The sequence below is a fragment of the Triturus cristatus genome, chromosome 8 (assembly GCF_964204655.1).
Source record: "Triturus cristatus chromosome 8, aTriCri1.1, whole genome shotgun sequence".
NCBI classification, from domain to species: Eukaryota; Metazoa; Chordata; class Amphibia; order Caudata; family Salamandridae; genus Triturus; species Triturus cristatus.
Genome location: NC_140591.1, coordinates 1,202,011,543 through 1,202,083,631, shown reverse-complemented (window position 1 = coordinate 1,202,083,631; position 72,089 = coordinate 1,202,011,543). Strand labels below are relative to the sequence as shown.

Sequence of the window (72,089 nt, the reverse complement as noted above, 5' to 3'; positions counted from 1 at the left end):
TTTAGACTCTGCATCGGTACTTACTTGTGGGTACCACAAAAAAAACACTTCATAAACACAACGGCTCTTTTTAGAGCCCCCTAATATCTAAACACTTAAATTTGATTTTTACTTCTATTTTTTTGATTGTTTTTTTTCTGCCGTGCGCGTACGGTAAGCTTACGGTACGCGCAACCCGCGATTTAAAAAAAAAAAAAATTAAAATATATTTTTCATACTTTTGGGACCTTCTTGGACCCCCTGACAAACGCTAGGGGGTCTGCAACTCTCTTTGTTGCCCCCTTTTCACGTTCTCCACCTTTGTTTATCAGTGTGAGACACACAAAATGGCGGCCGACACTTCCTGATTTCGACCGATTCGAATGTTTACAGTCATGTAACCACCAATCAGAATTAAGCTCGCGCACGGCAGCGTGCGCGTACGGTAAGCTTACCGTACGCGCTCGGAGCGCGCTTATAAATATATATATTGATTTAAATGCTATTTTCTCAGGAAATACTTACCAGATTTACACCAGACCTGCAAAAGGCACATCCCTGACCTGAGGACTACCTCTCTGCCAAATTTCAAGTAATTCTGTTCAGCCGTTCGGGCTGTAGCTTGGACTAAAGGTCCAATGGAAAAATGCATGGGGAAAACACGTTTTGGGACCCCCCCTTTTTCTCAGCCCCCGCTTGACGAATCCCCCGAGACTTTTAGGGTAGGAGCGGAGCAGAGCGCCCAACCTATTTTGAAAATTTCGCGAGGATTCGTCAACCGGCGCCAAAGTTATTCAAAATAGAATGTTGCGGATTTCCTATGGAAACACGGTCCTAACTATAACTATCTACTGGCGACCACCAGTAGATAATATATATATATATATATATATATATATATATATATATATATATATATATATATATATATATATATATATATATATATATATATATATATATATATATATATATATATATACCAAACTCTCCGAAGGAGAAAATCAGGGTCGCACTCCGCAAGATGAATTCAATTCTTTTATTTCAATTTAGCCCAATTGTGATCACAGAGAAAATCCAAATTAAATCAACGCGTTTCGGTCTTGCCTCAAGACCTTGATCATGATACTGTTCACCACACATATACACCCCCCACATATATGTATGTATATATATATATATATATTCACTGAAAAAACCATAGGTTTCAGGGGTGCTATAGTTAGCTGGACTTTTCACTTGTACAAAACCATTGAAATTCCCCCGTTATAGTTAGTTCAGCTAACTATAACTCGCGCGCCCGCAATGCACTGCTGATGACGTCACATATTACATCACTCATTGACATGGTCAGTGACATCACTCATGACATCATTGATGACATCTCAAATGACATCACTAATGACATCACTGATGACATCATCCAGTGAATGTGTGTTTTTCTGAAAATTAAATATGTTTTATATATGTATATCTCAAGGTCGATGGAAGAATAAATGGGTATATAAGTGTCTAAATGGATGATTTGTTTTTGAAAAATTGATTGTGTAACTGACTGATTAAGTGTATCATAGTGAATACATGGCTTAGTGAGTAATGTTTAAATATGTAAATATCTGTATCAGTCTCTCACTTTGTGTATAAGTGGCTGCATGGGTTGGTGAGTAGCTACATGGGTGTCTATATAGGTTATTAGTTGGTTTTTTGAGTATCACTCTGAGTGTCTGCATGGTTCGGTGGGGGGTATTACGTAGTGCATAGGTGCATGAATGAGTGACTCACTGTTTGTATGTGTTGAACACAGCATGTGTGCAGGACTGTATGGGTGGATGAGTGTGTGTATGGGTGTGTTAGTGAGTGAATGACTGTCTCAATAGTGTCTTTATGAGTAAATACATATGTTTTAAACTAGTATATGTGACTATTGGTGTATATATGTGAGTATATGTGAGAGTGAGAGATTGAAAGAGTTCCTGTATGAATAAGTATGTGTTTCTATAAGTGATTGTTTAAAAGACTAAATATGTGTAAGTTTCCGTAGAAGTAAGTGTGGTGGTGTGTGTATAACTGTATATGCAAGTAAATGTATGTTTGATTCTTTATTAGCATGAGTGACTATGTGTGTGAGTAACTCTATGGATGAGTGGCATTGTGTAACAGGATGTATAGGTGTATGAGTACATATGATGAGTGAGTACATGTATGAGTGACTGTATAGGACTGTTGGTGAATGAGTGGATGTGTATGTGGATCTTAGAATTACTGAAGAGGTTGTTGTAACTGGTATTGGTATGTCCATTGTTTTGAAAATTTTAGTCTCTATTTTTGAATGTGTGTATCAAAGGTTATATTAGGGTGAGAGGAGGTCTGCCACTCTATCACAAGGACGATGTCATCAGTGATGTCATCAGTGATGTCATTTGAGATGTCATCAGTGATGTCATGAGTGATGTCACTGACCATGTCATGAGTGATGTAATATGTGACGTCATCAGCAGTGCATTGCGGGCGCGCGAGTTATAGTTCGCTGAACTAACTATAACGGGGGAATTTCAATGGTTTTGTACAAGTGAAAAGTCCAGCTAACTATAACACCCCTGAAACCTATGGTTTTTTCAGTGAATTTCTGAGGTTTTTTAAATGCTAATTTCTAACTATGCCTACAGAGATAGGACATGTGAAGAAAGAAGAAAAAATGCACAGAAAGAAACAAAAGAAGTGCAGAAAGAAGCAACAGAAGTCCTCAAATACGAAGATAAGTGCAGGAAGAAGGATAACGTGCAGAAAGAACAAAAAGGAGAGCAGAAAGAAGCCTTGTTGCAAAATCATCCTGTACCCTCAACTTTTTCAGAGGGATACTGGTGGTAACTGAGTCTGACTAACCAGTCCTAGAGCCAGTGCTATGTTAAAAGACACTTAGAATACAGTGAAAACACCTATATACACTAGGGAACATTACGCGTTGGGGTCCCCCTGTGATTAGCATGACCTCCTCTGTAAGCCCCTAGTATATAATAGGGCATGGGGATTAAAACTACCTCTTAAAACAGGCCACAGGGCGTTTTTGCACACGTTAACTCAGGCCCCGTCCCCTCCCTTCACCACTGTGTAAACACGCCCTGTGTCCATTTTTAGTTGGGAGATTAAGTTCATTTGAATCCTGAGGGTCCCTAGGGTCCAACTAGCCCACTAGGTACCTCCAGTAAGTGCCACAGAGCTGCGTTGCAGAGAGGTGTAAAAAGTGGCACGGCCTGGACCACCTCTCTGCAATGCAGCTCAGTGGTGCTTACTGGAAGCACTTGGTGGGCTAGTTAGCCCCCAGGGGCCCTCAGTATTGAAGGGAAATTATATCCCCAATTTAAAACGTGCCATAGTGCGTGTTTGCACACGTCACCTCAGGCCCCGTCCCCTCCCTTCACCACTGTGTAAACGCGCCCTGTGGCTGTTCTAAGTTGAGAGATTAAGTCCCCTTGAATCCTAAGGGTCCCTAGGGTCAAACTAGACCACTAGGTACCTCCAGTAAGCGCCACAGAGCTGCGTTGCAGAGAGGTGTAAAAAGGGGCTTGGCCTCAGAACACCTGTCTGCAGCGCAGCTCCCTGGCGCACACTGGAGATGCCTGTTGGGGGCGCGTTTGCAGAGTGCTGCACGGAGGGGGCATGGCCTCCAGCACGATGCCAGTCTTTTATTTATTTTAATTTTTTAAGAAGGGGGGCTGTGTGGTTCCCCTTCTTATTCTAATTTATTGGCCCTGATGACCCCATCCCCCAGGGCCTGTCTCCTAATTATATTCTTTTGACCCCAATCCCCAGGGCCGGCCACTGTTTTTTATTATTTTTAAAAAATATATATTTATAGACACACCTAGGACATGCTGGACAAACCGTACGTACCTATCACCATGACGATTTGCGTGATATTCATTAAAAGGCGACTATGCATGCAATGAATCCACGTGGAATGTATTTACACCACTAGTGAAGCTCTGACATGTCTGATGCCCTACCGTGCCTAATCCCGGTAGACACCCTTGTCGTTTATTTATACAAATATGGGTAGCTATTGACGGGCACATTTAATACACATGCACACCAAGCCATTCAAAGGGGATTTGACAAAAATTCGACCAAACCTATGCAAGGAACCCCCCTCACGGGTAATAAAACACACACCCACTGCTGGATGTGTAATACTTTTTATTTTACTCTCTGGAAAGGGGACGAACATCACTTGAGAGTCACAGCGCGCTCCTGACAGAGCCCAATGCTGTGTTACATCCACCATTGCCTGCCGAGCGCCACACACCTCTGTGTTGTATTCCACTAGCTAGTGCATATGCTATGACACTCTCTAGCCCATGTGCACTGTAACACCACCCCGTGAATATGTCATGCCACACTTGTCTTTGCACGGGTTATATTGCCCCATCTAAAGTGCCTTCTTCGATGCCTATGTTATAACGCACAGTGCTAAGCCATACATATTACAATCTGGGATCCATATCTTTGTCACAGTGCATATGCAACGTTACACTCCCAAGCACATATTTTATATTACAACTTTAGAGACTAGTTAGGTTACACAACACTGCCCTGTGCATATTACACTCCAAGGCGCATATCGCATAGCACGCGCTAGTGCCTGTGCTATCTCGCGCTCTCCAATGAATCTGTCATTGCGCACAATGTATTGCATATTATATTCCACGCCCGGTTCATCTTATATCACACTTTTTGGTGCATAGTTTATACCATACACTATATCTAGTTTTCATTTTCAATCGTGCTCTCAGGACTATGCTCTATATAACACTGTGTTCACTTACCCTTTTCGCGGACATTACATTTTGCGCTAGGGGGTGGAGGGTCAGGGGGTGTTTCTGCCAAGTGAGCCCAGAGTCACAGTCACAAACGTCTTCTTCTTACTGAATAAAAGTGAGATTATGCTGCATACTTGTTCATATTTTAAGTAGTTCGCACAGACACAATGTTTTAAAAACAATAAAGTTCCTAATACCCGCCTTCTCTGAACAGTTAGCTTGCTGCCCCATCCCCCTCCTCCCTATCCTCTGTTGTGTGAATCCATGGACTAGCCTCCTCCCTCCTGCCATGCATGGTCTGATGTGCTACCACTGCCCTCAATTTAGTATGATGTACCAGTCCACTCCTCCTGCCCTCCATTGCCCAATTCTATGCCCCATCATTGACCTCCTGCTTAAACTCTGTGCTTAGCTTCCTGCCCCTATTCTCCTTCCCCCTGCCCTCCGATGTCTTTGTGCATGCCCCTGCTCCATCGTTTTTGCCCACCATGTCCCATGGACCTGCCACTCCTATCTACTCTGAGTGTTCTGTTGAGCTGCCACTCCCCTCCCACCTGCCTAGCATTGTCAGATGACTGTAACCTGTCCCTGCCACCTCCACCCTGCCTGTCCACATGCCATGCCCCTATCCTCTTCCTCCTGTCCTACATGGTCCATTGTACTGCCACACCCTTCTGCCCTCCCTGGTCTGTTGTGCTGCAACTGCTCCTCCTGCCTGCCCCGTGTGGTCTGTTGTGAGGCCCCTTCCACTGAACTTTCTTGTCTGTGCACAGGTCCTGACCCTCCCTTCTATCCTCCATCGTCCTTTGTGAATGCCCCTGCACCCTCCTTCTTGCCCATCATAGCCATTGTGCTGCCACTAACCCTCCCACTTGCCATACATGGTCTTCTGTGCTGCCATGGCCCCTCCCACCTTCCCTGTGTGGTCAGTTAGCTGCCCCTGACCCCCTCCCACCTTCCCTCCATGGTCTGTGTGTATGCCATCACAGTCTCACTGTTGCTCTTCATGGTGTGTCTTGCTTCTAGTGCCCATCCTGCCTGACCTCCATGGCTATCTTGCTGCTCCTGCCCTGCCCCCTTGCCCCCAGCCCTCTGTTTACATGTGCAGACCCCTACTCCCTCCCTCCTAGCTTGTCTGTTCCATTGTAATGCCCCTGATCCGTCCCTCCTGCCCTTTATGGTCTGTTATGCTGCAGCTGTCTCTCCTGTCTGTCCATTATGGTCAGCTAGCTACCATTGCCTCTTGCCCCTCTGTTCTCTGTTGTCCATGTGCATGGTCCTGTCCCCTCCCTCTTGCTTTCTATGGATTGTTGTGCTGCACTCCCGTCCTGCATGCCATGTGTGGTGTATTGTGCTGCTGCAAACCCTGATGCCTGCCCTGCAGGGTCAGTTTGGTGCACCTCTCCATGTCCCTCCTGTCCTCTGTTATCCAATTCCATGTCCCTATCCCATTTCCTTCCATGATCCAATGTACCATACTTGCGAACATTTTGAAGTTGGTAAGAGAGAGATTTTGAAAAAAAACTGGGGTATTGATTTTCCCCTTTGAGTTACATTGAAAAAGAGGAGATTGTAGACAGGAGACAGATCAAATAAAGCCCATTTGAGCTTAAAAACATTGGACGTTTCCTGGCTGAATCGGGTCTGTTGGCATGTATGGTTGTACTACCATTGCCTCTTCCTTCTGCCCACAATGGTCTATTACATTGCCACAGCCTCTCTTGCAAGTCCTGTATTGTTGGTTTGTTGCCCCTGCCCCCCTTTCCACTGCCCTCCATAGTCTGTTGTGCTTCCACGGCCCTTCCTGCCTGCTCAGTGTGGTTAAATTGTTGCCTTTGCACCCTCCTACCTGCCTTCAATTTTCAGAGTCCGTGCCCCTGGCCTCTGCCTCTCAACAGTATCCTAATGAATAACTAGATTGCTAACATTCTATATTTATTACAAAAGTGTGGAACGCCTGACATCATCTTGATGTAATCAAAACTGTAATACCTAGAGCATTTCCTTTAGAAATTACATATATGAGAGGGTCTTATTGGCATCAAAATTATGGTTAATGCTCTAAAAGACTAAAATAAGGACATATTTTCTGAGTTTTCAAATAGCGACAAAGCACTTTTAAATTATTTGTAATCTTTATGTTTTTTTATCCAGTTGACCACTTGATTAAATGTTGCACTTAGGGGAGAGGATGTGGTGTTACTTCCAGAACTGCAGACTTTGCAACTGGGGAACCAGGTTGAAGTTTCTGCTTCAGCTCGACATTATGTGATTCTGGTCAAATCACTTAGTCTCCCCATGTCTACAACCAAAATGAATTTGTTCTTGTGTGATGTAACCAATGCTCATGTAAAGCACTCCAATACCTGACAAGTCTGCACTATATAACACTTCAAAAACACAAAATAATAAGTGTTTTGCACACTTCTGTCATTGGGCTATATTTGGGCTACATCTGGGTGATTTTGGGCTACATTTGGGCTCTTTTGTCTCCGGTGGCCATCTTGGGAGATTTATTTGTTATGAAGTTTCCTAATTTCCTCATGTACTGCAGTCTCCTCAGTAGGAAATGCTTTCAGTTTTTTACTTTCATTCCATCATGAAGGTATTCCGATATGTCACACATTTGCCATAAATTCTGAATGTTAGCACTCTAGTTGCTCATTAGATCACTGTAGTAAAACTACTGTTCACCATGGAAGTCTGCTCCTGGTATTAAAAGTGCATGTTTCAGTCTGCATGTCAGAATTTTTTAATGAAATAGAAGAGGATTTGAGAAGTCACTCAAAATGTGCCCTCATTTTCTTTCTTCAGCATTAATCATAATTTCTATGGCAAAATGAACCCCCTCATTGTGTTCCTTTTTAAATTAAATGTTTTAAGTGTTACCAGTTTATTCCAATCAAGATGGCTTCAGGTGTGCCATACTTTTGTCATAATGAAGACAGTAAGCGCTCTAGTTGTTTTTAAGAACATTCTGGGACATTCTGTCATTGGGCTATACTTGGGCTATATCTGGGTGATATTTGGGCTACATTTGGGCTCTTTTGTCTCTGGTGGCCATCTTGGGAGACTTATTTGTTATGAAGTTTCCTAATTTCCTCATTTAGTGCAGTCTCCTCAGTAGGAAATACTTTCATTTTTCTACTTTGATTCCATCAAGAAGGCATTCAGATGTGTCACACATTTGCCATAAATTCAGAATGTTAGCACTCTTTTTGCTCATTAGATCACTGTAGTAAAGCTACTGCTCACCAGGGAAAACTGCTGCTGGTATTGAAAGTGCATGTTTCAGTCTGCATGTCAGAATTTTTTAATGAAATAGAAGAGGATTTGAGAAGTCAGTCAAAATGTGCCCTAATTTTTCTTTCTGCAGCACTAATCATACTTTTTATGGAAAAATGAACCCCCTCATTTTGTTCCTTTTTAAATTAAATGTTTTAAAAGTTACCACTTTAATCCAAGCAAGATGGCTTCAGGTGTGCCATACGTTTATCATAAATAGGACTGTTAGCGCTCTAGTAGTTCTTTGGAACACTCTGGGAAGCTGCAGTAGAACACAAAGGAATCAACTGACAGTCTCTGCCCTTGTTGGATGTACATGTTTTACTGAGAATGTCAGACTTCATTCTCACATGACTGAGAAAGATAATGTGAATTTACAGAAAATAATCTCTCAGTTTAGCTTATAGATCACCTTCCAAACCTCTGTGGTAAAAGCATGAGAAAATATTTTTCTCTCAATCATGATATCCCAGCAGAAGGCTTTTTCACATGGTGAAATCACCTTAGAACATACCACAATTCCTAAAATGAGTATGGTACCATCAACAAATGATTTATAATGTAACTAAAGTCTTAAAACCTTCTATTAACTGCAATGCTTTTTAATGAGGTGCTATCATGTATATTGGTCCCAAGATGGCTGCCAACACTTCTTGGATGAAGTGCTGACAGCCAATCAGATCTCAGGATGAGATGTGTGGTTAGGCTCCGCCCACATATATATATATATAAATGCTTTTAAATGCTATTTTCTCAGGAAATACTGAACAGATTTACACCAGACCTGCAAAAGGCACTTCCTTGACCTTATGGCTACCTCTCTGCCAAATTTCAAGTAACTCTGTTCAGCCGTTCGGGCTGTAGCTGTGTCTAAAGGTCCTATGGAAAAATGCATGGGGAAAATGCGTTTTGGTACCCCCCTTTTTTCTCGGCCCCTGCTTGACGAATCACCCCGAGACTTTCAGGGTATAAGCTGAACGGAGCGCCCCATTAGTTTTGAAAATTTTGCGAGGATTCTTCAACCGGCGCCAAAGTTATTCAAAATAGAATTTTGAGATTTCCTATGGAAACTAGGTTGTAACTATAACTATCTACTGGCGACCGCCAGTAGATAATATATATATATATATACATATATATATATATATATATATATATATACATATACAGACATACAAACTTCTCACGTAAAGGTATACAACCACTGTAAACAGTGCTTTGCCTACTCCTGTCTTAGACTCCTTAACAAGTGTCCAATCAACATTATCCCAATCACATCCCCTATCTGCCAGGCACAGTGTGAAGTCTGCAATGCCTCACTTCCCATGCATACGCTCATGCACCTGTGTGCCTTGCCAGAGAGCCACAATTGACAGCAATGTTCCAAGACAATAATAATACGAAATGTATCTGAGAATGTGAGCCCTGGGATTGCTAAATTAAGATACTCTCTGCCAAAGATGTCTTAAATGGATGAAGAGCTTTGTAGAAAAGTCCAATTTATGACAGCAAATACAAAATGAGGTGAGTAAAGTTGAGTTTAATGTAGAGAAGATAAGATCCCATCCATCAGGTACAATCTATCAGGTGCAACTGACCAAAGTCCACACCAGAGTATTCCCTCACCATGGTGCTGCTTCAAGTACATGGATCTTAAAGGAGTAGTAAAGTTATATACAACATAAATATATAAATAATATGCACACTACTACAAGCTTTATCAGTGCTATTTTACCACCTTAAACAGTGGTAAATGGTTGCCTGCTACGGGGACTTTAAAGGCATGTACTGATTTAGGCTGGAAACATAACAGCAATTGTTGTCATAGCCAAAGTAAACAGAACATAACATGATAACACATGCAAAGTAACATTATCCCAGCAATAACAACATAACAGGGCACAAAAACTAAAAAGTCAAAACAGAACCCAATACAACCACCATACAACAAACAACATCACATTGCAATAATGCAACACAAGATCACAACAGCACATGAAAGAAGCCAACATATAACCATCACAACAATATGCCACACAACAAACATGCACAAATATGTTTGCCACACTTGAAAACTTTCAGAAATCTGCTTTCATGATATGGTGGTAAAAGGAGCTTGCACTGCCTTAATTTACCACTAGCAACCTGAAGTATCGCTAGTCAAAAATGTTTTTTGATCTGGCCTCTTTTCTCATAGAACGGCTATGCTTCATGACTCAACAACCTTCTAAAAAAAATTAAAAGCCAGCTTAGGACTCATTCAAGCGAAAGAAATACAACCCCCTCTGGTTCCCTTAACTTCTAATTATGATTCTTTCATCAGATTTGGTTTTTGAATTCCAAGTACATATTCGTGATCTTTTATAATTCAAATCTTAAAATACAGAGCTATTTTTCATAAATTATGGAGTCCTTTTCTGACAACTAGAGATTAAGACACTCTATTACAGAGTATTAGCATAAATTGTTTCACAACCATCTAATGCTGCACTGTGCTCTAGAGGACCAACCAGTATGACAATTAGATTTTAAATCCTCAGTCTCAGAGGAGAGATGCCCTTTATCATAGTTCATACATATGTAGCATAAGCTTTCCGGATATGATGAGAGCAAAGCCATGCACACTATAATCCACGCCAAAACAATTAGGTTGTTGTTTTATCTCACAAATGTTCGAGTAATGAGACTGGCATGGAGAATAAAAGCCTATAACATGGTTTCCCTTTCTGGTGCTTTTATTGAAGGCTTGCACTAGAAATACTTTGCAGAGGCATTATAACACAGACTGCTAAGTGCTTGTATAGCAATTACGCTATGTAAACATGATATTATTTTATATAATAGCAGGGTCTTTATTTCCCGCTGTATTATCTCAGTTTTAATATGCTGTAATGCATTGAGAAGGAAATGGGTGGTATACAAGAGGCGATGCATACTATAGTGCATATAAGTGGAGATTAATACTCTATTGCCTTCAAGGGAGGAACTCTTTCAAGGGATGATGAACACTGCATTGCATGGAAGGGAATATGAATTTTTCATTCCATACAAGGGCAGATGAATACCAGGAGTGGCATTACATGGTGGCAAAAGTGCATTACATGCCTAGGTGATGAATGTTTCATTGTCTATGGATGCAACTCAGTGATACATTCCAGGAGGATCACACACTGGGTAGGTGTACAAGGACTGGTTGATTGCTATGGAGTAAACTGGATTCGTCAAGTGGAGCACATTTGGTCCAATCCACAATGATTGCTGTAGGAGTAAGTGTCAATTAGTCTTGTAGTATTTTTGGCTTACCCATACATTTTAAAAGTAAGCCAGGAGAAGAAAAGCAGTAGAAGCAGGAGAGTTTTTCACCAAATCTGAAGCATTCATAGGTTAGTATCCATTGTAGGTATTTTGGAAACCATTAAAAGTGGTTCATATGGGAAAATATGTTTTCATTCAGCACAACACATCAACAAAAAAATGTTTTAAATGGGGTTCCATGATGTTTTATGGTGGAATATCAAAAAAGAATATTGGACAAAAAATCATGCTGAACAAACATTGACAAAAAAAATATCTCGGAGCATATGTGCAAGCCCCTGGTGTGTCACTTTTAATATGGGGAAAAGTGACATACTTGCAGCGCAAGGGGCTTGTAAATAAGCCCCCAAGTTTTTCGACCCATTGCAAAATACTTTAATGTTTTTATTTGATTTTGCTGGCAAGATGAGAAATCTGGAAAAGATGGATACAAGCCACCCTCCTGACAAGAGCAGACTGACTGGCCTCTACTAGACATGCATGCATCTTGGACGGAGTGAACATTAGGTCTCAACATGAAAATATTTGGTTACTGTTAGACCTTCCAGACTTAGGGTGGTTTTCCCCTAAACTTTCTTCCTTAGTCCTCCATAATATTCTGATCCGTGTTTTGTTAGGACTCCATGCACTTTACCACTGCTAACCAGTGCTAAAGTATGTGTGCTCACTCCTTAAAACATGGTAACATTTGCTTATCTCCAATTGGCATATTTATTTTACGTATGTGACCCTAGTAAAAGTGGTACTACATGTACCCAGTGCCAGTAAATTAAATGCTACTAGTGGACCTGCAGCACTTGGTGTGCCACCCACCCACGTAGCCTTACAAACCTCTCTCTGGCCTGCCATTGCAGCCTGTGTGGAGTTTTTTAACTGTGAGTAAACAAAAGGAGAGAGCGAGGACTATGTCAGCGTATGTCTCTATCCTCAGAGATAAAGTGCAAACAAACAAAATGGACGAACCCACTCACAAGACTGACTCACTCGTATTTTGATTTGGATGAGTGCCAGAAAACCATTAGGTTTATTAAAAGACCCTTCAACCACCAACCTAGTTGATGGCATGCTTCATCATTGGGGTCCCAACTGGGTAGCCGAATGCCACCAAGTTGTGCTACATCGCCTGATTACAGCGGAGCTGGTTTTGTGTGTTTGTGAGGGAAGTGGTGCAAGTTAAAATTATCTCTGGGAGATACTTTATTCTTAGCGGCCCAGGATAAGGTTAAAACGAGAAAAAGGGCAAATTTGGAGAAAAATGCTCCGGGTTGTCACAGTAATAGGTCTACATGTTTCAGCCCCAAAAAAAGTGGGAGGCTTTCATCAGGACCAGGTGAGTGAAGTGAGGGTGTGGCAAAAATAAGCCACGTGTATCGTGATTAATAACACACATGCTAAGGTATGTTATGAAATGAGTGGTGTCTGTATACTAACGGGCCTCAAACACCTATACTTTACACATTGTCTCTGAGTTAAGCCTGAAAGCTTTCTGCCAAGCTACCCGAGGGTTGAGCACAGGTTAATTTAGGGTTTGCTTGTGACTTCACTCTGACAAGGATTGTAGTTGCTGCTCAAGTGGAGTTTCACCCCCTGAACCAGCAACTCAATTTCTTACAGGCATTGTTTAAGAACAGGTGGAATAGGAGTGGCCAAATGTGAACTAGTCCTATTTTTTACAGCTGGTTTAATCTGCAATGCGAAGACTATTGAATGAGTGAACCACACAATTGGATGAAATTTAGGACAACAACATTCATAGAGATATTTTTGCACGCTATATGGGACTGAGTGGTGATAGGAGGAAAGAACAAAAAAAAACAATGATGTTGATTACAAAAATATCAAGATTCGAAATACCATGAATAAAATAATACCAACTACAAAAATAGACATTAAAATGTGGTTTATTATTAATTTTAACATACATTTAATTTAATGGTATAATAATTTAATGTTTACTTTATATGTGACAGGCCAGAATACTTTATTCACAAATTGTATTACTAAAAATAGATTTCTAAAACGTATGTAAGTAAACTAACTCAAACATTTAAAATACATGATTTTACCTTTTTTAATTAATGTGCAAATTCAAATCCTTAAAGACGAAAATGCATATCAAGTGAGTTATATGAACTACTATTCTAACTGTGGTACAACAAATATTGAGCAAACTGCATATATTTTGGGTAGTGGGTCATATTAGGGTAAAATATACTAAGCATTTGCGCCAGGGCAAAGTCACACAATGTCACACAAAATGGAGACAACTCTTGCATGGGTATTCATTTTCAATTGACTACAGTATTTTGCACTAGAAAGATGCATATTGCTCAGCACAATTTGCACTTTGCACTGCTTTGCACAACTTTATATCAAGGGGGCATAACTCGGGTGTAATTTGGGCGTTTAATCACAAGCACCCTTAGTTCTTAACGCAAATCCCGATCTACTAAGATAGTCATATTGGACTTTGCACCAAAAATGACGCCTCCTTGAAACAGCCACTAACAAACAAAAATGTTTTAATTTCTCCAAACATTGCATACATTGCACTCATGCTGCACTGTACAACACATATACAATGTGTGGAATGTTTAAGAATTTTGTCTAAACATGATTTTGTACAGGATGGGTATGCTTTCAATACACAGCCTCCACTAGCCCAAACATGCACACTCATCTCTGCACCATGGTGCAAAGGTTTGCAGGGCAGTAGGCAGTTTGTTTGTGCTTGTGTGCTAGGGTAGTGAGCTGCAGTAGGCCATTTTTGTAAATGTGCCTCTGCACTTCTTTCTTCCCCTGGTTCAATGCAGATCAACAACTTTAGCTGTTGTGCTGCGTTGTGTTAAAAAAAACAATCCGCCCCTCAGTTCTCTAACTCCAGTCCAAATTACACGAGAAAAAGTGAATATTGGAGAATATCACATTTACTAATCTAACTCTAGTGCCACTTATATATGGGGAAATGCACATATTGGAGTGTTTGCTATTCTAACTCCAGCCAAATAAACATTGGGAAATGTGCATGTAGTTGGGGCATTGGGGTTCAAGTTTACTACTCTAACTTTGTCAAATACAATTTGCTTGGGGAAAGTGCATGGGTTTTATTGCTTGTATTCTTAACTCCAGTCCAACATTAGGGATAGTGCAAATATTGGGGGTGGATAGATTTACTATTCTAACTCCAGTCTAACACACACTGGTGAAAATGCATAAATGGAGGGCATATTTAGGGTCTCATAAATATCTTTGTAGACAGCCTGCAGTTCCTCCTTGGGGACAGAGTAAATACTTTCAACGCAAACACAAGGAGAAGACGGACAGCTCATCAGCCAGGCTAGCTTGAATCCAGTGGTAAAGTGAGCAAGGGACCCATGCCTGGGCATACCCTGCCAACTTAGGGCGAACAAGGCAAACACAAGGAGATGATGGACAAAGTGCTGAAACTTTTCCGACACTCACCCTCAGTCACAGATCTGGGTTGAATCCATCATCGTTTTTAGCTCACTTCTCCACCCCAATTCAGACCAAGCCATACGCAAATCAGTCTTGACCCTGTTCCTTATGGGAACAGTCCAGCCTGAACTGCCAAGCCAGGTCTTCCATTGACTGGAAACAAGCATCCTGGGACTGGTTCATCAGCAGGCTAGCTTGAATCCAGTGGCAAAGTGAGCAAGGGACCCACGTCTGGGCATACCCTGCCAGCTTGGCAGTTCGGGCTGGACTGTTCCCAATGGGGATTATTCCACCGGAACATCACTTTTTGTGACGTTCTAGATGTGCAATGCGCTGCACCCTATTCACAAAGTGGTGTTTAGTCACTTTGCATTGCTCAACGCTGCTTTGTAAATATGGTACCCTTTCATGCAGGTATCTGCCTAAAAGGGGCATGTAATGAGTTTTACTGTGAGCATTCCACCCCAACAGCCATTGCTATTTGATGCTACCTCAGATTTACAAAGATGTGTAAATCTGAGGCGGCACCAAATACTAATGCCATGCAAAAGCAGGCGTTAGAGTGGCACTAGATTGGAACTTTTATTTCTCCTTATTTTTTCTTTTTTTGTAAGCACACATAGACAGAGCAAAACACCATTAATGATTGTTTCTGTGCAGGAAGGTGTCCCTTCCTGCACATAAACAATCATTTAATAATGGCAGATAAGCAGAAAGCAGCACACATAGAAGTAGCGGATCGCCTTTATTGATTGTTTATGTGCACGAAGGGACACCTTCCTGCACATAAACAATCTTTCCTGCAATGCAGGCACCCTTGCACTAAGGCATAAGGAGTGTTCTGTATACTTCTTCTAAATACGATGCATCCCTGCATTTTTTAACCCCTTGCATGCCCGCCACTTTCCCCGCCCAGTGCCGCGCCTTCCATTAGCGGGCGGAGTTCATGACGAGCTGGACTCGTCATGGGCACAGCGCCACCGCAGCCCATGACGAGTCCAGCTCGTCATGGGCACTGAAGGGGTTAAATGATACAGCGCGGCAAAGTTTGATGCCAAGCCTCGCTGTGCCTTTTCCGTGTACATATGCCCCTTAATCTGCAAAATGGCGGAGAAAGTGTTCCAGTGGGACATGCCTGCAGGCTGCATCCAGTGAAGTTGATGCTAAAATGGAGAGCTGTTGGGTGGGGTCCCGCTGAAGCCTTTGGTATTGGCGAGAAAAGTGCCAGGCAAAAGAAATGTGAATTTATCACCCAATGAGATCCAAAGGTTGTGCTGATACTTTAGGCCTTTGGCCGGTCAAGATTTTTTTGGGGGGGACTTGGGCCCTGAAATTGAGATCCTTTTCTTCCAGCAGGGCAAGGCAGCAGGCTGTATCCGATAAGAGCTTCACGAGTTCGAATATTTTCTTGCTGAGTGTCAGTTCGGATGGATTTGCTGCTAAGGAGATGTTCCAAGCAGTACAAACCTGTTTCTTCAGCCCAGCAAGGTTGCACTTTGCAGGATCACCTCTGGTGGTTTTTCCCAGCCCTGTCAGCCAGATTTCAAAACAATTGTAAGTCCCAAAACGTTGCAAAGATAGGTCCCTTTTTCTTCAGCTCTTCACCTAGGGCCCCCAGATATCAGGGGAGACTTTTGAGAAGTTATGGCTTGATGCAGAAATGGCCTCAGCCTTGAGTAGGGTTTAGTACAGGTTCAGTTGTGACTGAGCACCCGTAAATCCAGGAAAAAGTTGCTTATTTACCTTTTTGTGTCCCAGTATCCACAGAGGAGGTCAACCAACTGACCCTTGGAGTCCACTATTTGCCCTGGTTGCCAGAGGAAGCAGATACATTCCATCCAGCCTCCTCTTCTGAGCTTCCGCACACCTGAAATAGTAGGGTTCCTTTAGGTGTCAATTTAATGGGTTGGCCTAGTGAGTGGGTGGTGGTGACTTCTGTCTCCCCCACTACTAATAGGGTAAAAGTCATGGGGTACCTCTACCCGCTTTTTCAGAAGTTCCTATTTGCACTACTGCAAACAATCCCACAGTGCACCTTACTCCTAAAATTCATGATTGTGGAACTCTTCTTATCTTGTACAGAGTGTAGGAAAGTAGGATCTGCTTTCATGGTTACCCCCACTTTTTGCCTGGTGTCAGTATGTTTTTGACTTATTTTGCTGGGTTCCTGCTAATCAGGACCCCAGCATCTGTGCTCTCTCCCCTAAATTGGCCCTGGTAAGTACTTTGGTACCTCCACAATTAGCTACTGGTGTACCCTTATAAGTCCCCAGTATATGGTATTAAGGTACCTAGGGCATAGCTACACCAGGGGTCTCATATGGGCAGCAGCATATATTGGGCCACCCAGGGGAGTCCACTTAAACTGTGACTACAGGTCGCCATTGCAGCCTCAGTGAGTTGGTGCTTGCACCTCTCATGACAGGTATAAGTTTACTTATATCTGAGGTCAATGCACTTAAAACCCATAAGACACCCCTATGATAGGCCCTAAAGTCTTGAGGGAAGGGTACTTGGTTACAAGTGTGTGGGTGCCCCTGCATGAGCAGGACACCCCTACAATCCCTGGAGTCGATTCCCCAGGCTTTGTAAGTGCGGTCAGCCATTTTAAGGTAAAGAGTGGTCCTGAGTCATTACGAGATGTCTAACTATATAATGGCTGCACCAAACAAGGCCATGTTTGGTATCAAACATGTTGGAATCATACCCCAACACTGATTTCTGTGCTGGAAGTATGATCCCAGGTACTGGGGGGCTCCTTAGAGAATCCCCCTGTACTCCCAGTAACAGCTAGTGCTGCTGCGGATCCCAGAAACGATTCTGCCCTCCTGCTGCTGAGCTGAACACGAGCAGGGGAAGGTAAAACAATAGGTTTCCTGTCACAGGGACGTGTGATCACCTCCCAGACAGAACTTAGTGTATTGGGCTGTGGTTGGGGCTCTTTGCAGCCCCACCAAACTGCATTGAAGCGCACATTTGGTGCCCTCCTTGCATACTTCTGTTTGAGCCAGTTCAAGAACCCTTGGCTACTGTTCTGGCACGAAAGTGGACAAAGGGCAGGGGAGTATCCTCCTCCTCTGTCCAGCCCCTCCTCTGGAAGAGGCCACAGAGTCATTCCAACCCTTCCCCTTTGGTACTTAAGGGCTCCCCTGTGGGTGGGCCCCGAGATTCATCATGGAACAAGACTCGCCTCTGAAACCAAGACACTCTTCACCCATCTGGACACTTGAACTTTGTTGGACTTTGACCTGAACCAAGACTGCATCAAGGAAGACTTATGATCTCGCTGTTCTTCAAGTCTTCTGTGTCTTCTGTATCTGTGCTTCATCCAGTTTCTCCAGAAGGCCACTGAGCATCAAGGACATTTGAAGTAGTGCCCCCTGAAGTGAAGGAGTCACTCCCCTGCATCTGCAGGCACCGCAGCGAAGCTAAACAAAAAAACAATACGAAACCCTGAGGTCTATAAGTACAAAAAAACAAATGAATCATTAAGTGAAGTATTGAAACGGGCTAAGCCCAATAGAATAATACTAAGGGCAATCCCTTGTAGGACGGAAGCTGACTGGTCTGCTGCTCATGTCGCCCTATGGACTTACTGAGGTTCAGCAACACAGGTGGTGGTTTTACAGCTCTCTAGAGGCCCGGCCTCTCGTCTCAGCAATTTTGAGGACAGTATCACTCGTCGGAGCCACTGAGACCAAACCCCTGTGCTCCAAATTGACTTGCCATTGCCAAGGCTTGTTGGCTCTGCACTCCAGAGATTTTCGAACTACAAGCCTCCAGCACCTCATCGCTTGAAGATCAGCATCCTCACTACATCGTCTGCACCGTGATCCTCGATCTCTGGTGCACAGGCTGAGATCCTCTCGCGACTCCTGTGCCTCAGGCGTGTGTGCCCTCTTGAGGGTCTTCCATTGTTTCAGTGGGATTTTCTGCTTGCTCTAGGCCCTACTCTTACTCTCCTGCACTTGGTGAGACCCTTGGACCTTGCTGGTTCCAACGTTTGCATCTGTTCACTATCCACTCTACTTGCGGCTACCAAGGCTTGTTACTAGTCCCGCAGGACACCGACCACCGAGACACTGTCATCCGATGTGGGACAGCTCGTGCACAGCTCCTGGTCTTCCTCAGCATCACCTGGTCTTCACAGTGGCAGTGACAAGGTCACCGTCTTCACTTCTGAACCTCCCGACATCTATGGGCATTATGCTACCATGCCTCCTAGTCACCTTCGAGTATCATAGACTCTGTCCCACTTGATTGCAGGTTTCCTACTTCGAGAATCCACTCTTGGATTCCACCGGACTACTTCACAGGGTTCTCCAGAGGCATCTCCTTCAAAGTCTTCCACTGATGTCTATAGCATCTTCCGACATAATTTCACTCTTATGCACCCGGCTTCCCTGGTGTAGGTAATCTGGTTCCTGGGGCATCGATGGGTGGGGAGGCTCTCCAACCTTCTATCTTCCAAAGGATTTATTCTTGGTAATCTGGGAAGGGTCCTAAAACTGCAACCGGACTTCTCCATTGACTTCCATTGGACACACAGCTCTGTTTCCACTCTGCACACAGCCTCCGTGTGGTTCCTGGGTACTTACCTTGAGTGGTTCCTTATTTCCCCCAGCTCCTTTGAGTCTTCTTGTCCAAGTCCCGTTCTCCTTTGCAGTTCACATTCCACTTTCTTAGTATATGGTTTGGTCTCGTTCTGGAGGCCAGTGTATATTTGTGCTACTTACCTGATTATTTTGAAGCATTCTTGTGTGTATTGTTGATATCTCCGGGTAGGAGATAAACCATTGTGTTAGTGATTGTGCAGTGTAATAAATAGACTTATTTTTTATAAAAAAAACAATGTGTGGTGCTTTTTCATCTAATTTACACTGTTGATTAAATGTAGTAAAACAAGCTGCTTTACACTCCTTCAAGAAAAGCCTGAAGGCTGCTCTCCACATCTACCACTTTGAGAGCTTTCTATGGTTATCAAAGGCCCCTAAAATCACCGTAATGGTTGCCAGGATAAGTGCAAGGTGCATCACTCCTTAGAGTATGCAACATATCACACAGAGCATTTGTGTCTACCCAGAAGTTTTGCCAGAGATATGGACAGCTTCCCTCCCACTGGGTGTGAAGACAGCCTGGCTGGTGTGGACCTGAGAAACAAAGGCTTGCATCCCTCTAGGTCTTACTTTACGTTTGGTTATTATAGGAACTAGCCCTTTCTGCAGGGTCACCCTCAAACTTTTTGCATTCCTCCTCCTAATTTTTGTTGGCCTTAGGACTCTGTGCACTTTATCTCTGCTTGCCAGTGCTAAAGTGCTGGCGCTCTCTCCTTAAAACGTGGTTTAATTGGCATATACCAGTCTGGCATATTGAGTTTACTTGTAAGTCTCTTGTAGAGTGGTATATCATTTACCCAGGGCCTGTAAATTGAATGCTATCAGTGGGCCTGCAGCACTTAATGTGCCACCCACTTAATTAACACCTTAAAACGTGTTCCAGGCCTGCCATTGTAATCTGAATGCAGTGTCACACTGCCATGTCGACTTAGCATTTAAAACCTCTTGCCAAACTTTAAATTCTCCTTTTATTACATATACGTCACTACTGAGGTACACCCTATGTCGCCCATAGGGCAGGGTGCTGTGTAATTGAAAGGTAGGACATGTCCTTTTAAGTTTTACATGTCCTGGAAGAATAAAAGCCCCAAATGTATCCACTAGTGTGAGGCCTAACCCTCACATAGGATAACACTGAGGAGTCCTTGTTGCACTTAATACGCTGTAATTTCTAAATGAGAGGAAGTAGATATGTCATGTTTGATACATATGAAATTATAATGGTAACCCTTCTTTAATGGTAAAATCAAATTTATCATTACAGTTTTAGAAAGTTGGCATTTTCTTACTTTAGCCATTTGGTGCCTACTGCCTGCCTCTGATACACGCCTGGGAAGATGATGTCTTAAATAGTTAAAGTTCTGAGCAGTCCATTTTATCAACCCAAATGGTGGGAAATGGTTGCTCACCATGGACCTTTAATGGAATGTGTTGGAAATGTTGCACCATTTGTTGAGAACAACACACACAAAGCAATTAAATAATAACAGGCACAACATGACAAAACCGTCAAAATGTGAACACAGCACAGTAACCACAAAACACGTCACCTCCTCAATAAATATGCACAAAAATTCTTGTCACACATTACCATCCCGAGAGACTTGCTTTCATAAAAAAATGTTAGAAATGTTTGCATCAAGTAGTTTGTTAACCCACCACATAGGGCATGAAATAACAACAGTCAAAAATATTTTATGATCCTGCCCAGATGAGCAGTACCACTAATTGTAGGGGACATAATCACCTAGCACAAACGTAAGGAAACCCTCAATATTTAACAAAATCCAGAAAATCACAATTTTGCATGCTGCAGTTCATTATGCTCAAACCACAACTTGCCACGGTACACAAAACAAAAAAAGAGGTAGCAAGAAATCAACATGGTGGGTGAACAATTCTTGAGTTGGTGTTTCAGCCTGAACCATAACTCGGTTTTTACCTGTGGTTTTTCACTGTGTATTCATCAATCATGACATCATCCAATGGTTGTCACAGTGTGCTATAGTTCTGGTCTGGAAGTAATTTCACAGTCTTCACCTGTTTTCAGTTTTCTACCTTCAATCACGTCATAGTGAACAAAATACATGCAGGACACAGCTGTCAACTCACCCACATTTGGTGGATGTTTCCCACTTTTATTGGTGTTCACCCACCTAACCAACACAATATGTTGATAGGATTTAATGTTGTCACCCCCTTCTTAAACCTTAAACACAATGCAAAAAGTGAACATATTCTGTTCACCTTAATGGGGTCACTCCCTTAAAGTTTTCATAAGGCCCTCAACTTTAAGTCAAGAGGTGGGCAGGTAAGCATTTGCCACTGATAAGACACCTTTACCAGGCCCGATGGACAACCCTCCATAGTTTGCTAAAATACACTACACAACATTACAGTCATGCTTACAAATCAGTGTGAGTTAACTCACCTCTAACTGAATCACTCCTATATTCTACATTATTCTACAATCTGCAATGCCTCAAAATCTTCAGCACAGTTCTGGAAATAAACCTCTGCATCTTATACACATCCTCATTTCATAGAATTTGACTATAACACTGTATTGCAACTATTTAACATGGGTGCATGGCCAGATACACATGCCCAGATGGATAATTTACTGTCAACAGAAGATTTGACTTTTCTCACAGATTTCTTGAAATGGGTTTTGGCTTTAAACCACAACCTACTTTGAAACATGCCTTCGCAACCTACATCATGTGCAGTCAGACTTTACCTTGTTTAACATGGAGCACTACTTGCATCATAAACGTTACTGAAATGGCGCACCATATAACTTTCAAATTGCATATCCACCCTAATCTCCACTACTTACTCCATTCCCTTTCTATGCACATACATGATTACCCACAGTAACTCTATACTGTGTATGATTATGGGCTCTTTACTAACAACTTTCTTTTTTTAAATGATGTGGGGATTAATGAAGTAAGGTGAATAGCAGCATCACATGTGATGTCATTTGAGATGTCATGAGTGATGTCATCAATGATGCCATTTAACATATCATGAGTGATGTAATCTGTGAGGTCATAAGCAGTATATGATGGGGCATAAGTTATAATTAGTTCACTAAACTATTACTGGTGTATTTCTGTGTTTTTAAAAATGTTAAGCATTAGTTCTTATCTGATTTCAACACGTAACTAAAAAATTGTTTTAACCTTTGTTTTTGTTCAGTGAATTTCTGGAGGTCTTCCAACATAAGCTAATATTGTATTACCATACCTAAATATAATGTCATTTTTACCTTAATGTTTTCCCCTGAATTTCTGAGTTTTTTCTTTATCATGTTCAAAGTTGAGCATATGCCTAGCTCCCTTGGGCAACCTGTTGCCAATAACCTCGATGAGTAAGGCATTCGGCCATGACAGCAGGGTTTGGCCATGTGGGGTGGCATCCAGCCTGGCCCTGCTTCATCCCCCCTCTGTAGATGCCCAACTCCCACTGCACATGGACGGCTGGAATGTATCAGGCCACACCCTGCACCCAACTCCCTGCAGGTGTCCAACTCTCCATGTGCCCCCAACCCCCCACTTGTTTTGACAGGTGGTGGTCCTTCAGTCAAACCTTGCACCCAACCCACTAAAGGTGACCATCCCCAGAATGCACGGCCTACAGCCTATAAAACACCTATCTATTTCTACCTATGCTGTAATGTCCCATGAGTTGTAGTGACATTCGAAATAAAGTTAGTGAAAACTTACCTGCATTGTAATTACTCCGCTGGGAATACTACATGGTAGATATCGGCATGGTAAAACCCTGACTGTAATGGTGCTTCAACTCATAACCATTTACTATCAAAATTATCCTTGAATGAATTTAAATGAGGCAATAGAGTCTAACACAAAGGTTAGTTTATGGTCAAATCACCTGTCTTTTGTTCTCAAATAAAACACCACACGAGGTTAAAAAAAGACCATGTACTTTGTTTTGTAGAAGCCGTTTTTTATAATTATATCCTAACCTAAATGGGCTGCCTACTTTTTGATACCAAATATCTACTTAGACAGCCATTAGAATGTGCACACAAAATAATTAAATAAATGTTTCTGCAGTTGCTGAAAGTAAGCTGCTCTCATAACCGAAGGCTTGCTGAAGAACCACATTCAGACAGTGCATGATGCTAGCTTTGGCAATAGGTGCTTGGGCACGCCATATTTAGAAGTGGCACAGCCTATGTGTCCTTCATTGGAACTGATGCTGCAAAGCATTTCTTTAGAATTTACCGTTACTAGTACATTGCATTAGAGTGGAAAGTCCCAAAAGGTCACAAGCAAAGAACACGTGGGTAGCAACAGCCCACCACCTCAGACCATGCAGGTATCACTCAGTGTTGGCTTCTTCTGATTGGCCTAATGTTCTGTACTTGTGCAACATGCCAGGCTACCAATAGACAGGAGCCGCCCTTTTGCTTAATTTCTGTAGAAAGTGTCTTAATCTTGTTCTTCTGCTGAACTTGTATTGCATAGATAATTACGTTTTTCCTTTTGTGGTTTTTGTGAATAAAAGCTTGTGGAAGACTTCTCCTTGTTGAACATTCGGCAGCTTTGCCGTCTGTTCCCGTGTTGCACATACTATTATTTTGTATCTTGTCTTATAGTACATTTTCTCTTTCATCATATGTGCTGACAGACTGGTATTTCTTGAGTAAGCTTCTACATTTTCTGTTGACAAAAACGAATTTGTGCCTTGGGAAGGTTCATTAATTTTGTACTTTGCCAACCCTGCAAAGCTTTTTAAAGTTTTCAAAACTTTGCTTACGGAAAAGAAATCTCTATTCTTTAACAGACTTACTAGCCCAGGATTTGACATATTTTGCCAATGTTGCAAAACCTGCAAGTTTTGGATAAATCTTCACAAAGTTAAGAGAGGAGTAACTTTTGTAATTTTGCACACCAGCAGTACTGTGCACTATGATAATAATCATAACTTGTTTTTACGGTGTCCTTCCGCCCACGCTTCTTCCCTTATAAGCGCCCGTGATATATGCTATGTTTAGAATTAGCAAACATTGGAACTGTACTCAGCAACACAAAAAGAAGTACTGTGTGTCATGCACTTTTTGTTAGCACAGTCTGTGTGAGACCTACTATAGAGAGCTAAAATTGGTAACAGAATTAGGGAAAGGCGAAGTGAGAATTAGTCAGAAAAGTTAATAAAGAGAAAACGTGTATTTTACTATCCTTGGACCCCGTTGTTACGAATAAATACGTGCGTGTCATAGGAACTTTAAAAACTGATGCTGGTTTTGGCTGATTTGTTGACTTAGTCAAAATAAATAAAACAGCTTAACACAATTGTGTGCACAAAAAAATGCAGCACAACAGCCAAAACACAAAAAATACAGAATACATCACTGCCACAACAAAGTGCCACAAACAAATAAGCACAAAGTTTTGGCACTTACTTTCATAATACAGTGGTCAAAGAACCTTGCAGAGATTATATCCAATAAGATGAAATAGGGTCAATCAAAAATATTTTGCTAGACCAACCCACAAGCAAAGCAGGTTGAGAGTCGGGTGACGTCATGAACATCTGTACCAGGAGATATGCCAATTAGAGAAGTACTGGGTTGAAAAGGTTAGAAAAGAAGGATTTCCTGTCAGAATGTTGAGGTGACGTTTGCTACTTGCCAGTTTTGTTAGCTTAATCTTGTACCTACCTTTATGGATCCACCCTCAAGAGCTGCTAAATATTTTTTTCTTTTTTCTTCCTTTTTAGCCTTACAAATCCCCGTCCCTTGGGGATCCTCCGTTCATGGTTTCAAATGAGGGATAGCAGTATCTGAAGCTGGATGGGGATTACACTGTCAATGGGACTTCTCAGAGTTCTAAAAGACGCAAAACAAACACTTGTAAATTACAGGCGCATCCCAGGCAAATCCGTATGGGGTTAAAAAGTAACTCGTTGAAACAGTCTAAATGTTGGTAGCGTGCAGTGAAAACCTGAGTGTAGCAACGTGACAAAAAACAAAAACGTTTCGTTTCAGAATCCCTGGAAAACAGGAGCCATGCGGAGTGCCCTGGCATGCAGAAAGCCCAGAATGAGTTGTGTGTTCTGTGCCTCAGAGATGCAAGAAATGCCTTAAATTCAAAGCACAGAGGTCATCTCAAAAGCTGCTGTGGGGAGGTGATCTCATGTAGAAATTCCATTATGGCAGCGGAAGAATCCACAGGTTTGAAGTGCCTCGACCACAACATGTCAGTCTGTGGAGGCAGGTACCACACACTCCTCTTGCTCAATGAGCCTGGAGTGGTGTATTAGGAGTCCGCTCCGAAAACTAGGAAGAGAGTTCACTGGAGGATAACAGGTCATTTTCATGTTTAATCCCTCATTAAGGACCAAATATGGTGGCAGGATTTCCCCTTCCCCGTCACTCCCCGTCACTCAGGCTGTGCAGAAAATCTACCCCATTACAAATCGGAACCTGAGATTCCACTGAAAAATGAGGAATTATCGGGAATATGCAATTCTGGATCTGAGTCCCATTGTAATTCCTCATTTTCGAACACTTTCACAGACAGATTTTGTTGTTTCAAGGATTAAAGCAAACAGATCGATAGCATTTTAAACAGTTCTCATAATTAATTCAAGTAGGGCCGGTAACTCCTGGGACACCTACCATAACAAGTAAGAGACCTCGCATAAGAAGGCCGAGCGTTTTCTGTTCCCATCACATTCCTGATACTCCAGCCTCTGGCTCCAACCTCTCCAGATATTGTTTCAATTAGATGATCAACTCGAAAACAAGCCTTCCATAAATGGTCTGAAGTGTGAGCATTATCAAAACAGGGTATTTCCTGCTCCAGTCCCCTATGCATTTAGGATATACTCATGCTCTCTTCCGGGTCTTTCGGTTGGTAATCGTCTTTGGGCCGACGCTCTTGTTCAAGCACCTGGTCCTTATGGTCCAGAATTTTCCGCATGGAATAAGAAGCGTCACTGGTCTGGTTCTTCATAAGTTTACGGTATTGATTGTTACTATGGCTAAGTTCATTGATCCTGTGCTAGTCTTCATCACTCACAGTCTTTTTTTGTGGAGTTTATACCCTTTTGGAGCAAAGTCAGTCAATCAAAGATGTCCTGTTCCATGTCTGTTGGATGGTTGAATGGTTGAATGGCAGTCTATGGCAGTTTCACCTTCCTGCAGAAATACCAACGAGGTGTCCTGGGTACCGAGTTCCCACTAGAACATACCTCACCCCCTCTTCATCTACGTATTCCATGAGAGGAAAGCACCTCTTTTCTGATTTAAGCATGGGTTTTGTGGGGCTGGACTTCTTCTCATCCATGCTATTGGATTTTTAATGCCTTCTCCATAGAGATGACATGTTGCTGTCTGCATGGTTACTTGCATGACGATGTACTATGCAGCAAATCACCTAAGAGTGCGGTTAGAGCTTGTTGGACAACAAAGAGAGGGATTAGAACACCAATTATGGTAGCAATGGATAAACCACTAAGATTGGCCTTATGATGTCAGTTGACTGGGATTACCCATTGGTCTTGACTTCAGGTAATACAGGAAGCAGTGAAATATGGAGGGCCACACTGGGACAGTGTGGCATGAGGCATAGTTGCTAATTACAGCGGATGAGGGAGATGTGCTTGAGAGTGCTAACAGGGCTTCCACAGATGGCTGAGATGTGGTGGACTTGTTGCAGGTGTGGTATTTTGCGGTGTAGGCACAGGGTGCAGTGATGTTGATACCAATGTGTAAAATGGTTCTTCACTGCTCAAACTGGTCACACCTACCATGAGCATGCTGACCAGTAATAACATTGAAGCATGAGTTTATGATTCGGGCTTGTCATATGAGGGTCTTGGGGACCAAGAAGCATTCGCGTTGAACTGCGTATCTGTGATACATCAGGTGATTTTTGTGAAATCAGTTTCTTTCTTACCGATCATCTATGAAGGGTGACTTTTTTGTACAGGACAGTGTGGCTGCAGTGAGAATCTCTGGGCCCCAGCATTGTTGATAGCAGGCTGGTTAGGAGGAGGTACTGAAGATGGTACTGCTAGAGAGATAGCACTGCTTTCCATAGGATTGGCTTTAATGATGGTTCCCTCATTAACTTTGCTGAGGTCTTGACTTCTGTTTGTGATTGCTGAAATACGACTTGTGAGTGCAAATGGATGGAGGCCTTTTTTCCTAATACATGCCTGTTGGATTCCTTGTGTATGTAATGGATATTGCTAAATCCCCTGAGTGTCACTTGGTGATGACTCAATTCCATGTCTGCTTATGATGCAGAGTGGATTCCCTGGATATGGCGGGCATGAAAAGCACCAATTTTCATCAGCTGTATCTGTTTGAACTGCGGTGTAGTTGCCAGACTTCCCCAGTATGTTCATTGATGTCTGAAGTCTGGGCTTGAGATGAAACGGGCTACGTTTGGATGAACACAGAAATGGTGATCGGGGTGTGAGTAGGGAGTGGGTTTGCAGACAATGTGTAGATGGCCAGAAAGTGCCTGAACGGGACAGGCACCAACTCCTGGTTTGCACTTTTGCACTTTTGCACTTTTAGCTGCTGTTTGTTCTGGCTCAGTCTAGCGGCTCACAGAGGAGTGGAGGCCCCTCGCCGGAGGGTGGGCGGCGGGTACCCGACAGTGCCAATCACCAGGTGCTCTGCGTGCAATGCACAACACCCCGCTCCCCTCCGACTTTATTTCTCCCCCCTTCTAAGGGATGTTTGCAATCGAACAGTCCGAGTCTGGAAAATATGCCCGTGTTTCCTCTGAACAAGGCTTTTTTTCCTAATTTAATTTGAGAATACTTCATTGTTCCGGCCTATGCACGCACTTTCTCAAAATGTTGCTTGAACATAAAATGGTTTAGGACCTTAAGTGCGACTCTCGCCCCAGGAGCCTGAGGGGCTGCACAATCCTTGGAGGCCCCGCCCCCTCTTACCGGCGAGCATTCATCAGCGCCTTGCGCCTCCCGCTTCGCGGGAGACGCTTCGTTCAACTCGGGGGCAAGCACAGCTGACAGCGCTCGGAACTCTAGCCCCAGGAGCCTGAGGGGCTGCACAATCCTTGGAGGCCCCGCCCCCTCTTACTGGCGAGCATTCATCAGCGCCTTGCGCCTCCCGCTTCGCGGGAGACGCTTCGTTCAACTCGGGTGCAAGCACAGCTGACAGTGCTCGGAACTCTCGCCCCAGGAGCCTGAGGGGCTGCACAATCCTTGGAGGCCCCGCCCCCTCTTACCGGGCACAGCTGACAGCGCTCGGAACTCTCGCCCCAGGAGCCTGAGGGGCTGCACAATCCTTGGAGGCCCCGCCCCCTCTTACCGGCGAGCATTCATCAGCGCCTAGCGCCTCCTGCAACGCGGGACGCGTGCGGTGGTACGCCGGGCAAAGGGCGGGCCGTTTGGGGCCACCCCCCTGAGAAGTGCTGCAAGTATCAAGGTACTGTGATCCAAAAAACGTGACTATATATTGCTGGGAACCAGACTTTGCGCAAAATAGACGCTCACTATCCTCGGATTGTAATTGCTTCACCGTTTATAATTGGAACTTGCTTCTTGTTTCTGTGCAGCTGTCTGAGCTTTTTAGGATGGGCAAGAGGAAGAGCACAGAGGGAGGGTTGGTGGCCAGCAGCAAAAGAGGGAAGAAGGCTAAAAATACTACCCACTCTGCTATGAACTGTGTTTTATCCAGAATTGAGGAAATTGTTAATGATTGTGAGGAGACGCTGGGGAGCGGGAGCTTGGTTGCCACTTCTCAAGGGGGGTGTAAAGTGGCAAAGACCGTTCCCAAACATGCGAAAAAGGTGATTCCCTCGATGTTCCTCAACTCACAGCATAGCCCTAATGCGCATGGCCTACCTACTACTCTCCCAAAGACTTCTGCTGATTCCACAGCTCTTGTAGCACAGACCATGTTAAGTGAGCAGGCCACGGCTTTAGATTTACATACTCCTGAGTCCCCCCAGAACTCTGTTTTATGTTCTAACAGGTTTTCCGTACTTGATCTGAACCATGACGAATCCAGTTCACCATCTGATAGGGCTCCTCTTGTCCATCCAATTCCCGTCAGGTTCCCAGCTGGTTCTTTGGAAGCATTTCAGGCTAGGATTTTGAGGCTGGAAGAGCTGGTTACAGTTCTTAATGATAGGGTGACGAGCCTCACTTTTGATCGAAGCTCGCATTCTACTGTTCCTGCTCCAGCAGCACTCCCAGGGCCTATATTTATTTCAAAGACAAGTGACCTGGCCCCCCGCTCCTGTTCCTGTCCTTTGCTAACCAATTCCCTAGTAGTGCCGCAAAATAGGGCCCCAGGTGAGGGTAACACCAAGCCTCTCTCCTCTATTAGGTCTTTTGCCGATGTCACACGTAACTCGGTATCCAATAGGGTGCCAAATACCCACCCCCAGGCTAGGACAGGCAGCATTGCAACCTCTCAACTCCCTAAGGGTGAGCATGGCCCCTCTCCACTCTTGGTGACCGCGGGTCCTAGGTATTATCAACCCCCCGTAAAGCCTTTGGTTTACATGACACATGTCCCAAAAATGACCAACCCAGGGGGATTCGAAAGAAGTGAGTCGCTGCATAATAAAGTCATCCACTGGTTGAGGCACATTAGAGGCTGTAGATCAGTTATTAGAGAGGACATTCTGAGGGTGCGGCGGTTATCTAGAGTGGACTCACCATTGGACTGTGTGGAAATTGAGCTTAGAGATCTAGTTCTAGCAGAAAACTTAATACTGCTGGAATATAGGACTTCACCACCTGTACATTCTTCTATTCAAATCCGCAGTTCTTTGGTTTGGTCCCAGCGTAGTGACCAGGTGGATTCTGGCCTCAGACAGGTGGACTGACTATTCAGTCCCCATGTAAATACCCCTCCATCTACCCTTGAAAGCCCCTTAATAGAGGTCACAGGATTGTTTCCTGCCCTTCCTCTGGACCCTTTAGGGGATAGTCCAGTTGTCTATACAACCTCGGGTGCAGCTTTAGGGGGGGGTCAAACTAGGGGGCGTACATCAAGTAGGGAAGATGCAGTAGTCTCTTCATCTAATTTGCACTTTCCAAGAGTAGTTCAGTTTGTATCTTGGAATATTGCCGGCCTAAAAAGGAATCTCGCCGATCCTGCGTGGAATGATTTTATCAGTAAATTTGATATTATCCTTCTCCAGGAAACTTGGTGCTTGGAACCCATTCATAGATCCGGGTTCACAACCTATTCTGTTCCGGCAATTAGTTCCCCTAGAGGGCGCCCGTCGGGAGGCCTCCTAATTTGGGTGAACATAGAGCTGAACTGGACAGTTAAGCACAATGTCAACCTGTCCCATGATATTCTTCACCTATCAGTCGGTGGGTCTGAATCCTTTCCTGCCCTAGAAATTTTTAATATATATGCTAGAGGATCATCAGGTGTGCCAGAAAGTCCTACGTTGTCAACTCTTGAGTCCTTTACTTTCAGCTCTTTCCACCACCTTCTGTGTCGTAGTAGCTGGTGACTTTAATTGTACTTTCGAGCCCCTTGGTGATGATGACATTTTGGACACGGAGGGGGTTGATTCTAAGCGAGGTATCCCTCCACTTGGTCTTCCGCCACTTAAAAATTGGTCAAAAAGGGCTGATCAAATCACTGCCTTAACCTTGGAGTTTAATTTAAGGGCGACAAATGGTAGATCTCGCTCTGACATCAGGGGAGCACCCACATTTATTAGAACTAGGGTTCCTTCGCGCATAGACTACATCTTGCTGGATGTTGGGTTGTGGCCGGATCTCATTGACATGGAAGTCATGTCTAGATATGAGAGCGACCACAACCCACTAACCATGCAACTCAAGTGCGAAACGCTGATTGCGGCTATTGCGCCCACTGGAGACCAGTTATACTGGTCCAGAGAGGTCGTTCGATCTAATTGCAACAGACGACTCAAATGGTCTAGAGTCGCCAAGCGAGAGGTAGATTTGGCCAGGATTAAAAATATTGTGGTGGAAAGTACTGGCTTGTTGGAGGCTGTCCTGGCCAGTCCTCCCAACGTCCCGCTATCTAGAGGCTTCGAAGATATTTACCTGGAGACCATTGGAAATGTGGGGAAGTTTTTTTAAATAAACTCCAATGGGGATCACAAGCCACCCCGATCAAACATTGAAAATGCGTGGTTTTCAGGTGATTGTAGGGCAAGGAGGCTGGAACTTGCTAGGGCTTTAAAGTTAAGGGATCAGCCCCTTATTGTCTGTGCCCGAAAAGGTTATTATAGTTCTATCAAAAAAGCAAAGAGGCTCTGGGAAGAAGAGCACTGGCAAGATTTGAAATCCGCAGCACGACGTAAAGACCAGACTTTGTTTTGGGATCTTATAAACATTAAGGCAAGGGGGGGGCTGATGCAATTTCGAACCATATAACTGAGCATCAGTGGTTTGATCATTTCTCCGGCCTATATTCATCCGGGGAAGATTCTCCTTCACTGACCGAGGGTCCAGTCTGCGAGCCCGCTGCCTCCCCGGGGGGGGTCAGTTTAGTCTTAGCGAGATTTACTCTGCAATAAAAATGATAGCTCCGGGTAAGGCAGCTGGACCTGATGGCCTTCCTGGAGATCTTCTTCTCCATGATAAAGAATCTTGGGCTGATTTTATCCTACAAACCCTGAATAACATCGTAATGGGTTACCCTGTACCAGATTCCTGGAAAGGGGCAGATGTGGTGGCCATTTACAAGAAAGGAGATAGAGAGGACCCTGCCAACTACAGACCAATCAGTTTGATTGATGTGATCCAAAAAGTGGTAGGCAGGGTTCTCTTAACTAGGATTAGGGCCTGGATTGACGAAGCTGGTATTCTGTCCCATTTCCAGGCAGGTTTTAGACAAGAGGTTGGTACTATCGACCAGGTTTTCCGATTTTGTACCATATATTGGAAATCTGTGACTATTGAAAAGGGCAGCCTCTATCTTGCCTTTATCGACCTCAAGACAGCTTTTGATCTGGTACCTCGATCAAAGCTGTCGCAAGTTCTGGCTGATCTTGGCATCCCTTGTCTAATCCTAGACCTCCTTAAATGACTCCATCAAGGTAACTTCGCAAGAGTCAGGTGGGGTCATCAGGGACAGATGACCGAGAGAATAGCAGTAGGGAGAGGGGTCCGACAGGGCTGTGTTTTGGCGCCGACCCTGTTCTCCCGCTTTATAAATGGGGTGGCAGACTATTTGAGGGTTGACGGGGTCGATGCGCCAACTCTGAGCTGGGAGAAAACACCCTCCCTGCTGTTTGCAGATGATACGCTGCTGATTTCTAAGAGCCCTATGGGCCTCCAAAAACGTTTGACCCGTTTTACTGACTTCTGTACCACTAGGGGCCTTAAAATCAACACATCCAAGACCAAATTAATGGCTATGTCCCCTTCTAAAAGCTTCAGGAACAACATCAGGGTGGATAACTCTAATCTGGAGCTGGTGACTGCTTTCGACTATCTTGGGGTGCGGGTTAACAATAAGTTGAACTGGGCCCCACACTTGTCTAAAATGCTCCTGTGTCATAAGCGAACAGCGGGAGCCATAGCGAGACACCAGAGGCTGTCATACAGCCGCCCAATTGCTGCAGCAATTGAGGTCTACCAGGGGAAGGCTTTATCAGCATCTCTCTACGGGGCAGAACTATGGGGATTTGACAATGTTACAGATCTGATTAAATCGGAGAACAAGTTTTTCAGAGACATAGTCGCACTCCCTCAGTCTACTCCCCTAGTTCCCCTCCGCAGTGACCTTGGTAGACACCCCATAAGTGATGTGGCAAGACTGCGCCCCTTATTATATTGGATATTTAAGCAAACAATGGGGTGACCCAGTATCCCTCAGAACCTGGGCAGTCAGTTTATATGGTAAACAATGGTTCTGTTGGGTGAAAGTATTGCTTTACGCATTAGGCTTAGTCAGGCGTTAATTGAATAATGAACAATAATTCAGCTGTAAACAACACACAAGACAGTTCAACTGCAAAACAAATTCTTTATATATAAATTACGTCATTCATATATATACGCATCAATATTAGTATTTCACGGAAGGCCGTCAGGCAATGGTGTGATGACACAAGTGACACAGTGAATAATAAGTGCTCGGTAACAGTGTGCGTGATATGTACAGTGGTTTAAAATCGAGATTGTTCGGAAGTGGCCAGGGGGTGTCAAATAGTAAAGCTGCACAATGGAAAAATTCCTTTTTTTGGCGCAGTTTCTATGCGAAGGTCCACAAAGTAGTCGACGTTTCAACCCTAGTACTGCACTCTTGATAGGTCAGTGCGGGTCTTCATCAGGACTTGAGATGGGCGTGACGGCCTGCGAGTAAAGGAGGACTGAGTCAGGTGTGTTGATATTATAGAAAGGATCAATGTATTAAAGGTGGTCAAGAACTCACCTTAGTCAAGGTAAGATTCAGATTCCAATATTCTCAGTCTATGGAATAAGGAGGAACCAGTATGTGACTCAGGATGCGGTTCACTCCAGTGGTTAATCGTGTGGATGGGCCTAGAATTAATTACAAGCATTGTAAGTGAAAGAATTGGGTGTGGGTTAACGATCAATGAGAAGGAAGAGCCTGATATGCTCACCTATGTGAATTCACGGGGGCCCATAGTCATCAGGGCTCCGCCGGGTGTCTCAACTTGATTGTCTCTATAAAATAATGATTGACGGGAGGTTAGGTAAGCGTGAAGAGACCGTTGTAAATAGGCCTATAGGTGATTTGAGTGGGTGCAGGGTGGAGGCTCACCTATGTAAATTTCGAAGTGCTGTCTATAGTCCAGACCCTTCTATCCCCTGAGTGTGGGTAGAGTTGGCTTCTTCAAACGGAGTTAACTGTAGAAAAATAAATTTTAATTTAAGTTAAGTTAGATAGCCTTGGATCAACGGGGGCAAGGTCTAAGATATGAAGGGTTTTCCGCCGGATCCGCAGGGAATCCGCTTACCTCATTCGGAAATACAAGCAGCCGGCCTCGGGGTCCTGGCTTTTCTGATTGAATCAGCAAGGGAGTCTGCAGTGAGTCTGCATAAAAGCCTGGTTCAGCGTGCGCGTGGACGCCGAGCGCTGTAGGTTGCTGGGCAACGGATTGCGCTAACGTCGATGGACGTGATATGTTGCCAGGGTAACAGAGTACTGATACGTCATCCGTGGGATTCCGTGCGCCAATTGGTGAACAAGGAACGTCACTACTCGTCACAAGTTACCATAGTGATAATGTAAACAAAGGGTGTCATCTGAGGAAATCCTATGCGCCAAATGCTGAAACGAAAATGGAGCGTGGCGCGAGCGTCCAAGGACCTAACTTGTTAGTGTAGTCGAATCTATCCACACAATAAGGAGTGTCTGCGCATAGTTAAAGATCGGGAATTGCAGTGAATGTTTCACTTGTACGATAATCGACGGGGATGTGATCCTGTGCTGGATAATTGACATTTCAATTAAAATTCATCATGCAAAGTTACAAAGTTACAGATAGTAATAGGGTCAGGTTCAAAGCAGTCATGCACATAATATAGAGAAATTCAGGGAGTGCCAAAACAATACATATGTAAAGGTCAAACAGTTCTAAAAGCTCTCAGATTCGGGAGGACTACCCACAGTGAAACCATAGTATGTTAAATGATTAAACCAGTTATGTGATGTACAAAGAGCTACGGGGGTGATCAAAGTAAGCCCATTTGTTTTGAGATCTCCTCCATCTCATTCAACCCGTTCTGGACCGAGTTAAGCAAATGGATCCATCCTGATGAAGACCCGCACTGACCTATCAAGAGTGCAGTTCTAGGGTTGAAACGTCGACTACTTTGTGGACCTTCGCATAGAAACTGCGCCAAAAAAAGGAATTTTTCCATTGTGCAGCTTTACTATTTGACACCCCCTGGCCACTTCCGAACAATCTCGATTTTAAACCACTGTACATATCACGCACACTGTCACCGAGCACTTATTATTCACTGTGTCACTTGTGTCATCACACCATTGCCTGACGGCCTTCCGTGAAATACTAATATTGATGCGTATATATATGAATGACGTAATTTATATATAAAGAATTTGTTTTGCAGTTGAACTGTCTTGTGTGTTGTTTACAGCTGAATTATTGTTCATTATTCAATTAACGCCTGACTAAGCCTAATGCGTAAAGCAATACTTTCACCCAACAGAACCATTGTTTACCATATAAACTGACTGCCCAGGTTCTGAGGGATACTGGGTCACCCCATTGTTTGCTTAAATATAAATGGTGCAGGTTTTTACCTGCGAGGGTTTTTACTCTCATTTAATGTTTTCGGACTAATTATCAATTTTTCTGTGCATTATTTTGTGTTGTGTTCTAGTATGTCTGAAAGAGAAACCTTGTCATATAGTGAAGACTATATAGCCAAATTGATACATGACCAGGGAGCCTCTGGATTTCTACTAGGTTCTGATAGAGTGTCAGCGGACACCAGTTTGAATGAGAAATTGGCCAAAATTGAGAGATTAGAGAAGAAGTTAATCAGAGCACGCCTTCACGGGCATGTATTGACAAAATATCTTCAGTCTAACATAATTCCCAAAGGCCTACAAGTACGCAACGAGCCTGCCATCTTCATAGACATCCCGAAATTCAGAGAAGGATTCAGCTACGTAGCGAACAACTGCTCCAGGCATTGGATGGTCCTGGGCGTGGAAACAGCATTAGAATATGTTAAAAATCTAACACAGGAAATAGAGAACCTCAAAAAGGAACTGATTGACGACACCTCCCTTGCCAACGCCAGGGAGGCTTTAGAAAGAGCGGAAAAGACACTGTCTGACTTTAACACCATCACTCTGAACAGGAAGCTAGATAAGTTATCCAAAGACATAAGGAATTACGATAAGAACATCACCTATCCATACTTATCAGACGATTATTACCAGCAAGACAGTCAGGGTTTCTTCAGCAATAGAAGCCGGCAGGGACCCAGAAGATTTTACACCTTCTCAAATTCTTCTGTGGGAAGTGGCTCAGATAGCGAATCTGACGGACCCCCCTCCAACCCACAAACCAACCAGGGTTCACGTTTTTTAGGAGAGGGCTACCGCCAAAACAACAGAGGCGGAGGGAGAGCCCAGAACTGGGAGAGACCGAGAGGATGGAACAGGGGGAGGAACACTCAGCAAGGCACATCACGAGTTCGGTTTTACCAACCGGAAACACACGGGGAAATCTCTACACGGAGGCAAACATACAGATGGTAGAGGTTCATACACCCTTTGTCCAGCCTCCTGACCAATCGAGGACTTCGCCACAACCCACTCCCCTATCGCTTGAAACTAACATCATCCTTCCAATTAATCAGAATAATACCAACGCATCTGACCCAATCATCAACCTATCAAGTCACAATATGTCTCAGGCTGAAAAAGATCTGCTTGCCAAAGGACTTTCCTTTGTCCCTACAACCATCCCTGACTCTTTCCAGATCAAAATTGAGCTGCAACGCTTTTTCCGCAAAATCAGATTGAAATACTACTTTAGCAAAAATTCCTACAACCCCGTACCCACTGCCACAGGATTTAGACCTATTTCAACTTTCACCCCAGGGACACACATGGTGAGTGATAAAATACTTGCATATGAGAAGATTGTACTCGAAGAAACCATGCAAATTGTGGCACAAAGAAAGTACATAAAATATAACATCAGCAAAGAAGAAAGAAGTGCCTTACATTCCTTGAGTGATAATAAAAACATCGTTATCAAGTCAGCTGATAAGGGTGGGGCAGTGGTACTACAAAACACAGACGACTACGTGGAGGAACTTGAACGACAACTAGGAATGGAGGACAGTTACCAACCAACCCCACGGGACCCCACTCCTCTTCTTAAATCGATGATAGAAAAAGTGACCAAGGGAGGTCTCTCTAAAGGATTCCTAAGCCAGCACGAGTATGACTTCCTCAACAGCAAAGACCCTCGAACACCGACCATATATACCTTACCGAAAATACATAAACGATTGGAGAGGCCACCTGGGAGACCAATTGTCTCGGGTTGTGGCTCTATCCTGGAACCACTCAATCAGTTTATAGACTATTTTCTACAACCCTTCGTGTCTAAAACAAAATCATTCATAAGGGACACGACACACGCCATTCAAATACTAGAAGGACAGTCATTTGATCCCAATACTCAGCTCTTGGTCACATTAGACGTGTCCTCTCTGTACACTTCAATTCCCCAAGACGCTGCATTGGATATCATCAGAAACACATTGGATTCCAGGTCAAGACCACATTGGATCCCTACCGAATTTGTGATTTCTCTACTGGACATTGCCATGAAGAAGAATTACTTTACCTTCAAAAAACAATTTTACTACCAGTGTAAGGGCGTAGCCATGGGTGCTACATATGCCCCAAGTCTAGCGAATGTGTACATGGACCAGTACGAAGAGGAACATTTGTATAGTCTGGACAACCCATACCTGAATGCCATCGCAGTATGGAAGCGTTATATAGACGACGTGATAATGATTTGGAATGGGGACAACATCGAACTCAATAATTTCTTCACCTGGCTAAATATGAGATCTACAGATATCCAGTTCACAATGGCAAGCAATAACGAAGCGATTGATTTTCTGGACTTAACATTCCGCTCACAAGATAACCTGCTATACTGTGATCTATATCGTAAACCAATGGAAAGGAACTCTTTACTCAAATATCAGTCCCATCACCCGCGCAGCCTGCGAGACAACCTCCCGTATGGCCAATTCCTCAGACTGAGGAGGAACTGCACAAGAAGGACAGACTATTTCAGGGAATCTGAATTATTAGTGTCCAGACTCACAGAGAGAGGTTATCCGAGAGGCCTACTCAAGCGGGCGAAGAAACGGGCATGGTACTGCCCCCGAGAACAACTGTTGGAGACCAACCAAAAACAACCAGAGACAGAAAAAATAGTCTGTGTGACTACTTTTAACACCAAAAGTAATGAAATAAAGAAAGTGGTAAAGAAATATTGGAACCTGGTCGCGAGTGAACTACAGACATTACAGGACCCTATATTCGCCTTCAAGAGAGGTAAAAACATCAAGGATTCAGTGGTGAATGCATACTTGGACACACCTAAACAACCTGACCTCAGGGATCTTTTGGGGCTAGCTCCTGTAACTGGACACCACAAATGTGGGCAAGGCATGCGACGTATGCTATGAAGGAACCACATTCATAAATACTGGTAGAACATACAAACTTTCCCAGTTTACTAATTGTAACAGCATGAATGTTATTTATGCCATCCAATGCCCTTGCGGACTGACATATGTGGGACAAACAACTCAGAAAGTGAAAGTACGAATCCTGCAACACATGAGTAGGATAAGATGTAGGGTACATGGGGCTCCGATGGTCGAGCACTATGCCACACACAATCACTCTCCCAACAACATGGCATGGTGGGTACTAGAAAAAATCGTCCCTAGCAACAGAGGTGGGTCAATGGCAAGGATGCTGAACTACAAGGAGTGTAGATGGATCCATTTGCTTAACTCGGTCCAGAACGGGTTGAATGAGATGGAGGAAATCTCAAAACAAATGGGCTTACTTTGATCACCCCCGTAGCTCTTTGTACATCACATAACTGGTTTAATCATTTAACATACTATGGTTTCACTGTGGGTAGTCCTCCCGAATCTGAGAGCTTTTAGAACTGTTTGACCTTTACATATGTATTGTTTTGGCACTCCCTGAATTTCTCTATATTATGTGCATGACTGCTTTGAACCTGACCCTATTACTATCTGTAACTTTGTAACTTTGCATGATGAATTTTAATTGAAATGTCAATTATCCAGCACAGGATCACATCCCCGTCGATTATCGTACAAGTGAAACATTCACTGCAATTCCCGATCTTTAACTATGCGCAGACACTCCTTATTGTGTGGATAGATTCGACTACACTAACAAGTTAGGTCCTTGGACGCTCGCGCCACGCTCCATTTTCGTTTCAGCATTTGGCGCATAGGATTTCCTCAGATGACACCCTTTGTTTACATTATCACTATGGTAACTTGTGACGAGTAGTGACGTTCCTTGTTCACCAATTGGCGCACGGAATCCCACGGATGACGTATCAGTACTATGTTACCCTGGCAACATATCACGTCCATCGACGTTAGCGCAATCCGTTGCCCAGCAACCTACAGCGCTCGGCGTCCACGCGCACGCCGAACCAGGCTTTTATGCAGACTCACTGCAGACTCCCTTGCTGATTCAATCAGAAAAGCCAGGACCCCGAGGCCGGCTGCTTGTATTTCCGAATGAGGTAAGCGGATTCCCTGCGGATCCGGCGGAAAACCCTTCATATCTCAGACCTTGCCCCCGTTGATCCAAGGCTATCTAACTTAACTTAAATTAAAATTTATTTTTCTACAGTTAACTCCGTTTGAAGAAGCCAACTCTACCCACACTCAGGGGATAGAAGGGTCTGGACTATAGACAGCACTTCGAAATTTACATAGGTGAGCCTCCACCCTGCACCCACTCAAATCACCTATAGGCCTATTTACAACGGTCTCTTCACGCTTACCTAACCTCCCGTCAATCATTATTTTATAGAGACAATCAAGTTGAGACACCCGGCGGAGCCCTGATGACTACGGGCCCCCGTGAATTCACATAGGTGAGCATATCAGGCTCTTCCTTCTCATTGATCGTTAACCCACACCCAATTCTTTCACTTACAATGCTTGTAATTAATTCTAGGCCCATCCACACGATTAACCACTGGAGTGAACCGCATCCTGAGTCACATACTGGTTCCTCCTTATTCCATAGACTGAGAATATTGGAATCTGAATCTTACCTTGACTAAGGTGAGTTCTTGACCACCTTTAATACATTGATCCTTTCTATAATATCAACACACCTGACTCAGTCCTCCTTTACTCGCAGGCCGTCACGCCCATCTCAAGTCCTGATGAAGACCCGCACTGACCTATCAAGAGTGCAGTACTAGGGTTGAAACGTCGACTACTTTGTGGACCTTCGCATAGAAACTGCGCCAAAAAAAGGAATTTTTCCATTGTGCAGCTTTACTATTTGACACCCCCTGGCCACTTCCGAACAATCTCGATTTTAAACCACTGTACATATCACGCACACTGTCACCGAGCACTTATTATTCACTGTGTCACTTGTGTCATCACACCTTATTATATTGGGTCAGGCTCAGAAGGTCCCCGGATTTAGCACAGTATGCACCTGCTCTGAAGGACATACTTCAACTTGGAGCTCGCTTTAAGATCTCTTGGGTATCCAATCTATACAAACTAGTGGTAGAGTTGGGCTTGGGTGAGTCCTGGGAGAACCAGAGCCCCCCCTAAAGCCATTGTAAAAAAAATCTATTGGGAATGGATCAATGCAATTACTTTGAGGTCTCAGAGAGGTATCCTCACTGAGAAATTCTTAGGCTTTAAACTTATGCCTAGATTGGAGACCTTTCTGGACCTGATCGAGTCCCCAAGTGATAGGTCACTTTACCTCAAGTTGAGATATGGTACTCTACCAATACATGAGTTCCAGGAAGGGTGGAGTGGTGAGCAGGGTGCAGCCAAGGGCTGCCCAGGCTGTGCCTCTCCAACGGAATCTATTGCCCACTTTCTTTTTGCTTGTCGGGCCTACAGCCGGGTTATATCTAGATGGCTGAAACCCATATGTATAAACTTGGGCTGTAGGTCACATAGGGTGGCTCTGCGCATTTTAACCTACGAGACGACAGTCCCTAGCGTCATCTGTGGGACTGCTAAATTCTTGGGAAGGGCCTGAAGGATTAGACAGAGGCTACTCAAGAAGTGCTAGATATTGAGCTGAGTTCTAGTGTTCCTTGCCCCTGCCCTAGTCTCTAGCCCTACTGTAAATTGTCTACTGTTCCTGCATACGTCCCTTTCTATATTGTTTTCATTGCAGAAAATCTTTTTTTTTTTTTTTTCCCCCTGGGGCCTGTGAATTGTGTTGTTTCAGACATTGTTAAAATTTCTTCTGTATATATGGGAACCCTGTTGCTTTAGGGGATTCTAATTTTAAACACTGTTTTTATATTGTTTTATACTTTTATGATATTTTATATATCGAATAAAGTTATTGACTGACTGACTTTTTCTCTCCATTGCCACCTGGTTGGGAAAGGCATGATAGTGTGATATGGGGATCAAGGTGCTCAGATCAGCCGTAGTCACATTTGGTAAAGGGAGATGTATGGGTTATCTGCTGGTGGACCACCTTAGCAACAGAAAGGTTTGAGGCAGCCACAGCCAAATCATAAGAATAGTAGGAGGGCATTCTCATGGTAACAGTGCTACTTCTTGGCACTTGTGTATGCGACAAAGAACCTGAAGTGGCTGCTGATGGCATTGTGTTGGGTGCCAGTACTGAAACCACCTTTGCTGCTTCAACAGGCATACCAGAACTATGTTATGAACCCCAATGTACCCCAATATAGGCCTAGGTAGTTGCACGACCTTTTACCTACATTTGTCCTACCATTGTTCTACATAACGTTTCTGCCGCTGCCCTTTTACCTAGTCAGGTGCGGCATAAATGTTGTGTGGTTTTCTCCAAAAAACAAGCCTCATTTATTACGCATGAGGACTCTCAGTATCCCAGCAGGATTACCATCTTCTGCATAATAACTCTGTATAAGGGTGATCACTATTGTCATCCTTGGCGGACATGCCCACAGTACAATGACACACCTATGGAAAGCCCCCAAAGGTAGCTTTTGGGTATATAAACATCACCTCTTCGCTGGGCAAACCAGAGGAGAAGCTTCCATGCTGACATGAGGCGCTGAGGTCCCTGCACGCAGACACTCCAGCACACAGTGGTCTGACATCCCTCTCAGGGTGTCCAACTCGAGCCCAAGATGAGGTGCTTCGTTCTCTCACCTCAGTTAATGGGGCTGGCTCGATTCTTGGCTCTACACCTACATACATGCTAGATACACCCAGGTAAATCTAGTTAGGGTTGCATCGTAGGAGTACGCATTATTATTGTCATGTATTTATATACCTGCATATATTTACTGTTTTAGCACTATGGTAGAATTCTACCTTATATTTACTCTATTGGTGCTTGTAATCGTTTATATCTGTTTCTGTGTAATGGTTGTTGCTGCACAAATATGTTATACTAGAATGACGCTGGTTCAATAAATGCTTATTGGAAACGTCCCCATCGTTTATTCTGTATATCTTTCTGAGAGCAAGTGTGCATGATTGACTGAGCCAAAGTACTGTACTGTTTCCACAATCCCTGAGGGGTCAGGGTTGCCATGTTCTATAGTTGCCAGGAACTATTCGCTCCTTGGTAAGAGGAGCTTATAGTGGCACTGTGAGCTAGCTGGTCCACAGACTAACATAACCTTCGGGGGTGTCTGGAATCAGTCTGGACACCAATACCTTAGTTTATGTTGTCTAAACACACAGATCCTATATAGATTTGTAGGAACTCCACGATAACTAAAGATGGATTTCTGAGTCATAGTGCAAAACTGAGGTATCTAGGCTCCAAATGTTGAAAGTGTCAGAAGTTTATGCATGTTGAATTATCTTGTTGCTTTTCAGGTCACTGGCTGCTCTACCACAAGATGAATTATCCTGTCGTAACAGGAATTGCCATAGAGACTCCTTCAGTTGCATGTGCACCCATCAGGATACAGCAATGTGGAGGTGGACACAGTGGGTCGGGATTGGGTTGTCTGATGGATGATATGCTCACCTGCTGGCTAGCAGTTATGCCACTTGGTAGGTGGACAGATGCTGGCCTCAGGTGTTATCTCTTTGGAGCCGGATTTTACAGCAGCAGCACCACCTTGTGATGCTCCAACGTGCGCTGCGTTCCAGGTACTCAAGTGTGAACAATCCACATCTAGACATTTGCTCCCATGATATGGTGAAGGTTTTGCGGATGACCCTGCTGGCCACTAACAGTTGCCAAAGGAATGGCAGAAGTCTGTGGGAGGTTTTCTCCACCTGCCTTGGCACCTTGGACAAAGATAAGAGAGGAGAAGGTGGAGCCAGAGCACTTGGGGCACTGGGCGTGCAGGGCCGGATTGATCTGTTCAGAATATTCCCATAGAAGGACAGGGACATGGCAGAGGTCACATGGCTTTGATGAGCTCTCACAGTGATGGGACATTCTGACTGCACTATATGATGTGGCACTATCATAAGGACCTGAAGACAGTGCCGGACAACCACCAGCTCACACTTCTCATCCTGAGGTGACAGGCATCTGGTGGAGCCCATGCCCCATGCGGTACCATGCTGGTCAGAAGAATTGGGTCAGCAGCCAGAGCAGACACCTGGGCAGCAGAACTCGGGGCCTTTTAAGATGACTTGATGAGAAGGAACAGCCGTAAATTCAGCCGGCCTCATTTGTCTTTTTCTGAAAATGGCGCCAGCTAAAATACAAAATAAACAAATGTGTGTTAGTAATGTTTATTTATTAGAATAAGTTATTCTGAAATCGTGGGACTGAATATCACAGTACACATCAAAAGGGTACAATGAATATCATATAAATTGTTTTAAATCGAACACATTAATAGAACAGTAGATCACGAAACTACAAATAATATATTTCAAATATGTTTACAAACATTACAATAAAGTATAGATGTCTATGCAGAATCATGTCAGTAAAACGTCTTTGCTGCGTCGCGTGACAGTGAATACATTATTTTTGTTTTTAGATGAAGACGTTTATTAGCCATCTACAGAGCAAGCTGGGACAAATGTTATGGGTCTGTTTAAAATTGTTCCATTAACATTCTGTGGCTAAAAACAAAACTTCAGCCAAAATCTGAAAAATCCTTTCAACAAAGATCAAACCAGAACTGTTCGTTTTTTTGTATCTGTAGAACCAATCGATTTATTAAAATTGCGGGCCAAAGTTCTGCGTGTTTCTAGCATTGCACCCCAGTGTCGTTATGTGGGAATATTGCCATCTGAAGAAAATAAAAAGCTGTGCCATTCTTCTCGAGTGTTTTAATTTTCCCAACTTATTTATTAGTCTGTACCCCTCCAATACATCTATTTTCATAAACCTTTCATAGACGCCAATAGTGTGTAGTCAAATACGTGTTTCTGCATAGCTACAGAATACTGTCTTTGTACTTAACTCAAAGATGTCTGACTAGTGAATTCTTCATTCACCAAGGACATCTTCTGATACTCTGTGATTCAGTTTTGTAACCCACCGACTTCCTTTGAAATTGTGCCACCTCGGCTATAAATATTATCAAAGTGTCAACTCATCCTAGTAATCCGCCTATTTTGGCCCTAGCGCCCCTCAGTCAGTTAAATAGGGTCCCAGTTTCTCCAGTTCCAGTGTCAGTTTCCCAGTGCCCTTGTGCCTTGTATTTGTGTCCCTGCCTAAGTTGTCTTCTGAGTGTCTGTGTCCCTGAGTCGGATTTTCCTACATCATTGCTAGTGTTGCTATGTCAGCACCTCAGAGTAAGTGCCCACATGTCAGTGTCTCCATATCAGTGATGTTTGCCTGTCAGACTCCTTCAAGTCACTGTTTGAAAGTCAGATCCAAGTGTGGTTGACCGAAAGCCTGTTTCCAAATGTATGTTATGTACTTGCTTGCATGGGGCGCATACCATCACGAAGCAGCTTCAAAGCCTGACGGGAAACCAGAGTGGGCGTAGGGTGAGTGAAGGGGCCTTTATGCTGAAGATGGATCAGATGTAGGTGCTGAAGTGGGATCAGGGATGAGAAATACTTTATGAAAGACAAAGTGAAAAAATTGTATCACATTATGATTCAAAGAGAGAGGTGCTGCAAAAAAGATGGATACTTTTACAAGTCACATGTTCACAGTTCACTGATGTTTGAATTTCACGCATGCTGCACCATTCTCTTACACTTGCAGACCTACCGCTCTTAATTTCGATCGGTCATCGTGTAGGAGCAGTTTAAATGATCCTTCAGTCATGCTCCAAGGGGAGTTTCCCTGTTTTGGAAAGTTTGGATCATGGTGCACAGGAAGTCTTGGGAACTGGACTAAATGTAATTAAGATATGTGCTCTAAATATTGTAACTATCACTGGTCAGGCTAGTGTCAGCATCTTCTGATTTTGTCCATGTGCATACATGGCTGAGGGATCACCAGTTGCCTCTGGGACTTCACAGAGGTTTTTGAGCTTCCCATCCTGCTGCATGCCACTATATCTAAGGTGGGGGCAGGCACCCCTAAACTCAGGAGATGGGTGGTCTTTCTGCCACTGGGTGCTGCGATACCCCGCTATATGAGTAAACAGTGAGGAGGAGAGTGTTTGAAGGGCTGCTATCAGGAGTGGTGTAGAGAGCACACAGAGCAGGAGTCGGCCAATCAGAACCCACACAATATGACAGCAGTCTGAAGGATGTTCAAACAAGCGCGGTATATAAGGGCACCCTTCATTGAGGACACCAGCTCTACATTCATGAAAAAATCATGTTGCGCGGATAGGATAAACAAAAATGGCAGCAAGAAGCACTGATGTTTCATCACAGTACCCCAAGTCACGAGCCCCCGCTGGGGTTCAAGTCGATGTCCCAGATCTCATGAAAGGGGCCTCAATGTTGATGGAAGGATATCACATGTACAGAAATCTACACAGAGGACTCATTTAAAGATGTCTGCCATGGAAAGAGCTAGGGAGGGCTTTTGGGGACACACTGCAAAACTGAATCCGCAGGGGGCGACTAGGGGACAAATTGGAATCTGCACTTCAGGACTCTGAAACACGGTCTGTGTCTCGGAGGAGCCTAGATGAATGGGTCCAAACTTCAATATCCCAGCTGTATCATTGTGGTTTTAGACAGATTGAGGGTAAGCCCATGTAAGGACGGACGCACTTCTTCATACCTCTCCATGAGTATGTACCTTGTAAACGGGGCTGCTTTGTCGACTTTTAAGTCAGTGTCTTGAAACTCATTTCATGTGATGGCTGGGTGGGTGCATTTTGTGCTTTTCAGAACTTAATAATACCGTATGAATATGTATTTCTTGAGGTTGTGGTTACATAGTTAACTTCTAAAGTGTTCTGTGTTTCCTCTTCTCCTGCCCCCACCGACCCACACACTGGGCCCCGGAGTTATGCTGAGGCTAATCAGTTCCATTCTGATCCATTGCTTTTGAGATGAGTAAAACGTTTGAGTCTGGCTTCTACATACATATATACATGCATACATACATACATAGATCAGCTTCCATGTGGTTGTCCATGGCCTAAATTGTCATTGGTAATTTTACACTAAATATCTTTTCATTTGAAAAAAAATATGTAAACATAGAAAATAAATAGTTCTATCTTTATTGACATGTAGCATGTGTCAGTAAAGATAGGGATAGACATAAAAATTAGTGGCAGCATCTTTAGGGACGAACTACGGTTCCAGCACAATTATAACTGTAATGTGCTACGCACTGGATTTTACACCATCATGAGGACATTTATCCAAAGCTAAATCAATGTGGTTGTGGTGGTGGTGGGGGGGAGGAGTGTTCACTGTTCCTGTCAAACTTTGTAGGTCTCCAGATTAACAGTATTGTTAATTTCTTAATTTCCGTTATTGAGTGTATGGGGCCAAAGTTCTGAAAGGAAAGCAAAATTACATAAAGCTTGCTACGTTGCATCTGCCCCAGCTTTTGAGCAGCCACTGGTGAAAGAATGAATAACTATTTGTGCTCGCGTCTAAATTGCTGATTTTTATCCAAACGTCAGTGGAGCAAAATTCACCAACCAAACTGGAGGTGGAGTCCCACCCACTTCCAAAAATCGATTTTTAGTGAGCCAAGTGCAGTTCAACAATAGCTTGGTGCTCAGTTAAAGAAAGCACCAAGGATTCATTAGATAGGGAAATGGTTCAGTGCCCTGGGCAGAGTGACAAGCGGCAGGTGCTCTACTAGCCCCAAGTCAACACTTTTGATTGGTGGAGAACATACTTGATCCAAAGACATAACCAATAGCCAGTAGTGACTGGAAACCTCAACCAGTAAATGCTAAAGTTGTGAAAGGATATTTGTGAAAGAGTTAATGTGACCATGACTTGTTCCTTACCTATAATCCGCCAGTGTAACAACGGAGATAGGGGTTGAAAGGGTCCACAAAAAATCCATCAGAAGGTATACCCGGCCTACTCACGCATTTGTCCTTTAGTATCTTTCAAGGTCACTATTTACGTTGTCCACCATATTGCCTAGAAAAGTACATGAAATGTTCTACAAAGAAAGAAGTGAGTGTGCTACTCCCTCACAGAGGGCTGCCTATGGGATTGGGCAGATTTCAACTTCAATTCAAGGATTCCAGGTCAATACATTAACTTTAGTTCATTTCAAACCTTTATTTCGGTCAATTTCAACCATAAAAGATACATTTTAAAACGTTTTCCATAGATATGAATTTGTTAATCAATTAGTTTTACTACAACATGTTAGGGCAGTTGGGTACATTTACACGATCCATTCCAGCTATGCCATTAAAACTTAGCTACTTCAATGAATACAATAAAAACCATTTAAGAATCATAAAAAAGCTAGGCGTTTAAAATAAAACCACATTATGTTAAAAACCATAAGTTTTCAAATCATTAACTTTAGTTACATTTATAAAGGCTGACATAGGCTGGTATCAGTAATGGCAAAAGTCATGGAGATGCTGTACTTGACCCTTCCTTGTCCTCTCTGGCTTCAAGTACCTCTCTCTAACATATCCCCTATTGTTTGAATCATCCACATCGGGGTTTAAGCTGCCATAGCAACTACTTTGCTAAGTAATGTTATGAGCATTTTTGTTATAAATGTTCACCCAGATGGCACATGTCATGGCTAGTGGTGCACGCTGGGGGCACGTGCTGCAAATAACTGAGGCTCTTGTGACAAGAGTGTGTTTACAAAGACCTGTTTGTTCAACATTGACATCCTCTTCCATACTGGGGGTGAGTGTCTGAAATGTTTCAGCGCTCTGTCCATCATCTCCTTGTGTTTGCTTTGTTTGCCCTTAGTTGGCAGGGTATGCCCAGACGTGGGTCCCTTGCTCACTTTGCCACTGGATTCAACCTAGCTTGGCTGATGAGAGCTATTACCCCAAAACCGGTCCCAGGATGTTTGTTCCCAGTCCAGGGAAAACCTGGCTTGGCAGTTCAGGCTGGACTGTTCCCATGAGGAACAGGGTCAAGACTGATTTGCATATGGCTGGCTGTGAACTGTGGTGGCAAAGTGAGCTAAAGGACGATGATGGATTCAACCCAGTTCTCTAACTGAGGGTGTCAGAAAAGTTTCAGTGCTCCACCCAGCATCTTCTTGTGTTTGCATCCTCTTCCATAAGCCATTGCTGTTTCAGGAGAAATTCGACTGTCCGCTGAATTTAGGAGGAACCATTACTCTAGCCTCAGCAGACGTAGGTGGCAAAAGACAACTCCAGAAAAGAATAAAACACACTCAAACAGAAACTATTGCCATACATTCATTTTCAGAAGTTGTGCTGCATGTTCAAAGTGATGCCTGGCTATTTCAAATCAAGCTGTGACAATACAAATCCTGCCAAGAACAAAATATATTTTTGCTCTGATTGAACATCCCTTATCGCAGTCAAAATATTATTCTACAAAAATATGTTATCCAGTACATCCTCTGTCATCATGACATCTTCAAGTATGTATATACTAACCTTTGTTAACTCAACATCTACTAACCTAAACTTATCTTGGGATGCAGTGGTGAAGGCGATAATGTAATGCAATATATTGTAGATCAGTACTTCAGCCGCGCAGTAGGACACCCGTTGTAATCAGATAAAGTATATGGGTCTCGGTAACTCTGGAAAGTCCATTGGGCCACATGCTACTTTTGGAAAGCAGAAAGTGCAGTCACATGGCATCACAATTGTACATGGCGGCTCTTGTGGAAACTCATTGTGGGCACATTGGGGCAAACCCAGCAGAACTTGCAGATGTTACCCAGGTTATGAACTGTGCCTCGCCTGGAAGCCCACCATACTATCCAACTTTCTTTAGCAAAGGCACAGACGACATACTGCCTGGTGTATTGCACGCCACAAGAGGAAGTGATACAATGACTTCCGATCCTCTCAAGACCAAGGTGGGGACATTTGAATCAATCAGCTCAGGATGTGGCAGAAGCAGCTTTCTAAAACCTGACAACCTGGTAGTTCTGAGTCTTTTAGTAAGACCAAAGAAGCCACCTCTACTTAAGACATAAACAGGCACATGCATCAACCATTTTTGCGATTCGCAAAAATCTGCAGTTTGCGCCCGCAAAAAGGGGTTCTGCGATGCATCAACCTGTCAGCCTCTCGCAATTTAAGAAATCGCAAATTATTGAGATTTCTTAAATTGCGTTTGCATTTAAGGAATTGCAAATTGCGATTCCTTAAATGCAATGCATGATGGATTCGCAAATTGTGATTTTGCTACTAGGGGGTGCAAATTACCATCAATTTGTACTTGATGGTAATTTGCAAAAACTGAAAAATGCACTAAAGTGCATTTTTCAAAGTTGTAGGTTACACACACACAAGCCCTTGGTGTGCACAGATCAATTTCAGGGGTGCAACAGGGTGTCCTTTTTACACCCTTGCACCCTTGAAAGTGCATGCGCAATTTGCGAGTACCTATTGGTACTCGCAAATTGCGCATACAATTTCCCATTCATTCCTATGGGCCTGTAGGCCAATAGGAATGAATGGGAAGGCATTCCTTAATTGGGACTCGAAATTTGCGAGTCGCAATTAAGGAATGTTTAGGAATCGCTAATTTTATAGTGATTCCTACATGCATAGGCTTTTGCAATTCCTCAATTGTGATTCCTTAATAATCGCAATTAAGGAATCGCAAAAGCCTACATTGATGCATGTGCCTGTTAGAGCAAAACAAAATATTATAACAACATACTTACTGGTGGACAAGGGCAAAGGGAAAACAGCAGGCAATGCAACAAAATTGAGAACATTGGCACTTGTTTTCATCTACTTCAGACGGCAGAGTTCTGACCCAAATGTACCCGCTCAGTCAGGAACCAAGTCAATACATGTATGCATTGATTGGTTCTGCCCATACAAAAGCCAAATAGTTCTGGTTTGGCACCGATTTTGATAGGAAATTAAAAAAATCTCAGAGTCTGCCTAACGTTAGAATCTTCACCCCAAAAAGTTTAAAAGAAATAATTTGAAACGTGAAATAGCCTGGTTTGTAAACTGTGTAAGGAAATGATGCCTTGCCTGCATATTACAAAATTACACAAGAAAAGTATATAAACTATTACTCAGAACCAGAAAGAGGTGTTTTTATTCGAATATCTGATCATATTATATTTTCAGCAAACATATTTAAAGTAAACTATTTGGATTGTGAAATGTAATGTTCTAAAATGTACTTACCCCATTTGAAACACTTATCAAATACGTGTTCTACTAGCCAGACTAATGTTATTTATTCTTTTACAATACTTTAATAAATATGATTCTCCACTGTAATAATTGTAATTTAACGGTTTTTATCAATGGTTCTTCGAACAGAACACACTGCACAGGGAAAATCATTCGAGTGGGGCAGAAGCGGAATAATATATTTCTGCATTAAAGTGAAGATGATAATTCAATAAGAAATGACAAAAGGTGGGTTTTTAACTTTTTTCTAATAGTGGAGATAACTGTTTAACAACCTTCTGCAATACAAATCTGTAGTGGCGATACAACAAGTCTCACTTGATAAAAGAATGGTATGCCTTTGCTTCTGATTGGAAGAGTAATGGGTGCACAGAAGACTTGAGTAACAGGGGAGTTTTATATTTATCTAATACTGTATCTCAGATGTTAAAACGGGAGGAAAAAGCCTCTGCACATCAGAGTACTTCACAATAAACCTTTGTGGTGTCAGTATACTTCTCACACCCCGCAACATAGATATAAGAAGAATTCCTTAAAATATAGGCGCAATGTCTCACTAATAATCGTAATCCTTATTCTGAGCATACCATGACAAATTAAAACAGCCAAAAAAATGTAAATGTGAGGCACATGATTGGACATGGAAAAGCAGCAATCAGATGCTATCTGTCTTGTGATCCTAAGGGATTCAATAAATTGAAGGAACAAGACCATTGCTATTGAAGGACAATATTTAAAATAAATATGGCCACAACAAGGGTAACAAATTATCAGCATTCCTCATGGATCTGGGCTGATCTTTTCATTCAATGGCTCGTAATGTACTAGTGCTATCATGAGCAAATGGAAATTACCCCTGCTGTCTTTAAAGTCACGTGATTGCAGAAAAAGTTCCAAATTCTGGATGAAGTACCGAACCAAGAGTAGACTCCATTGATGGATGTATTCTACCATATTGTCTCTGTGGCGGAATAAATATAATGGCCCAGGTTTACTATGGTTCTACTCGGGATTGCGTCACTTTTGTGGCACAGTCAATGTAGGATCAACTTAGAGAAGGGGCACTAGAATCTTGACAAAAGGAGTAATAGGGTAAGGTCACAAAGATGGGTGACATGCTGTAAGAGCACTGCTCGCAAATAAAAAATCTACCTCTCACCATTTGCGTGCTGTGTCCTCTGTTCAGAGACCCGACATCTGGCGACAAGGTACAGAGACAGCGGAGCCTACCAACAAGGTAAGCAAAGCACTTCACCGCCTAATAAAACTGCAAACGCTCACTTCTGTCTACCAGACCTCTCTTGTAGCTCTGCGAGATGTGAGTGGTGAAGTCTAGCGAGAAGCTGGAACTTGAAGCAGCCATCTTAAAGCAGGAAACTCTATAGTAATCAATACGATGACCAGTTTGATGGGTCAGGCAGGCCCAAGAGACAGATACAATGCCACCTTTAAGTCAGGCAACCTCATTGAAAACAAAAGAGTGGCCATTTTGAAAGGCTAGGCAGGCCCTGGAAGCCAACAGAATGACACTTTAATGCCAGTCAACCTCGTTGGAAATAAAGGGATGGCCATTGGGAAAGATCAGGCACCCATGGAAAGTGAGAGAAAGTGAAAAAAATGCAAACAAACTGCAAGGCACAAGTAAATTACTTAAAGAAGTGTCAAGAAGAAATGTCAACGGACACCGGCTCACCACAGAACACAGAGCAAACAACCCAAGCTGCATGAAGCCTCATAGTTACATCCACAAGATCATCTACCACTCATCACGGGAATGAGTATGGAACCACTCTGGCAAAAATGGTTGGGGGATTTTGAAGACTTTATGAAGGGGTCAAGAGAAACAGATTATATCAAATAGCATTAAAGAATATAGTAGGTGAAGACATAAGTTGAATAATTAAGGAACTGCCACCAGAGTCATTGATGACCTACCAACAAGTACAGAAAGCACTCAACAAGAAATCCCTACCAAAGTGGCACAATACAAAGTTCAAACCTTTATTTCAGCTGAATAGCCATAAAAGCACATATAAAAAATCCCATCAATGCATAAGAAAAAATATGTATACAATCATGGGATAAGGATAAAAAGCATAAAATGCATCTCTATGCAATTACGTTTCACTAAAAACTGATATGAACTTATACTAAATTCATGACAGACCTATAAGAATCTTAAAAATATATCCTTGGAGGAGGAGCCTAGCGCGCAACCAAGATGGCCGCGTAGGTGCGAGGCTCCCGAGGACCTCCGCAACCTCCTACGTTTATCCTGTCTTCATCCTGCATCGGTTGAGGGGACTGTGTCGGTGAGCCTGAGCCGAGGTGGTACCCGTTTTCCGTTTTCGAATCGGACCTCGGGTGCCAGAGTGAGCACCGATTGAAGTTTGCGGCCTGCTTCTCTCCTGACCCCGGATTCGCGTTTGGGGGCGACCCGGTGGCAAAGTGAACAACAACGGCGGGCTGGGCCTGGCGAGTCGCGTACCCCGCACTTTCACTTTCACTTTCGCGCCCCCTTGCCGTCTTTGCAGGCAGGTTCGCGGCGCTCTTAGTGTTGGGGTGGCCTCGCTGGGAGACCCTGCCTGCCTGCCTGCTGTGGCCCGCTCCGCCGTCCTGAGGTGACCCCCCGGAGCCCGTGGCTTTGATTGCTGCCTTTTTCTGCGTGGCTGGTGAGGGTGTGAGACCCGCGACGATGGCCACGAAACAAGATGGCGATCGGTCGAAGGCCAAGTCGATCCGGCGTGGCGCCGCACATCAGGCCAACATCATGGACCGCTACACCCTCCCGAAGGGATCTCCCAGTGGACCGCACAAGTCCTCTGAGTGCCCCTCGGATGCCCCGGCTTGGCCCACAGATCTGACTTTGCAGGACGTCATGGGCGCCATTGCTGAGATGAAGGCCTCGGTGGGCCAGCGGTTTGACACCTTAGCCCACAAAATCGACGCGGTCCCCGTTGATGTCAACTTGGTGAGAGCGGATCTCTCGAAGACTAACGACCGGGTCGATTCTTTGGCCCACACCGCGTCGGGCCTCACGACTGAGGTGGCGGCCCTTCAGACGGAGGTGCACCGGCTTCGTCAGGCGAGTGCGCTCATGGATCGGCGCATGGAGGATTCCGAGAGCCGGGCCCGGAGGAATAATATCCGCATCATCGGAGTACCTGAGGGACGGGAGGAGTCGGCGGCGGATCTTTTTGTGGAGGACCTGATCACTACCCATCTCCAGCCTCGGGGACTGAGTAAATTCTTTGCCGTGGAGAGGGCTCATAGGGTTCCCGGGGGAAGGCCGAAGATCGGAGCCCCTCCGCGGCCTCTTATTGCCCGTATTTTCAATTTTCGGGACAGGGACGCGATCCTGCAGGCCTCCAGGCTGCAAGGGCCGCTTAAGCTGGAGAACATGGAGGTGAACTTTTATCCGGACTTCACCCAAGCGGTCCAGAAGCAGAGATTGAGCTTCCTGGGCGTCAAGCGGCGGCTTCGGGACATGAACTTAAAGTACGCCATGCTCTTCCCGGCCAGGCTGCGGGTGGAGGTAGATGGTCGCACTCACTTTTTTGACCGTCCTGAAACAGCCGGGGACTGGCTGGACACTTTGTCTGGGGGTCGGGATCGGGATGGCGGGGGGGGGGGGCTGCGGGAGGAGAGGGCCCACTGGACCGGGACTGAGGTGCTGATACTGGGACTCGCTCTGGACGAAAATGCGGCCACTTTCGGCCAAGCTTAGGGTCTCGTGTTGTTTGTACTTGTTCTCCCTCCTTTGTAGGTGGTGCGGGGTCTCGAAGGGGTACTCTTTCCTCCTCTAGGGGGTTTACCTAGTTTCCATTATATAGGGGCGACAGGCACACTGCAAGTTGGGGGGGCTGTCTGGGCTCATGCAGGGGTGCAGGGAGGGGGGAGTGTTGTTGGGGCGGTTGGGTTGGGGTGGGGTGTTGTTTAGTTGTACCACAAGGCAAAAGTATTATTGTGCTATTCCTAAAGTGCTCTCGGGGGGACGCATGATTGCTTTCGTTTATGATGGGGGGTAGGGGACTGAGTCTTTTGTCCTGGAACGTTAATGGACTGGGGGACAGGATAAAACGAGGTGTGGTCCTGCAGTTCTTGAAACGAATTTCACCAGACATAGTTTTTCTGCAGGAGACGCACCTCATTGGCAACTCCTTTCGTGCTATGAACCGACGGGGCTACCGCCTTCTGGCCCATTCGGGCTTCACGTCTGGTTCAAGGGGTGTGGGCATCATGGCTAAGACCTCGCTCCCGCTGGAAGTTGATGAGGTGATCCATGATGACAGGGGACGTTACACGGTTCTGGTGGGTAGAATGGAGAGCAGAGTTATTGTCTTTGTTTCTGTTTATGTCCCGCCAGGGTTGCAGGCGACCACCTTTGCAGATCTGGGGCGCCTCCTCCTTGGCCTTCCGGAGGGGATTCTAGTGGTTGGGGGGGATTTTAACGCTGTGGTTTCCGGAACTGAGGACCGTCACCCCCCTAGGGATCTCCCCCGTGCCCAGGCGTGGTTGTCTGGCCTCTTGGACACCTTGGGGCTGGTGGATTGCTGGCGTTTGAAACATCCTACGCAGATACAGTACACCTTCCATTCCGGGGCCCATGGCAGTCTCTCAAGGCTAGATTACGTCCTGGTGCCGGCGGCGCATGCGGGGAGGATCGGGGAGGTGCGCCATTTAGCGCGGGGTATTTCAGACCACTCCCCGCTCTTGTTGCACTTCGATATTCTTCCGAGGGGAGAGGGTAGGGTGGTCCCGATTAATCCCTGGTACCTGCGTGACCCCACCATTCACGCAGAGTTGGTTAAGTCCCTTAAGCGATATTTTGACGATAACGTGGGGTCTGTGTCATCGGCGATATCGCTGTGGGAGGCATTTAAGACGGTGATCCGGGGGGATGCCCTGTCCCTTATTTCCTATTCCCGGAGGCACGAGCGGAAGGAGGTGACCCGTGTTGAAACTGAAATCACTGAGTTGGAGGGTGACCTCGAATGTGGGGTGACGGATGACAAACTGCATGTTCTCCGACTCAAGCAGGCGGCCTATAAGGCCCTCGTCACGGAGGCGGCCAGGGGCCTTAGTAGAGAGCAACAGGGGAGACTGTATGACGTGGGTGATAAGGCTGGGAAATTGATTGCGTGGCTGGATAAAAAGGAGAGAGCGAGTCGAGTTGTCCCGTCGATTGAGAGGCCGGATGGTGTGTGTGTCACTGAACCTGAAGACATTGTAGATTGCTTCGCAGATTATTTCCGTAGGGTGTATTCCCCGGTGTCCTCCCGCTCGGAAGAGGATTCCCATGCCCTGCTTAGAGATATCGCGCTGCCTTCCCTTTCGGAGGAGGACAGGGTGTCGTTGGACGCCGCCCCGACCTCTGAGGAAATTGCCCTCACCATACGTTCGGTCGCTTCCGGCAAGGCAATGGGTCCTAATGGTCTTCCCATCGAATTGTACAAGCTGCGACCGGACACGCTAGCGCCGCATCTCCGTGCTATGTTCCTTGCGGCCCGCTCGGCGGGTTCCCTCCCGCTGGACCAGCGCCTGGCTACTATCGTAGTTATTCATAAGGAGGGGAGGCCGCGGGACCGGGTCACATCCTACCGGCCTATTTCGCTGTTGAATGCAGAGCCCAAAATTCTCGCCAAGGTGTTGGCTAATCGGCTGATCGGCGTGGTGTGCGATTTGATCCACCAGGATCAGTCCGGCTTTATTCCTCATCGCAACACTGCCCTTAACCTGCGGCGCCTGCATGGGGTGCTCGCACGTGTCCCGTTCATACGGGAGCCGGCCATTTTGGCGTCCCTGGGCGCCACTATGGCGTTTGACACACTTGAGTGGCCATATATTTGGGCGACGCTCGCGAAGTTCGGGTTTGGCCCGGGATTCATCGGTTGGGTGAAATTGTTGTACACTGGACCGCTGGCGCAGGTGGTTGTGAACGGGAGAGTGTCGGCTCCATTTGAGCTGGGCAGGGGCACGCGGCAGGGCTGCCCGTTATCGCCGCTCCTTTTCGCGCTTGCTTTGGAGCCCCTGGCGGAGTGGCTGCGGTGGCATCCTTCTATCCGTGGTCTCCGATGGACCCCCGAGTATGAGGACCGCGTATCTCTATACGCTGATGATATTCTCCTGTACTTGGCTTCCCCACATGAATCACTGATAGTACTGGTTGATGTATTGCACTCATTTGGCCTCAACTCCGGCCTGGTCATCAACTGGGCTAAATCGTGTGTGTATGTTCTCACGGGGGAGGATCCTATCCTTCCGCGGGGTTGTCCTATCCAGATCGCCCCGCGGGGATTTAAGTACCTGGGTGTCTTCATTACCCTGGACGCGGAGGCCCGATACAAACAGAACTTGCTTCCCCCCCTCCAGCGCCTGAAGGAGGACGTCACGCGCTGGGGGCGCTTGCCGCTCTCGCCGCTCGGCCGGGCGGCATTGTTTAAGATGATGTCGCTGCCACGCTTCCTGTATGCTTTACAGAACACAATAGACGTTGTCCCGGCGCGCTACTTTCGTGAGGTGGAGAGTTTGCAGCGCCGACTGTTCTGGGAGGGCGGGCCGCGTATCGCCCTGGCGAAGCTGACGCTCCCGTGGTACGACGGGGGGGTCGCCCTCCCTGATATCAAGCGATATTACTGGGCCTCCCAGTTGGCTGCGATCAATCACGGCCTTTACGGGCCAGCTCTCAACCCTGCCTTTGAGATGGATAAAATGTTATTGCCGGGTGGTGACTATAATCGGGCGCTTTATTCGAGCTCGCTCGACGCACGTCTGACGGGCCCCACGCGGGTCATGGTACGAGTGTGGCACGCGGCTAACGTGGCGATGGGGTGGAAGGATCGCTTGATCCGGGCGACGCATCCGAGAGGCTGGGCTCCTTGTGGACCTCGAAGGGCTTTGAGAAGTGGGACATGATAGGCATCAGCAGGGTGGGCGATCTCTGGACGAGGGGGGGATTCAAAACGTTTGACGTGCTGCAGACAGAATTCCAGTTGCAGGACAGGGAGTATTTTCGATATCTGCAGATCCGTCATGCGTTGTGCTCCGTATTTCCGGACGTGGCATCCATCCCGGAGTACTCCCCTCTAGAGGATAGAGTGCTAGATGGGCATGTCCCGGACGGCATGATTTCACTAATTTACAAATAGCTCATTAATGACCGTTCGGGACTGCTGACTGGCCTTCGCGAGGCGTGGGGGGCTGATGGATTGGAGCTGGATGACGAGGACTGGGCGTCTGCGGTGGCCTCCCCGAAAGAGGTGGCCATACCGGCCCGCCTTCGCTTCGTCCAGCTCAAGATACTCCATAGGGTCTATGTTACGGGACCGAGGCTGATGCGTATGGGCTATGCTGTGGACGGGTTGTGCAAGCGTGGGTGTGGTTCTTTGGGGACCTTTCTCCATATTTTGTGGGGATGCCCGGAGGTGGAGCGATTCTGGCGTGGTGTGCATGAGGTTTTGCAGGTCGTTACGCATGTGCAGCTGCTGCCTGAGGCGAGGAGATGCCTTTTGAACGTGTGGGAGCCAACCGACTATTCAGTGCCACAGACGTGGTGGGCGACTCTGGGATATATGGTAGCCAAACGTGACATTGCGCAATTGTGGGGCTCCCAGAGGCCGCCGACCGTCTCGGCGTGGAAGGACAACATGGACTGGTGTATGTTTCGGGAAAAGGTCGTGTATGTTGCGAGAGGCAAGCCTGGGAAATGGATGAAAGTGTGGGGCCCCTGGAACGCCTACCGTGGGGGAATCTGTACCCCGCCGCTGTTGCCTGATTCGTCACCGGCCCCGTCTCCTTAGCCTGTTTGTCTCCCCGGTGCTGGGCTGTGAGTCTACTTAGTCCCCGTCCTGACCTTTCCCCCCTTCGATATTCCTACGGGTCAGTGGGGTCCCCCCCTAGGGGAGCACATGCTGTTATTTCTGCCTGTGGGTTGCCTTGTGGACTTGTTTTTTGTTGATTATTTATATAAAAATGAAGCCGTTGTGTGGGGTCCGAATGGTGTGGCTACCAACGCCTCTTTCAACTACTGTGAATTTCCTTCTGCCGCAGCGTGCGTTCTACTGTCTGTATTATATGCTCCTTCTGTGTGCTAGCGGCCGGCCTGGAGGTTGTAGGCCCATCGTTGTATATTTTTTGGATTCTGTAATAAACGTCTTCAAAAAAAAATATATATATATATATATATATATATATATATCCTTGCTCAATAAGGTGTTGGAATCAGTGGCCGTGGTATAATATAGAATACAATATTGGTAATGCACCTCTACCCTATTTTCCTAGAGAGATACACAATTTCTGACTGACTCTCCACATCAACGTCAGAAACAGGGAGACTACAAAGACAATACATTGTCTTGTATCTAGTTTAATCATTCTAATGCCTCTTTATACTCTCTAACACCCAATGCATGGCACAATAGTATTATCCATTTCTTCCTAAAGCTCAATTAGGCTTCGCAGAAAAATATGGAATGTTCAAGCACTTTTTTGGTCTCTCTTCAAGACGGTCATTACCAATCTACCACCCTAGGATCTCATACCCATTTAAGCAGTAATGAAGTGGAGCGGCAACATCCCGTAGTGAAATTGCTGAAAAACTTCCTGGCAGCTACGTGTTGAATCCCATCCAGGAAGGGTTCTTCGACAAATGTGTCTTTAAGTGTGAGAAAGGCATCAGTTAAAGTACCAAAATCAGACTGCCCATATAAAATTCTCTTTTTGAGCTGCCAGTAGTTAGACCTAACGGATAGCTTGGAGATCAGACTGGCCTCGCCTGGTGTAGTCCGTAGTCTCTCGTTCCAATCTTTGCAAGGGTCATTTACATACCTAACCCAGGGTATATTACATGGCCCTGGAATGTATAGAATTTCTTCCAGGGCCTGACGGTAAGAGCACAGTTCGGGGGTGGCCCAAATTTTTCTTCAGTATAAAGGTAGGACTCCTATATTATCCTATATTACTCCTATATTATCAGAGATTGATCTAAGCCCTAGATCTAGTTTAAGGATGAGCAGGAGTGTTCTAATAGGGAGACCAGTCAATTGGCGCATAGATTGTTTTTCAACTGCTACTAAGGCAGTCACATCCCTGTGGCCCCACAGCTCTGCAACATAAAGGGCCGTTCCTAAGGCCTGATGACTGTAGATTTGAATTGCCGAAGAAATGGAATGGAATTGTGTACATCAATGCATTTTTGCTGTTCCCCTGGTTAGGTGTTCCATTTTGAGCCTACGCTGGGCTATGTGAATGTACCATTCAAGCTGTTCTGTTAATTGAATCCCTAGGTAGTCAAATGTATGTATTTGTTCCAGTGGGATGCCCTTTAATATAGGATTGAATCTAGTAGAATGGAAGGTATTAGGGACCATATACTTGTTTTCCTAAATTGATTTTATAAACCCCTCTGATTACAGAAACATTCAAATAGATCTAATAAGTTTTGGAGCCCCATAGGAGATGTAGAAAGTAATAGCGTATCATCTGGAAACATGAGGACGGGGACCCTGATATTTGCCATTCTCACATTGTTCCAAATGAGCTACTAAATCATTAATATACAATGAGAAAAATGTGGGTGTGAGAACACAGCCCTGCCTTACCCCTTTATTGACAGGGAATGGATCGGACAGTACACCCTGTTGGCCGCATTTAATTTGCCCATAGTTATTATCATGCAATCTAATGATAATACCCAGTAGATACTTGAGGACCCCCTTTCACCTAGTATCTGCCAGATAGAAGATATTGGCACTAAGTCAAATGCAGACATGTGATCTACGAAGACCACAAAGAGGCAACCACCACCTAAGGAGACTGTTTTCCAAAATAGTAGCTGGATCAATGGTGCTAGTACGTTCACAGAAACAAGCATGCAGGGGAGCCAAAATATCATTTGAGATTAACCATTCCTGTAATCTATCCATAATTATCTTACTGAATGGCTTTTGAAGAACTATCTATGAGACGTCTAGGTCTGTAATTAGTGAGAAGGGCTCAGGAGCCCTTTTCGAAAATAGGAATTATTGCTGCCCCAGCCCAGGTCGAGGGAATGGATGCCCCTTTCATAATAGCATTAAAAATCAACATGTAGTAGGTACTGCAAGTATCTATTTCATCTAAAAATAAGTCTCCTGGGATCTTATCGAGCTCTGGTGCTTTATTGGGGATCATTTTATCAATGGCCTTATTTATTTCAGAGGATGAGATATATGAGGTATCAAGCAGGTCACTCTGCTTACTAGATCCGCTCTTTTGATAGGCATCCCTACCAGCTTACCTCTATAATGCTGCCTTGGAGTGAATGGCCCTGCCAGATCAATTTGGGAGTCCTTGGTTCTTCCGGTGGGAATACAAGCTAGAAAAGAAAGCAAACCAATCACTTGCTGCAATATTATTTTCAATCGGGCAGAAATCCTCTCTACTTCCAGTGGACACAATATTCCAGAAGGATCAATGGTCCCTCCTCCTGGCTGCGACCATCAAACCTTCTCATCTCTCTTGCTCTTAATCTCTTTTTGCATCTAATATACTGTTTTTGTAGACCCTCCTGGTAAATTGAATCTGTGATCTATTTTGTTACTTTAAGGCATCATCAAGTGCTAACCTGGCACCTCTACATAGTTTATTATACCAAGAAGAGGGACTTTTCCTCCCTCCTACCCACTTAGTCTCAATGTAGAAGCAATTCTGTAAACTTCGGAACATCTGGTTGCGAATTGTACAAATCTTGCCCAGCTTCTCCCATTGATCCAATGCCAGATCCAGTAATAGCATGTCCCCAATACCATCCGCTACCAGCATGTAAATCTCCCTAACTGATTCCTTAGATTGTATCAAAATACTCTATTTAAATCTATGCTGGTTATTAGTAATACTAAGCTTTCTGTCAAATTGCTCAACACAGTTGTTATAACTAGTATGAACTAGTATCCCAAAAGCAAGAACAAGAGCATTATGATTGGTGGGGTGTTACAATCATTCCAATCAAATACAGCCACAACCATACTTCCAGTATCATGTAGTCAATGAAGCTAGTACTATGTATCCGGTTAAACATATGGTTTTCATCTCTATCAGAAATTCTTCTGCTGTTACAGTCTCATAGATCCTGGTTAAGGGTGAATGTGTTTAATTGGACTGCCATGGGAGACCATTTCTTGCTAGGAGGAATTGCTTGTACCGGAATTGAGCATAAACTATTCCTCAGTTGTGAGAGCCTCACAGTTTGAATCCAGTGGTTCAGATTAACAATTACTGACTGAAGTTAACAAAGTCTGTGCGATAGAGGGGCTTTAATGGCCAGGTATCTTGGAAAAGACAGAAGTCATGCTTGTCAATAAATTGCACCATTCTGAGGATAGTCCAGCTAGGATCCATGATACTAACTTAGTGGTGGAGACTACATTGATGGTTGCATATGCCCCATCATTAACTAAGGGAGAAGATAAACCACTACTCTCTATTACTTCAGGTAACAGGGGGAGGTTGGTACTATCCCTGTTATTTCTGGGCACTGTAATTTTAACAGGGCCAGCAATAGACTTTGCTGGAGCCATTTGATTAGATGATTCACAATGAATTTCCTGACCCACCCCTAAAGGAGTTAAACTAGGGCAGCTTGTGCTCAAGGTTGGTGCTAGAAATCCCTAGTGTGGTTGTACCTTGACTAATAGCAACTTCACACCTAGTTTGTTACCAATTAATAGGGCCATACACTATGCTATGACCACTGTGGACAAGAGCAGTCTACTGACCCTCCCATAACCCCTTTGATTATCACCCATATTGCCAATCTCCATTATACCGGCACTAGTTTGGGCAGCCTGGGTAACATTGAGTCAGTCTACAACTGCTAGGATATCAAAGCGATTTGAGATTAGAACTTCAAAAACATCAGCATTGCACCTGAAATGGGTTTAGCACATCAAACAGTGGTGGATCACAAGTACTTTGTGGCTGCCGATTCGGGGCCGACAGGGAGTGAGCACATGGTTTGTAAAAATGCCTAAAGGCAGTAGTGCATTGTTACTCTTAGCTACCAGTTTGCTCAAATGCAGACCCTGCACCAATAATGGTGTATCTGAAGTTGACAATAACACTGTCACCACATCTTTCCACAAGCCCTGACCCAATCCAGCCCACCCTGCAAGTCAATAGAATATTGCTTGCCAAAGAAAAGGGAAAATCCCTGTGCCATACAAGCTAGTCCAGAGATTTATTAAAAGGTTCTTTGTGCGATTCCCTCTGATCTATACGCAAAGGGGAACTCCAGTTAAAATCACAATTTAGGGACAGGAGGCTGGTGGGAGATTCACCACAGGTTAACTGAGGCTTCAAGAAGATCCACCAACCCCAGACCTTTCTAAAGTAGGATCTTTGGCGGAATTAAGCCCCTCAGGGTGGTGTAATATTTCACCTGGTGGAGGAGGATGAGGCAGGAGGGGCAAATCAGACCGGATCCACACAGAATGCTGGATGGTAGATTCAGTACGGTGACTATTCGATGAAGGCATAATAGATTTCACGGGCCCTGGTGGGCTGGAAAAGTTACATGTCACCTGGCCCTGAACTGCCCTGGGAGCCGAGTGTGGAACTGACATCACTGAGACATGCAGCTGCTTTAATAACAGTCAATTCATGCTCAATTGTTTCCATACAGGCAATAAACATAGAAAACGTTGCTAGAAATAGTTCATTCATTTAAATTATACAGTCATCCATTAGTAGTAATATCCAGGGAGGTTAGAGCACGGGTACTGCCTCCATGCCCTCCATAGGCAAAAAAGGCAGCTGCACCTGGCTAGGAGGGGGAAGAGGGGAACATTTTTGATTGGCAATCTCCGTGGTTTTATTTTAGGCCACCCGCCTTGGCCGTTTGGCATTCACAGATGGTTGAGGGCTTTAAATAATGGTAGGCGTAGTATCAAACACAGGCCCACTGCTCACAAGAGGAGAACAAGTGAGAGATAGTACTGATATGTTAATTGATATAGAGGCTGCCTTTGCACCTAAGGCTGCACAAGAATTGAGGTTGAGTCTCCTTTCTAGTTTGATTTGGGTGCTGTTTACCCCCACAGCCCTCTGTATAATCCTATCAATTGGGGTATTTTTCACGGGGGAGTAGGAGTGAGAGGACCTCCTACAGCATTTCTTTTGCCAATTCTCGCCATAACAGTAAATCACATAATAATAAAAAGATATAAAAAAAGGGGGCCAAAGAGGGGTGGCCCGGCCCACCTCCTTGGGGATCTGATGGGTGCAGATGGGCCAGCTTTTGGCCTGGTCTTCGCCCGTACTGTGGAAGAGAGTATGGTGTCAAATAGCGCCTGCCTGTTGCTGATAGGCTCAATGCTGCTTCTACCGCTGCACTGAATAAGTCCCCCAGGGTCTGGCTTCGCCTGCCAAGCTTCCAATGCTGCAAGAGCGGATGTGGTGTCAAGTAGCACCTGCCTGCTGCTGATAGGCTCAATGTGGCTCATGCTACTGTGCTGAATGAGTTCCCTGGGCCCAGTTTCTCCAGCAAGGTTCCTGCGCTGTTGGCATGGTGTCAAGTAGCTCATGGCTGGCGCTGATAGGCTCAATGCGGCTCCTGCCGCTGTGCTGAATGGGTCCCCCAGGGCAAGCTTCCCCACATTCAACCTAGCCTCACAAAATGAAGACTAAACTATGGGGGACTTTACCACCCGCTTAAAGTGTCTAGTGCAACACTCTGACTTCAACAACTTCACTTCCATCTTTGGATCATCGAAGAGTCCCAATCCAAATCCCTCCATTAATGAATGCTGAAGAAGAGCTACCCATTAAATGAGATGGAAGAGATGACATGGTTCAACAGCCAGGAAGTGAGAAAAGCAGAGAAGCATGAACAAGCTTTTAAGCTGCTCGTCTATACATACAAATGTTGCCAAGACGAGCAGAGGAGGTCAAGATCTAGAGAGTGTCACAGAAACATAGGGTATCCGACGAAATATCAGGAATACAAAAGGGAGTGTTACAGATGTAGACAAGCATATCCATATGCTGGGAGGTGCCCAGCCACAGGACAAGAATGCTGAAGGTGAGGAAAAGAGAACCACTATCAGATAATTTGCAATGCATCACCACAAGACGCCAGAAAGAGAGGAAAAGAGCCAAGACCCCGACACCATGCCAGAGCAAAGAGAGACAAGAGTGACCACTCCTTAAGCTTGTCAAGGTCTCACATGGCATGTGAGCCACCTCCAGATGATGTAGATCATCATCACAAAAGTCACACTTGAGATCACTCTTGCCAATCTCATAAGACAGTGACAAATATGCCTTCTTGTTGTCAGACCATGAAAGAACGGAAAAATACTCCCAGCTGCATATTTGAATTGTGAATCATCATGGCCAGTACATCCTTGACACTGGAGCATTACTCAGCTATATCTGTGCAGCCGAAAACGCCAAGATAAACCTCTTCCCAGAGCTGGGTCAAGCCGACATGGTCATTTATACGTGGATGACCAAAGATCCCCTGCCATGTCAAGGGTGGTTCACAACAAAGCTCATGTACAAAGACCGGTCTGTCAAAGATGACATTCATGTGATTGATGGAAAGATGGCAGCAGACTATCTTCTGAGTCTACACTCTGCAGAACGTCTGAAACTTGTGGCCATCCTGTACAAGGTACATGACAAACCCCTGAGCATGAGCAAATATCCAAGGCTATCCGCTGGCCTTGGGAAAATGGTGAACTTTCAAGTTCAACCTCAGATCAAAGAGCAGGTGAAACCGGTAGCACAACTTCATAGAAAGGTGCTGTTCTACCTTCAGAAAATGGTAGAGAGTGAACTGCGAGAACTATTAGAGGCGGACATCATTGAAAAATCCAAGGGGCCATCTACGTGGGTATCCCCAGTAGTCATGTACCAAAGTGGGATGCCGAGACGAAGTTACGCTTATATGTAAACATGAGGCTGCCCAGTACAGCCATCGAAAGAGACAGACATCCTGGACCACACATGAGCGACATCACCACGCTGTTATTCTCCAAGCTAGACCTCAACAAAGGGTATCATAAATTAAAGTTACATTAAGACTCCATGTACATCAATACGTTCACAACCCATCAAGGACTTTTCAGATACAAAGGATTAAGCTTCAGCATATCGTCAGCCATGAAGATATTCCAGGAAGAGATCAGGAGAGTAATTCGCCCAATAGTAAACACCCTCAACTCCAGTGATGATATTCTGGTCATCGAAGCCATGCTAGAAGGTCACAATAAGGCCCTAGATAAGGTGTACCAGGCCCTCCAAAATGCCAAGCTAAAACTTAATGGCAACAAATGTGAGTTCCACAAACACAATGTGCAGTTTACTGACACATCTTCTCGAGAAGGCATGAGACCAGATCCTAGTGAGAATAATGAGACACCAAGCCCAAAGGACGTGAGTGACAGTCGGTCATTCCTAGGAATGGCCAGTTACTGTTCTAGTTACATAAAGGACTATGCAATGTTCAGTTACCGCCTCCGGAAACTGAGGAAATAAGGTCGGACATTCAGATGGACAGAGGAAAGCAAAAAATGCTTAAAGGAAATCAATCACAAGGTAGACATCCTGGCTTACTTTAACCCCATACTTCACACAAGGTTCATGGTGGATGCCAGCACTGTAGGAATGGGAACAATACTGGCACAACACCACAAAGAAGCTGAGGGACGTCAAGCCTTAGCACATGCAAGCAAAAGCTTGACTAACACAGATATGACCTACTCCCAACCTCAGAGAGAGAGCATGGTAGTGGTATGGGCGTGAATGTTTTTATATATGGCAAGCACTTCACAATAGTAATGTATCATCAAGCCCTGTTAACTATCTTTGGGGGTCTACGAGCAAAAATGTCACCCCGGATCGAACGCTGGGGCCTTGAGGAAATATGAATTTTGTGATCAGTTATGTCCCCTATCGTAGACCCCAACGGCTCCATGTGCATGCTATAAGTACATGTATGTTCCCTCCAGTTCCAGTTTTGAAGACGCAAATACATGTGCGTCCACCGTCAACATGTCCTCTTTCAGATCCACCATGAATGGGTCAGATATTCCATTCCTAAGTATGAAAGGCCACCGACTTTATGTGGTTCACTTTCCACATTTTACAGATTCAGGCGAGTAGGCCCTGAATTCTGTCATCAAGCCTTTCCTGCTTTCTGCCTCTGAAAGCTCCAGCCCAAGCCTGCATCTGTATCCATGAACTTTGTCCTACTCCCTGCGCGGCTAACGGTGCCTGATCCAGCCTGTTGCCTGCCAAAAACTGTATTTCACCTTCAAGATTATCTGCTTCGCTCCTCATCCGATGCATTCCTGTCTAGTAGTTTAGGTAAACATTCCTCCAGCTACCGTGCAAGGGGCCAGGCCTCACTGTCCTCGTGCAAGTAATTCATAGCCCTGTTACCATGGAAGATTCCTGCCCCCTCGCATCTCATGTAGACATTTAGACGCTCGTACACGCACTAACAGTCAGTATAGAATAGATCCCGTCCGAGAGACCTTTCCTTTTGGATAATACAGTTCTTTAAACATAAGATATTAGATATGATTTGGGATTAGGTTGACATGACCCCCCAGACTTCTGTCTCCACATGTAGAGCTAAATGTCAAGTCCCCTTCACCCTCTAGTTGCACGTCAATCACACGTCATGCGGCTGCGCGCGCATCTCTGCCAAATATTTCTGCTGACATTGCAGGATTCTCTTATGGATCCACCCACTTGTGAAATCATGTATAATGACGTTTTCTAAGTTACGCCTATATGTTCGCCCTTTTGGTTACGTATGCATATTTTATCTCTCTTATCAACTGTTACGCCTCCTGCATCTGTTACACTATAATGCATTTCTTATAAAAATACTTACCTGTCAATAATGTATGGCCTTCCTTCCTGAACCCTCATGGTGATGGAGTGTGAAGCCTGCAATTCGAATTGTATTTCCTTTGTAGAGGAATAAAGCCTTTTACAACCTCTAATACCACGGATTCTGCCTCTTATATTTACTGAGTTATTCTTACTAGATTTTACCGCATAAAAAATAGTACCGGTAATGAAATATTTACCACAGAAATTGGCGCCCGAACAGGGACACTTTCTCATCTCACGCGCCGGAGGTGCGTTGCAGGCCCGGTCTCCTGCTACAGCTGAACGGACAAAAACGCGTACCTGCAGGATTTCCTGTATCTCCCTCCGGCCAAGCGGGGGTGACTGAGGCTGCGATCAACACTCAGACGAGGCGGTGAGAAGTGCGAAGTATCCCGACCAGAGCCTAGCTGAGAGAGCAAGATCCGAGGTATACAGAGGCCCACCAGGTTCCGAAGTTCCGAGTCCAGTCGAGTCGAGTCCAGTCCGGTCCAGTTTCAGTTCCGTTCCGAGGCCTTCCGTTCCGCGCTACCCGGTGAGTACCATTGCCGGGGAGGCATTTAACGTGCACATAGTCTGTGCCGGTCAAGACGGGTTTGGGTACACAAATCCGGTCTGCACTGTTTCAGCAGTGTATCTGTACTGTTTAGCAGTATATCTAGTATGTCTTGCATATAATTAAGTATTATTTAGTGTTACTATTATGTCAGTAACTAGTTTCCTATTAGTCATCATTATCCGTTAAATGTTAAATGTTAAATGTTTTAATACGTTCTATACTTTGTGGTGTGAATGATTGTTCATTATTATGTTTATTGTATTAAGTGTGTTTAAAATTAAGTAACCAGATCTAAAAATGCCGCTCTTTTCGAAATTAAGACAGATCAAAACTAGAAAAGGAGTACTCGAAGAAGCTGTTCCCATTCCACCTAGGGATACCCCAGGATACTTTATGTATCATAAACATGGCCTAGATGCCGTATTATTTCTTGATTTATGGGTGGACTACACCAAAGATTTACCAGAGAGTCAGAGATGGCCCGCAGCGGGGACCTGGGATGCAGATTGCATCATGAGAGTAGAAGAAGAATTATGGAAAAAGAAAGCCAGACAGTCACAGAAAGATGCCATTGAATTATGGCGTAAAGAATCATATAGACGTACAGAAAAAGCGCTCAGACAGGAAGAGAAAGGTAGAGAGAATTCAAATAAAGCCCGAGAAAATCTATTAATTGAGGAAGGTACCCGAGTAAAATCAGAACAAGTAGATAGACAAAGAAATACTCTTATGAATGGTATGTATCCTCTTCTGGCCGAAGGATTACCTAAGGCTACCCCGGAAATACCAAAAGACTTGACTCCTCCATTGCTCCCGATAAAAGCACATCCCAAAACACATCCCAAAACAGCAAAGGACGTTTTCCTTTCCTCCTATTTCGATGACGTAGCTCCCGAGTATGCTAATACCATACCACACACACCGCTTGCCGATGGTGCACAACACCAAGAGCATCCGTCTGTATCCCCGCAATCACAAACTCCTACACCAGTTCCCACAGGTCCGACCGTTTCTACTGTTTTTCCCGCATCTACAATTTCTATCTTACGCCCAACGAATCCTTTCGTGCCCAGCACCTCAGACGGTGCTACAGGAGGTACGACAGACATGTTTGCCACACCGCCGCGAAATAAACAGACTCTTAGAGATTTAGCACTCCAGCGTACACCCCAACTAGCGACATCCGACATGTTTAAAGAACAGCTTGTGGATTGTAGATACGACCCAGTACCAGGTAAACAGGACAGATTGCTCATATCATCACTACGTATACGACGAGCTACATTGTATTTAATGACGATACCAGGGATGGTTGAACACCTAGACGATATATATCGCTTTGTCCAAACAGGGCGAGGTCCAGAAAGTATTAACGAAGCTATGGAATACCAGAAAGTGGATGTCCAAAGACAACTACTACGTTTTTTTTTAAACTGCGTGATTAGGAACCAGGACAGGCCTGGGGCAGATCATGAAACCATGCAAAAACTTGTCAAATGGGGTCAGAATATATCAGACGAGAAACATGATAAACAGTCATGCATAGTAGTTATGTGTCGAAAGATCCGCAAGGAAATAGAACGAATACATAAAGAAAGACGAGAAGCAGACAGAATTGAATCAGAGGAAGAGGAGGAGCAAGAATCAGAACAATTAGAAACGATAGCTTACGTAGGTAGAGGAAGACCCCATAATAATAATACTAGAGGCTTCAATGATCCGATATGTCCGATACGTCCAGAATGTAATAGACATTTTCAAACCCCTATGTTAAATACAAGATCCCCTGAACACCTATTCCAAGCCGCTGATAAATTACTCCGAGATCGAAGGGGGTACCATATGCTCGATTCCATGGATGAACAAGAATTAGCCAGGTCAGCAGTACAATGGGCCGACTGTCCCGACAAATACAATGATGATGCACTAGCACACACGTTTCTGAATCTTACCCCATACGAACAACGTTTAGCTAGTATATACATGATTCAACATCTCCTTATATTATATAAAAGCCAACACTCCGATCCAGGACCCTTACCTGACATATTGATAGAACTACTCACGAATAAATGGAGAGGTTCAGGTACTGATTTGATTAAAGAAATTCTAGAATTTCGAAACCAGTATATAACTTTCGTGTGCCCAGAACACGTTCCAGTTCCCATTATGGGAAGAAAAATGTATCACATAGATAGACTGAATCCGTTACGCGAAGTACACCCAATCAGAGGTGAAGATAATAACTTTACACGCGTATTTGTGTACACGCCTATAACTAAAATTGAATTATTAGAAATGAAGAAAGTAGTACCTAGCCATGACAAGGATCCAGCAGGTTTCCACCGTGAGATAAAAGACATGTTACTCATGGGAGAGTATACCTACCCCGACATTATGAAAATACTGAAAGTGTTAATGCCTGCCGGTATTTACGAGAAACTCAAAGAAAAGGAATGGGAGGTGGGAGACCAAAAGATAGATTGGACAGCATTAGAAAACGAAGAAAAGGCCCGAGCTGCAGGAGCAGGACTTGGGGAAAAGACTACAGCACTACCCGGATTATTAGTGCAGGTACTGCCACGTTTATTAACTACGAAAAAGGAGGACTGGGGAGCAATCTCAGCCTGTAAACAAAAGCAAGATGAAGACACTAGTGATTTCTATTCCCGATTTGAAAAATGTTTTGGTATCAATAGTGGCATAAAAGCAAGTAGCGAGTCATATCCACATCTGTTTGTGACAAAATTAGTTGAAAATTCTCTGCCGCAAGTTAAGAATAGAGTATTGAAATTTGAGAGTACCTGGCAGGGTAACACCCCATCACAGATGTTACAGATGTTACAATATCACCACAATAGAATTAGGGAAGAACAAGAACATGAACAAAGACGTATGAAAGATACAAAAATGAAAATGCTTCTTGCTCAGTCAGTTCCAGCTGATGGTCACCAAAAGGGTGATTCCGCAGGTCCAACGAAAGGGACATGCAACTATTGTAAACAACAAGGTCATTATATACACGATTGTCCAGTCCTGAAACATAATATTGCCACAGGTAGAACCCAAGAAAGACCACGTCCACCTAGACAAGATCAGAATCAACAACAAATTCCTCAGCATGCACAACATAGGTCAGCTCCGCAACAATTAGCTCCGCAACAGCCAGCTCCACAACAGATCGTAGCACCACCACAAGCGCAGCCTATTGCTGCAACACAAGCAACGACACAACAGATGTACCAGTATGCACAAGCAGATTATCCCGATTATCAGCGATACACATGAAATAGCCTAGAGAGGGAAGTTGGCTTACCCCTTATAGAGGTTCCTGTAGATCAAGAGGGACCTTATGTACATAGTGAACTATTAGGAGAAAACAGAAAGTTTTTACTTGATACAGGGGCAAGCAGAACAACTATAAGAAGCAGTGAAGTTCCAGGGGCACCCCTCTCAGGCTCACAGAATATTTCCCTTGGATTCTCAGGAAAGCCTATCATTAATGAAGTAACACAGCCTCTTCCACTTACGGTTGGTCCATTAACACGTACTACAGATTTATTGCTTACTAAATCCTGTCCAGAAAACTTGTTAGGTATAAAAACATTGAAAGCTCTAGGAGCTATAATATGTTGTTCTCCGGAAGGAGTACGATTATTTTTACGTGATTTTAAAGGTCACTACGTGTCCAGAGACATGGATCACCGATTGCAGAATTTACCTACACATTTATGGGCAC

At 44.5% G+C, this 72,089-nt stretch overlaps 2 pseudogenes; both read right to left on the bottom strand.

Moving 5' to 3' along the window:
• Window positions 1-26,333: 26,333 nt before the first annotated feature.
• On the bottom strand, window positions 26,334-42,993 carry LOC146805611 (histone deacetylase complex subunit SAP130-like; annotated as a pseudogene).
• Window positions 42,994-43,140: 147 nt separating this feature from the next.
• LOC146805610 (histone deacetylase complex subunit SAP130-like) lies at window positions 43,141-64,469 on the bottom strand (annotated as a pseudogene).
• Window positions 64,470-72,089: the final 7,620 nt, after the last annotated feature.